This window comes from Argopecten irradians, chromosome 5 (assembly GCF_041381155.1).
Source record: "Argopecten irradians isolate NY chromosome 5, Ai_NY, whole genome shotgun sequence".
NCBI lineage: Eukaryota > Metazoa > Mollusca > Bivalvia > Pectinida > Pectinidae > Argopecten > Argopecten irradians.
In genome coordinates, this window is record NC_091138.1 from 4326741 (window position 1) to 4398829 (window position 72089).

General features: G+C 34.3%; 4 protein-coding genes across 4 annotated transcripts; 1 reads left to right on the forward strand and 3 right to left on the reverse strand.

Moving 5' to 3' along the window:
- The first annotated feature begins 3862 nt into the window (after positions 1 to 3862).
- On the forward strand, positions 3863 to 20012 carry LOC138322680 (fibropellin-1-like). The gene is made up of 13 exons (XM_069266710.1): positions 3863 to 3991; positions 4768 to 4794; positions 5519 to 5652; positions 5981 to 6101; positions 6514 to 6656; positions 6881 to 7002; positions 7323 to 10886; positions 11288 to 11371; positions 14280 to 14402; positions 15992 to 16148; positions 16731 to 16881; positions 17160 to 17257; positions 17708 to 20012. Exons 1-13 carry the CDS (start codon positions 3917 to 3919, stop codon positions 17859 to 17861), a joined length of 4953 nt encoding a protein of 1650 aa, XP_069122811.1. The 5' UTR covers positions 3863 to 3916; the 3' UTR covers positions 17862 to 20012.
- A 317-nt stretch (positions 20013 to 20329) lies between these two features.
- Positions 20330 to 25961, reverse strand: LOC138324208 (fibrinolytic enzyme, isozyme C-like). Its single transcript, XM_069269290.1, has 6 exons — positions 25905 to 25961; positions 25572 to 25633; positions 24635 to 24710; positions 24142 to 24319; positions 21673 to 21812; positions 20330 to 20988 (listed from the first exon to the last, which is right to left on the reverse strand). The coding sequence occupies exons 1-6, from the start codon at positions 25959 to 25961 to the stop codon at positions 20842 to 20844; spliced, it is 660 nt and encodes a 219-aa protein (XP_069125391.1). The 3' UTR covers positions 20330 to 20841.
- Positions 25962 to 35417: 9456 nt separating this feature from the next.
- LOC138324209 (chymotrypsin-like serine proteinase) lies at positions 35418 to 41879 on the reverse strand. The gene is made up of 6 exons (XM_069269291.1): positions 40904 to 41879; positions 40365 to 40528; positions 39757 to 39832; positions 37819 to 37888; positions 36442 to 36581; positions 35418 to 35650 (listed from the first exon to the last, which is right to left on the reverse strand). Exons 1-6 carry the CDS (start codon positions 40973 to 40975, stop codon positions 35504 to 35506), a joined length of 669 nt encoding a protein of 222 aa, XP_069125392.1. The 5' UTR covers positions 40976 to 41879; the 3' UTR covers positions 35418 to 35503.
- A 6414-nt stretch (positions 41880 to 48293) lies between these two features.
- On the reverse strand, positions 48294 to 53398 carry LOC138322693 (fibrinolytic enzyme, isozyme C-like). Its single transcript, XM_069266726.1, has 5 exons — positions 53057 to 53398; positions 52455 to 52530; positions 50661 to 50838; positions 49317 to 49456; positions 48294 to 48526 (listed from the first exon to the last, which is right to left on the reverse strand). Exons 1-5 carry the CDS (start codon positions 53146 to 53148, stop codon positions 48380 to 48382), a joined length of 633 nt encoding a protein of 210 aa, XP_069122827.1. The 5' UTR covers positions 53149 to 53398; the 3' UTR covers positions 48294 to 48379.
- Between the last annotated feature and the right edge of the window lie 18691 nt (positions 53399 to 72089).

Genomic DNA, 72089 nt, shown 5'->3' on the forward strand with positions numbered 1-72089 from the left:
TTATTGAGAATCTGGCCTAGTACCACTTATTAAACGAAGACATCTACATCGAAATATAACTTTAAAAAATTCTTTAATAAAAATTGCCCTTCACATATTTATGAATTATTACAACCATCTTTAAATATTAGTGATAATTACAATTTTCGACATGACAGATTATCTGATGTTCCTGCTGCTAGAACCCAGTTATATAAAAACAGCTTCTTCTCGTCTATTATTACCGAGTGGAACAAACCGTCCTGTCCATTTCCTATAATGTCATCTGTTAGACCCATCAAAAGTTTTACAATAAATAAATATATCTTTGATAATATTGCTCAATGTTCCGATATTTTCAAATATAATGGTGTTCATATGTCAAATATTTTATCATGTAAGTTGAGAAATTTTGCTAGTAACCTTAATACAGATCTCTTTAATTCTCATCTCAGTGACAGTCCAGCCTGCCTGTGTGGATTTCAAAACGAAGATTGTGAACACTATTTTCTATACTGTCCTTTATACGTCAACCCTAGACGGCTCCTTTTTAAGTCTATCTTGGAACTTGACAATGATATACCACTGACTACACAAACAATTTTTACATGGCTCTGAAAGACACGATATTAACATTAATAAAGCTATATTGGATAAAGTTCATTACTTTGTCAGGAATACCAATAGATTTCGCTGAATTTTGTAGAATAGGTTTCGTTGAATTAGTTGAATATCTTGTAAAATCATTTTTTGTTCCATTGTCATATATTGTAATGATATAAACTAGGAGACATTTTGTATATGTTTATCAATATCTAGCTTGATGTTTTAGGATATCATCATCGTTAAATAACAATAGCAATTGAGATTATGTATATATATATATTGATTTGTACGTACTGTTAATGTGTAAGGAGAGGGCGTGTATAGGCTTGTTGTTGGTCCAATAATTGATCTTAATGAACACTACCTTAGTATATTTCAGTGTCCACCATATATGTATATCCTTACTACGTCAGTAATTCTCCAAATAAAGGGGCGAGTCATGTAAACAAGTTTTAGCATATCACCACGAAGGGAATCATTTTATTAAACAATTATTCTACATTCCTTATGGAAAATAAAGTAACAGATATTGACGAATTCCATGTTAATATCAGAAAAAGAAGTTGATACTGTTACAATTCCTGATCATATGCAATATGACTAAGGTGGTCTGATGTCTGTGTTATAGTCGCAATCGAGCCAGACTCCCTACAAAAGAAAAAAATGTATAAGAAAAATGCATTGTAGACAAAAACTACCTAACTCTCCTGGCGCAGGTTTGGATTCCACCTTTACCGCCTTTACTTGGTTGATGCAGAATTTGCTGGACATTTGTTGATTATATAGGCAAAATTGATATTTGGTAAAAATTGGCGGATTGAGTATTGCCGCCTTGTTTATCACACTTATGATGTGCTATCACTGATAGCTCTTTAGCCGATTTAACGTACTGTACTGCTTTTCAATCTGATTGAAATACAGATCCTTATTCTTACTGTTTCACAGAGGATCTGACAACATCCCATACGGGGTCACGGTACTCAGTTCTTCAGTTCAGATAAATTTTCGTCATCTAGCTATATTTTACAGAAAACACGTAATTTCGTCCAGCATGCATATTCATGTAGCTACGTTGTGTTCTTTGAACTACAGGAAATGATTATGACTCTTGCGTAATATTTTGTCCCCTTCTAGTTCGGAGGTACCAATTTGATTGTTCATTTTGCAAGGTCACCAGAACGTGACCCAATATGGATGTTGTTAGATCCTTTATGGAACCGGATGAGAATAAAGATCTGGATTTTAATAAGATTTATTAATACCTTGTTTAAAGGTAGGTTTCGCCCAATGAAATATAAAGACTACGAAATTGAAATTTATCCTATACATAGATATAATCTTCAGATCATTTTCAATGCATACAGCGAACGATATGGGTGGTCAGTTGCCTAGCTTGACCAGGAAAATACTCCTCTAAAAATAGAGCGAAGTCAAGCTTTACATAGAACATGACGTATTTTTTTCCAAAACGAGGCCGCAGCAACAAACGGAAGCGTGCAACAAAATGTCAAATAGAAGTGACAGTCTTGCCACGGCATGTTTAGTTAAAAAACAACAACAACAAATCGAAGTGCGAGGGACTGTTTATACATATCATATAATCTAAAACACTTCATGTTACTTACATACGCTCGCTAATTTTGTACACCAAATATACATGTAGTTAGTCTGCGGTTGTTTGTGCGCTGGCATATGTGTTGAAATTTAGCTCACCAGGTGCAATGCCGTTACACGAGTCCCAACAGATCCCGGCAAGTTCCGCTTGAGATGTGGCTAGTTCTGTTTCTTCTATTGCTACATGCCATCTCTGAATTCAATTCCCTATAGATATCCTAGGGTGCTACCGAATCCATTATAATTTCCTCCACTTTGTTGCCGATTCAGATATATTTTTTTCATCTCACACACTTTCGTTCAGCCATTTTGTTTACTTTTAGTGCGTGACAATGCACATGCGCCAAACTTCGACAACACAATCCATCGCAGCTTCATTTGCATATTATTTTGTCTGACGGACACCGTAATAAATCAAGGATTTCCTTCAATTTTGGATTCAAGACACATTTGTTCAATCTCAAACACATAAAGAAATTAAATTGAGATATTTTAATATGTTTTTTCATCTTTTCTTCCGCTTATCGAATTTCACAAAAAAATATTTATTTGGTTTGGCGAAACCTACCTTTAAGTGAACTATGAAGGGCTAAATAGTTATTATTATGTGACATGTACCGTTAATACGAGTTATTGTAACATTTTTGAGGTTGTTGTTTACAGAAGCATTGATACTATACTGTATCACTCCTGTTTTGCTGGTGTTTTGAAAGCCGCGAGTAAAACGCGAATATAGCGACAATAAACCCCTCTTGAGATTTAGCCTCTTTAAAGTATTACATTATATAATACAAAAGGGAGATAATTATGGGCGTATTACATTATATATTACAAAAGGGAGATAATCATGGATTTATTACATTATATAATACAAAAGGATATGTTCTATCAGAGGGGTGTATTACATTATATAAAACAAAAGGGAGATAATCATGGGTGTATTACATTATATAATACAAAAGGTTATGTTCTATCAGAGGGATATAATCATGGGTGTATTATATTATATAATACAAAAGGCAGATAATCATGGGTGTATTACATTATATAATACAAAAGGGTATGTTCTATCAGATGGAGATAATCGTGGGTGTATTACATTATATAATACAAAAGGGTATGTTCTATCAGATGGAGATAATCATGGGTGTATTACATTATATGATACAAAAGGGTTTGTTCTATTAGAGGGAGATAATCATTGGTGTATTGCATTATATAATACAAAATGATATGTTCTATTAGAGGGAGATAATCATGAGTGTATTACATTATATAATACAAAAGGGAGATAATCATGGGCGTATTACATTATATAATACAAAAGGGTATGTTCTATCAGAGGGAGATAATCATGGGTGTATTACATTATATAATACAAAAGGGTATGTTCTATCAAAGGGAGATAATCATGGGTGTATTACATTATATAATGCAAAAGGGTATGTTCTATCAAAGGGAGATAATCATGGGTGTATTACATTATATAATGCAAAAGGGTATGTTCTATCAGAAGGAGATAATCATGGGTGTATTACATTATATAATGCAAAAGGGTATGTTCTATCAGAAGGAGATAATCATGGGTATCCTGGTGGTGGTATGTAATTATACGGCCCTGACGATCCTGTTTATCTCCTTTTATCTACACATACCATGTGATAGGCAATAGCACACCATCAGCGCGGACAGAGCGAGTCATGTAAACAAACCCACCATGGGAAGGTCCAACCACCAAAACCTATACCGGATATATATCATCTTGTTACAATTGTTACTCCTCTTTGTTCAGGTAAAATATTTTTAACTAGAAATAATCTATTGATTTCCGTCAAATTGCGTACAATGTATGTTTTTAAATCAGTTCATAATCGTTATACATTTTAGAAATGACAAAGATATTTAAGTGTCCTTAATACCACATAGACTACGTACTATATCATTTTCATTGAGATAGGATATCTATTATTGACACGAGTTGTGCGTATAGAACCTGTCCAGTACATTGTCAATAGTAGTATAACAATATTGATGGCTACAGAGTACTGCATTACACCATCTTAAATAAAATGTTAATTTCATATTATATTTTATTTACCAATTGTTTATTTTTCGATGCTTAGCAAGGAAATTTTGAAATTTCCAAACTAGTCTCACATGATGTAAACACAAAGATACGTAACTACATCGTTAAATAGTAACGTCTGGACCCAGTTTCATGAACATTTTTCAAATAAGGAATGCCTTAACTTACAATTTTCCATAAGAAATCATTACAGATTTTAAGGAAGGCTCATTAACTAAATTTTCTTCAACTTTTGTAATGCTTTTCTATGGGGACATATAATTTAAGGAATTCCTTAAAATTAAGGGAAGCATATTTTACGATTCAAATTGCTACTTTATCTTAAAATTAACTACCTATTATGTACATGTACTTATATGTGCTTAACTGGTTTTAAATATATATAATACTGCTCAAATACACTACAGAGAAGTGATTCTTCTAATGTCATTTTTGATCCATATATGTCATCGGATTCATAATGTTATTGTTTATCATCACAGGTTTGGTGCAGGACAGACATAGGAAAGGTAAACTATTCATTTAACTACTTTAGATATTGATATACTAATTGTATCTGCTAACACTGGAGATAAGAAATATTTTTTGCTTCTTCATGCTGATTTATTGGATCTAAAAAAGATGCCGACTGTAAATTTGAACATTTTAAATTGATAACGTCGTCTTTCTGTCGGCGTAATTTCCAGTGCATGGGCCCGGTATGGAATCCCATGTTAATTAAAAAGTATTGAAAAATAATGCTTGAAATTCACAATGTTGTTACAACTTATTATCCCAATTCTATGTTTACATGTATCTTGCAATACCTACAAGCATTCTTCAGAAACAAATATTTCTTCTAAAGTGTGCGTGTGTTGTGTACATTTAATCAATACATACAAATATTTTGTCAGTTTTAACCTTTTTTCATCAATCCGGACAAACATATAAAAGACAGGAAAGTACTGAACAATATACACCTATTCATCATTCATAACAATACAGCGACCCCATCAAATCAACAGATACGTCCACGGAAAATCACTCAGCCCTACGAAGTTGACGGATATGAAACCTTGTGTAGGCTGGTAAACGATGATAATCACGCTTAAATAGATCGTATTATTATAAACATTTGATATTCGTGGAAATCTTATAATTTAGTACTAAATTAGAATTAGATATAGCAATAAATTAATTGTATGTCTATAATGTATTGCCTTACATTATATGGTTGTATTCCACTTGGTTCAGTCGGCGTCCTCTAAAGCGCTGGTGAAGGTGACACTGATACAGTACCAAGACAAGGCCAACCATAGGTGTGACAGAGGAGGCTTGTTTACCAACCCTAAATGTGATGTCTATATGCAGCTTTGCACAACGTCCAAGTAAGTAGCACTTTCATACTGAACTATTCTGATTCTCATGTGTTCTATCGACAGTTTTACGTAAGCTTATTCTACATATATGAAGCACATGACCTTGGGTAGTGCTTCCATTGTTTCAGTTTGTCAATCTTTTCACACTACAGTGATTGAGTTATGTGACTCATTTCATAAAGGCTCTAAAGATTTGTTTCAGTAATCTTGTTTCGAAATTTCATGTCATTTACTTAAATTTGCAAATTCAATTTCATTTGTTGATGACATTTTGTTATTCGTCTAGTCTGTGGACCGTCACTATAGTGAAGCTGTTATGTTTTATTGTTTGTTTCAGTAAATGTACAACGAAGGACTCTACTAGCCGGATAGACAACACCAATGGCTTCCTGTTCAAGGACCAGCCAAAAACACAGCAGTACAACCCTTCCTATTGGTACAAAGACATATGGAACGGGGTATACAATCTACTTCGCTACATCAAACATAATCTTGGAAAAGCAATGGCCTTTAAAGCGCCTATTGATTTTAGTATCGAAAGTAATATGAAATAAACGATATTCAAAATCTCGTGATAATGTCAACTACCTGCCGATTGTCATGACGTCCAATACCAATCATAAAATAATTTGTAATGTTACTAGCAAATCATAGCTTAAAATAAATATGTGATATTTTGTCAAATTATGTAACCATAGTTTTAGGATTTTACCGTATCAATTTTACTTAATCGGTAGACAAAGATGATATTACCTTAAAGTCGGCCTTATGTCTTGCTTTTTCCCTACTAACTTGTTTAAAAAAAAAACAAATACGCTGAGGTACAGTCAAAGTTCTTTCAAAAGCTGATCTCTGTTTTTATTTCTGCAGACATTTTTTATTTCTATTGACTTGATTGATTACGATTCTACAAATGCTGATGACATATTTGGAAACATCCAGTACACCTTCCATAGCGCTGTAGGTACCCACAAAAATGTGTCAGTGAGTGCACGGAACAACGTCAACCTAAGGTGAGATTAAGGTTAGGTCTAGCTGACAAAAATCACAATACACAAAGAAACAATAATATGAGAATGTGGGAAATTATTTTGTAAAGTAGAGTTTATAATAATGTACATGTAATATATCTTAACAAAAAAATAAATTGGCGTTATATACCCTGTATAAGTCCTATCCAATTGGAACCTTTTGCTATAAGATGAATTATGTGTTAATGAAAACTGTTTATCTCCAGACTAACATTTAGCATCAGTGTAGAGTGTCTACCTAGGTACTATGGTCCTGCCTGTACCACATACTGTGTAGAGAGTCTTCATACTAAATGTACCGCTAACGGAACCAAGACATGTCTACAGGGTAGGTGATCTTATCTGCTGTTCTATAGAACATTTCAACCTTGTTGAAAAAATATGTTTACCTGAATTTATTCCTTGGTCTTCAATATTCAAGAAATTTTATTTTACGTCGCATATCAGAACAAAATACAACGTTAGTATTGTATTCTTGCGACAAACATATGTAAAATGAAATGTTTAGATGATTTTTTTAAAAATGAGTTTGAGCCTGTTTTTTATCGTTTCTTGTTCAATATTATATTGTAACAATTGTGTATATTGCGATATTTGTATACTTTTCAATCATTGTGTGACTGACCTACTTTGATACTTACATTTCAGGATATACAGGGATTAATTGTGATGAAAACATAGATGACTGTACACCTGGTGTATGTAACCATGGTGACTGTACGGACCTTGTCAATGGTTACCGGTGTACGTGTACATCCGGTTATACGGGTCAACATTGTACATCCAGCCTTTACTGTAACCCTAACCCCTGTTACCATGGCAACTGTACGGAAGGCGTAAAAGGATATATTTGTAGTTGTGACACAGGATTTACGGGTGCAAACTGTGATACTAATATCAATGACTGTAAACTGAATCATTGTAACCATGGCAACTGTACGGACGGAATCAACGAATATAGTTGTACTTGTGATGCAGGATTTACAGGACACAAATGTAATATTAACATAAATGACTGTGAACCTAACCCATGTCACCATGGAAACTGCACAGACAATATAAATGGATACAATTGTATTTGTGATTCAGGATATACAGGCAAAAACTGTGATAGTAATATTAACGACTGTAACCCTAATCCGTGTATTCATGGCAACTGTACTGATGGAATCAATAAATATAGTTGTGATTGCGAGGAAGGGTTTACAGGAACAAAATGTGAAACAAACATAAACGAATGTATTACTCCTAACCCTTGTAACCATGGACATTGCATTGATGGCATTAATCAATTCAGCTGTAAATGTGATACAGGATTTACAGGCAAGACGTGCGACACCAATATCAACGACTGTATAAATAACCCATGTAACCATGGTAAATGTATAGATGGAGTAAATAGTTATAACTGTAGCTGTGACGCGGGATTTACAGGCCAGACATGCGACACCAATATCAACGACTGTATAAATAACCCATGTAACGATGGTAAATGTATAGATGGAGTAAATAGTTATAACTGTAGCTGTGATACAGGATTTACAGGCCAGACATGCGACACCAATATCAACGACTGTATAAATAACCCCTGTAACCATGGTAAATGTATAGATGGAGTAAATAGTTATAACTGTAGCTGTGATACAGGATTTACAGGCCAGACATGCGACACCAATATCAACGACTGTATAAATAACCCCTGTAACCATGGTAAATGTATAGATGGAGTAAATAGTTATAACTGTAGCTGTGACGCGGGATTTACAGGCCAGACATGCGACACCAATATCAACGACTGTATAAATAACCCCTGTAACCATGGTAAATGTATAGATGGAGTAAATAGTTATAACTGTAGCTGTGACGCGGGATTTACAGGCCAGACATGCGACACCAATATCAACGACTGTATTCCCGACCCATGCGTCAATGGGAACTGTACGGATGGAGTAGCCGCGTTCAGCTGTAACTGTAATACAGGATTCACTGGAACCAAATGTGAGGTAAATATTAATGACTGTATACCTAACCCATGTGACCATGGTAATTGTACGGACAAAATCAATGGCTACAGTTGTAGTTGTAATTCCGGATTTATAGGAACGAAATGCGATACCAAAATGGAAGTTTGTTCCAAAAAATCCTGTGTGCATGGCTTCTGTACTGAAAATGATTATGGATTTAGCTGTTTTTGTGATCAAGGTTTCACAGGAAATAAGTGCGATGCCTTAATAGACCACTGCCATCCTAATCCATGTAAAAACGGAAATTGCACTAATTCAGAGAATAAGCCTAAATGTGAGTGTATTTCTGGATTTCGTGGAAATTTCTGTGAAATAAATATCGAAGACTGCTATTTAGATGCATGTGTTCATGGTGATTGTATAGATCTGGTGAATGACTATCGTTGTGAGTGTAGTCCTGGCTATTCTGGCCCAAGTTGTGAAGAAAATATTAACGAGTGCGAGGATGGACCCTGTGGAAATGGAAACTGTACAGATATGATAAATGGATTAATTTGCCACTGTAACGAAGGTTTCACTGGTCAGTATTGTGATACCAATATTAACGACTGCTTGCCGAATCCTTGTGACCATGGCAACTGTACAGACGGTATCAATACATTCAGCTGTAATTGTGATACAGGATTTACAGGCACGAAGTGTGATTCTAAAATCAACTACTGTATCCCTAACCCGTGTGATCATGGTAACTGCACAAACACTCTGAGTGGATACAGTTGTAGCTGTGATGCGGGTTACACAGGAACAAAATGTGACAATATTATAGATGACTGTATCCCTAACCCTTGTATCCACGGTTCATGTACCGAACTCATAGACGGCTTTATTTGTTTTTGTAAGCCTGGATATACAGGCAAGCGATGTGAAACCTTTGAAGATCATTGCCATCCTGAAAATCCGTGCAAACATGGCAATTGTACAAATGACGGCAACAAACCAAAATGTGACTGCATATCAGGATTCCGAGGGGATTTCTGTGAGATAAACATAGACGACTGCTATTACGAAGCTTGCTATCACGGACAGTGTATAGATCTGGTAAATGATTACCGGTGTGATTGTGACCCTGGGTATTCTGGGGGTAGCTGTGACGAGGATATTAACGAGTGCGCGGAGGTGTATTGTGGTCATGGCAACTGTACAGATAAACTTAATGGATTTGTGTGCCACTGTGACGAAGGCTTCACAGGTCAGTATTGTGGTACCGATATTAACGACTGTGACCCTAACCCTTGTGGCCATGGTAACTGTACTGATGGGATAAATGAATACAGCTGCAATTGTGACGTAGGGTATACAGGTGTAAGTTGTGATTCTATAATAAACGACTGTGTCTCCAACCCCTGTCAGAACGGGAACTGCACAGACCATATTGGTGGGTTTTCCTGTACTTGCTACCCCGGCTTTACAGGAGTAGTGTGTGACCAGAATATTGATGACTGTGCAGGGATTGATTGTCATTATGGCGAGTGTATAGATGTCGTCAATGGTTACCATTGTAGGTGTAAGGCCGGGTACTCAGGAAAGGATTGCTCTCAGGACATTAACGAATGCGCATCAGGTCTATGTGACAAAGGTAACTGTACGGATATTGTAAATGGCTTCGTCTGTCACTGCTTCGAAGGTTTTACAGGACAGTTTTGTGAGTACAATATAAATAACTGCTTTTCTGGTGCATGTATGAACGGTTATTGTAGAGATCTTGTAAACGATTACCAATGTGACTGTAACCATGGCTACACCGGAAGAAAGTGTGATACTGATATTAACGAATGTGCGTCAAACCCATGTCGGTATGGCAACTGTTCTGATGGTATTGATATGTTCTCCTGCACATGTGACGCCGGTTTCACAGGGACAATATGTGAAATAAAGATTAATGAGTGCAATTTGAACCCCTGCCACCACGGAAAGTGTATGAATCAGACAGATAGCTATAGTTGTGTTTGTGATACCGGGTATACAGGAGTGAATTGTGAAAGTATATTTGTCTTGTCGACACAGATGTCTGTAGTAGTAACTCCCACTTTGGCTCAGTCCTCCACGGAAGAACCACAGACGACGATACAAGCACATCATCTGCTATCGAGTTCATTTTCTTCGTTAACAGAAGTCCTACCAAGCGAAACTATATATTCGTCGGGAAACGCAATTCAGAGCACTATGGCTATACGACTAACAGTAGTAGGTAAGAAACATATTATACAAACAAAAGTAACAGATAATAAACTGGAACATGTCCATACAAACAATTTCTTCAAAGCACAAAAATGTCTAGTAATGAGACATAGGAACACCTACAAACACACACATGGACACCAGCACACAAAAGTCACATACCGCAAGCGATTGTAGAGATGATAACAGCGAAATGTCCAGACATCTGCAGCTCTAAAACGCAAGACAAAGAATTGTTGATACAGAGCGCAATGGATCCAATAGTGATGTCATGTAAAAAAATACAGCATAGAAGCGGATTATTAAATCTGCATAATTAGCAGTAACTTCCGTATATATTTTTCTCTCTCCTTTTTAGTATGTTCATCAGACTGTGGCAAATGTATAAATTAACATATGTAACTTTTTCAGGGACACATACCGATTTCAGCGTTTTTCCAGCATCAACTGCGGTTTTAACCACCAGTCACGTCACAGTATCACCTACATCCAAAGGTAGGTCATGTTATAGGTACAACAAAGGTATCATAGTACTTATAGTACATCTTTATATCTATCTTTGCTTTCTGACTTACAGACGTGTGTAACAACCACGCGTCCGTTCACGTCTAACTTCGTGCACAATGTCACACACGTGTAAATGGCATGTGCCGTAGCCTTTCTTATACCATAGGCGATGAATTCGAATATATTCACATACATTTAACATTCTTATTAATTTTGTGAGTATTATCTCACTTTATTGTATCCGATACTCATAGCGATATATTCTGCATGCTAAACAAGTACGGTATCTAGAGCATGCGTACCCGTACCCAAGCTCAAACTGCATGATTAAAAGCGTGTGGCTAAACATATATTGCGTATCTCAATAACAACACTGAAGTTTGATCTCCTATAGAAAACCAATGAACCGTTACATGACTGCATATACCCGTGTGAAAGGTGTTCAGGTAAACGGCCGTCGTTATGACAACACACTCAGTGTCAAGTGATTGTGTGTATTGTACACATGACTGTAGCTGGCCTTGGATTTTCTCGGCACGTGGCGACAACAAATTGTCCGGATTATTGCGGGAATTTATTAACGAAAATGACATTCCGTTCCCAAAATGGAGTTCCGGATTCGGAATACGAAATTCCGGACTAGTGAGTATAAATAACGTTACGGAAATCCGTTCCCTGACATTTCCGTTCGGATTGTGAGTTTTCCGGACTACCGGCGTCCGGATTATCGCGGGTCCACTGTATATATATTGTTGACGTTACGAGCATCACTTAAATATATACTTTATTTTACATCATTTACGAAACAAGTTTTCTACCACAATTTGGAGTGTTATTCAACTCTCAGGACATTAAATAAACACTGCAACTGTTGATTAACAATATTGTTTATACCACACGTGGTATAAACTCTGTACGCATTCTGATTGGCTGACACGGTGAACTTTAACCGAACTACTTATTTCTCAAAGTCACTTCATCATTGTCAACGTCAACATTAATCAAATGACGTTATTCTATGTTGTGATTGTGAAGTTTATTTACACTATATATACATAAAACTGTATAATAGAATCAATATACATATAGGTTCACTCTCTCTCTCATTCACCACACACCACTAGAAAGTCACTGAGATTGTCTTGTCCTCTTCTTAATCACAACAAACACTCCTCTGTCATAGTCACATCTGATGTGTTGGCTGGTCTGTCATCCCATTCCATGGATAAAAAGCTGGTAAATACAGAAAACAGGACAGAATATGTTGAAATCTGCCTAATTTCATATGACTATAATGTCTCTGCAGGTATATCAAACCTATCACTTACTGCTCACATACGCTTCCATACATTTATTATTCTACCAAACTGAAGATAGTAATTACGGAAATTATACTAAATTAATAATAATTACATAATAACGTTCCTCATCATACTCTTAATGCTCAAAACTAAACTAAATATAAGCAAAATACATATTACACCATTGTGCGGGTCCAACGCGAACTATATATACGGAACCTGTATACTATCTATGGGCCTCCATACTTGTACTCATAGTAAACGCATACGCTTATATATACGATCAATTACTCTATAATAACAGGTTCTACAAAACTATTACATACTAAAAATATTGCTTAATCCAACATATAACTTATAAATGCATTTATCTACTATTTAAACACTTATTTACGAGATTACATATAAATGGAACATACAGGTTAACAACTCAGTCACGCACGAGTGGACCGCAACGCCAATGAATGTTTGACCGGTCCCCATCAGGTGAAGTATACAATCCAAATGGTCACAATACAAAATGGTATTGCGTAATAATATTACAAGGGCAGACACTTACCAGTCAGCTTTCTGTGCTCCAATTATTGGTCGGCCTATGCAATACTACATCTGGAGACAATCCAAACTGTGTATGTCTTGCCGCCATATCCATGTGTGTCTCTACCCGGTACCTCTCGGGTCTCTTCTCCCATACTTACCTGATAGTGAGTTCAGCATTATAGGTCGCACTACACAAATTACTAACCCTATATACTCCGTCCATACAAAACAACACGAAACAGGTATAACATGTATTTATTTCATTATGCGAGCGTGACAAGTACTAATAATACATGTTGACGGACAAGAATTTTACTGATGAGTTTCGTAGATTTAACGTGTATAAAACGAACTTGATGTTGATGGTAATATGGCTTGATGATTATCTGGCGGGAAATTGACGATGCCGTGTCGTGCGGATGTTTTTACGTGTATACATGTAGTCCGACTTAAAGTTTTATTTTCTGGAAGCAACTATTAAGATTTGAACTCAATAAGACATTAAATGAGTATCATTTAACCCTAAAGATGTTCCCAATTAGAAGAATTTGATATCGATGGATTATTCATCAAACGATGACTTTTGAATACTAATTAGTGTCTTTTTGCTGATAAAAATATTACTACACCTTATTTGCATATTTCGTTAAATACACGTTACCGTATCCACGCAATATTTCTATCGGCTAAAAACGAATATGATTGTGGTAGAAACAGGTCACACTACTCTTGGTTGTTGAATATTGAATTTATTCCACACTCGTAAATTATTTTTAAAAACTTACAAAAGACACGAGCTTGCTTTTGTAACTTTTAAAATATAACTCACTCGTGTTGAATAAATTCAATATTCAATAACCAAGAGTAGTGTGACCTGTTTCTGTAACCTCTATATACGACATAAACAAATCAAACTGGTCTTTAAGCTCAGATTTTATGGTAAATCTGAATGATCGGTTTTCAACTAAACGAACAAATACCGGTATTACAAACGGAAAAGAACACCTTATAGCTTGGTTAATTTTAACATGTGTATTGACGTTCTGATGTTTTAGAACCTTTGTCGACCAGTATTATACCTACCGCCGCTATAGAGCCTTTGTTGACCAGTATTCTACCTACCGCTGCTACAACAGCTAGCAGTTCTACAAGTGTAATACCGACACAGACCTCTACTGGTAGGTTATACTACTGACAGAACTGTCTAAGTAACAGTAAGCTTTATGGAAACACAGTAGTATATTTTACTCACATCATGCCTTCTGCTTTCAAGCGTTGATTTGCTTAAAATCAGTTGTTGTTTTTTTTGAAAACTGTATTTAATCATGTTTAAAAAATGGATATTTTTCAGCCGTTAATGTTCACAAATAAATAATGATTGATTTAATGCCAGGAAACCAAACGGGAAGAGCATTATACATTATGTAGTCTTATTTATTTCAGTAAGAACACTATACATTATAGTGTCTTATTTTCTTCAGAAACAGTATATCTTCAGTAAGAAAATACTTTACATTGGTGTCTCATTTTCTTCAGGAAGCAGTATATCTTCAGTATGAACATACTTTACATTGGTGTCTTATTTTCTACAGGAAGCAGTATATCATCAGGAGAACACACTTTACATCGGTGTCTTATTTTCTTCAGAAACAGTATATCTTCAGTATGAACATACTTTACATTGGTGTCTTATTTTCTTCAGGAAGCAGTATATCTTCAGTATGAACATACTTTACATTGGTGTCTTATTTTCTTCAGGAAGCAGTATATCTTCAGTAAGAACATACTTTACATTGGTGTCTTATTTTCTTCAGGAAGCAGTATATCTTCAGTAAGAACATACTTTACATTGGTGTCTTATTTTCTTCAGGAAGCAGTATATCTTCAGTAAGAATATACTTTACATTGATGTCTTATTTTTATTCAGGAAGCAGTATATCATCAGTAAGAACATACTTTACATTGGTGTCTCATTTTCTTCAGGAAGCAGTATATCTTCAGTATGAACATACTTTACATTGGTGTCTCATTTTCTTCAGGAAGCAGTATATCATCAGGAGAACACACTTTACATTGGTGTCTCATTTTCTTCAGGAAGCAGTATATCTTCAGTATGAACATACTTTACATTGGTGTCTTATTTTTCTTCAGGAAGCAGTATATCTTCAGTAAGAACATACTTTACATTGGTGTCTCATTTTCTTCAGGAAGCAGTATATCTTCTGTATGAACATACTTTACATTGGTGTCTTATTTTTATTCAGGAAGCAGTATATCATCAGGAGAACACACTTTACATTGGTGTCTTATTTTCTACAGGAAGCAGTTTATCTTCAACGAGAACACACTTTACATTGGTGTTTTATTTTCTACAGGAAGCAGTTTATCTTCAATGAGAACACACTTTACATTGGTGTTTTATTTTCTACAGGAAGCAGTTTATCTTCAATGAGAACACACTTTACATTGGTGTCTTATTTTCTACAGGAAGCAGTTTATCTTCAATGAGAACACACTTTACATTGGTGTTTTATTTTCTACAGGAAGCCGTTTATCTTCAATGAGAACACACTTTACATTGGTGTTATATTTTCTACAGGAAGCAGTTTATCTTCAATGAGAACATACTTTACATTGGTGTCTTATTTTCTTCAGGAAGCAGTTTATCTTCAATGAGAACACACTTTACATTGGTGTTTTATTTTCTACAGGAAGCAGATTATCTTCAATGAGAACATACTTTACATTGGTGTCTTATTTTCTTCAGGAAGCAGTGTATCTTCAGTCTCGATTAGCGTGCTGTTGCTAGGAGATGTAACAAATGATAACGTTGAAGTACGAGACCATGTACAATCTCTCCTTAACCAGCCAAATGTGTCCTCGCCGACAGTCACAGTTTCATCATATACTCTACAGACTGATGGGTATGATATACTATTGCAATGGGGCCATGGTTTATTTGTTATCCAAAATGACCGCGAGCTTTGAGTAGATCTGCCAGTCATTTAGTGGACCTCTGTATCATACGACGATACCATTTTGATTAAAGCATTACAGTATATGTATTTGCATTTAGATTTTCGTGATATGAGTGTGATATGAGTGAAGATATGTAATTAGTTTGAACAGACACCCGACCATGAACAATGTATCTACACAAAGTATCAATAGTTGGTTTTCCTTTTCTCAGACACAATTCATATAAGTTGTATTCATAATATTGGTTATAGTTCCATTTATTAGAAAAGCATCATGCAAAATTGATTTCCCTTGATATTTTCAGAGTGGCCTGATGGCAGTTATTCTTATAAGACAAACTTACTAGTAACAATGAGAAATGTTTATTTTCATTTAAACAAATGAGATATAGAGCTCCGGAAGAAAATATCACAAATCCTTTTATAGATTCTACAAAATTCATTAATATGAAAATAGTTGGGTTTTTTTTTAAATGAAATGAGCAATGAAGAAGAATAACATGAATACAGATTTTGAAATGATTTCAGGAGTACCATCACCAATATGACGGTTATCGTGACAACAAGGGATCCCTCGCTGTCTGTTTCAACACTTCACACAACCCTCGACAAAGTCCTGTCGTCAATACATATACAGACATATCACAAGACTGGTAATCCGAGCACATCTCATTCCAAAGTAGGTATAGTAGCCCGGCCTTGTCTATTTCCACTCTAGGCCTTTAAAACTATTCCTTATTCGATATTCCCTGAAATATTGTAAAAACTGGACTTTTAAAATATATCTGAAACCTTGATAGTACCGTTTTGTTTAAGCGACGATTATGCACGGGCACCAATATGAAAGAGCTTATACATGGTACCGAATAGGAGAAAACATATTTCGGAAATTTTTATATAAAAAAACTTTTTAAAATAGTTCATGAATTATAAATTCATTTTGAGATTTCTTTTCAGGGCTGGGCTAGTGAAAACGTGTCTGTTGTGATAGCGATAGTTGCAGCAGTTGTTATTGTATGTAGCTGTATTTCTCTTGTCTTGGTGATTAAGAGAAGGTACGTATTCCTCACCTTCATTCAATACACTTCTAACTAAATTTAGTATGTTATAGTGTTTTAAATACATCCTTTGTATACCTTTATATGATGATAAGGACATTTAAAACAAAAACTAGATAATTTATGTTGCAATAAAATAATGTACACAGATTTGAAAAAAAAACACAGATTTGAAAAAAACCCACTAATCATCAGCTAAATAACCCCACTCCATCAGCTATACATGAATAATTCACTCTTCCTCGTTTGCAAAAGAATGTTCTCAGATCAAGGATTTAGAATATTTACAGATTTACGATTTCAGTATGTAAATCTTGGTTACACAGTTACATATTACCATAGTAACCACCACACTTTCCTTCATTCTGAGCTGTAAGTTACTGCTCTTCCGTACTGACGGAGTAGTGAAACAAAGGAAACTTACTCAAGTTTTTATATGTATTGCAGACAAAGACTTCGAAAGAGAAATGCACCGTATTTAGATGAGAATTTATACAAAATCGATGGCGTCAATCTTGAACCAATGACTGAGGACGACGACCCAGCCGTGTTTGATAATCCCGAATACATAAAAGAAAGAAGTGCAAGTGAACATTTCTAACGATTCCAAGCAGTGTTTGATAATCTTGAATAAATAAAGGAAAGAAGTGCCAGTGACCAAGTGTGGATTTTATAATCGTTATAATGCACTTCTGACTGTTTTTATCTAGACTGGAAAAGACGATTGGAGCAAATGAAGAATTACCACAAACGTTTGTAAATAATGATATTGTGATTTACGTTCTTTGAGGGTTACAATAAGGTGTCCAAAGAGAACAACCCGCTGACGTTACCAGGTGCCTACCTCCGGCGGATCTTGTCGTATCGCCTTAGAGGTCCATTTCTAGGTTAGGATGACTTTTGTCTAGGCACAAACTGAGCTGTATGTAATCAAAGTGGTGCTCTTAGGACGATAAAAACATATAACACTTTGCGATGTAAAAATAAACATCGCACGAAAAGACACAAAAGTATATTTATATATTTCTCTTCTTCGACTTTGCGTAAGTGTATACGAGCATTGCAACAATGGGAATCGTATTCACAATATACCAGGTTTATACTGTATAATACCAAAACAGAGATGTAAATATAAGGAGCTATCTTCATTTTGACTCCATATACGTTAGTATGAACTCAGTTGGCAACGAACATGTTTCTTATGGAGCGCGCCTCATAGAATATATTCATTGGTAACTGTGTCCATGGTACCGTATGCGCAGTCAAAATGACGAACAATCTTTACATGTATACAACTGTATCTGATATTAACAATGAACTGTGTATTTAATTTATTGAACTCAATATATATGTTAATTAATTCGTTTTCTGTTATTATGTGTTTTTATACCATAACTAAGCATTTAGATTGTGATAAAATCCATAGCGTCCTCATTCGTTATTTCCAATCTTCCCTGAATCTGATTGGCTTTCAACTACGGAGTGTTTTTTATTTCGCTTTTTCTTTTAAACATGCAGTGTATTACCGTATACCAGGTAGTTGCCCCACATAACATTGGCTCTCTATAGGTATTAAGTTTTATTACTGAAAGAATACATGACGCAACATGTGGTGATTAGGTCTCCTGAACGTAGACGATAAACAACTACGTGGTATAATAATAGAGTTGAAGTAATGGGATAAATAAGTTCTCTAACGCGTGTCAATTATTTATCATGTTTATCTAAACTCTCGTTTATTAATTTACAGATTTTGAAAACTATCTCGAGTTGGATAACATCTCGGCTTTCCGTGTCGAACACAAAAATAAAACTTAACGTGTATTCTGTTGATTCTGCAACCATTATGACATTTAAAATGAAAGCAAATTGCCAGTTATTTTCTTGGTTTCGCTCGAAGCGGGACGCTTCTTTGATGCGAAGGAAAATATATATTTATTAGGATCATAGTGTACTCCTGTTAGCTACCATGGGGTATATATATGCGCATTCGGAAACGGTACCAGTAATTCTATTCAGTGTTTCATATCGCTGAAACAATTTAAAAATCCCTCAAAAAACAATATCTACTCATCAAAGAATTACTTTACAGTACATACATTTGTCATGAACCAAATTAAAGATGACATCGCCACACGAGATTTTCGCTATTGTAAAATGACGTAATTCCGGTAAATGTAAACATCCTTATGCAGTTTTAGTTAGGTCTATACTTTATTAGGATTGCTGGCAAACTAATGTCCAGATTCATTGTGGATAGTTTGATCATGTATCGGTATCACCGCAATGATTGTGTCTAAAGTTCAGAGAGATGATGGCACATCAAATTCCAAAGACGACGCACTTCTTGGCTAAAGTCAAAGGTCATACGAATGTGACCTGAGATTGCGATACTGTCAAACCGTAGTATGAATTAGTAAAGAAGATACAACCATATGATATTGATCAGATTAAATTACCGACGAAGTAAAACAAAGGGAAGTAACTCCGATAGATCAGAGAGGCAGTTCTGTGATGGGATGATGGTTTTGCACTTATGTAATATAGTATTACAGATGTAAATAACAAATGATTTATTGTAAATGGTATGTTGGTAATTTATAATGTAAAACGTTGGCCATTTAATAATGATAATTTTACTTTCTTAGAAGCCCTGTTTGCAAAAGTAAACTTGTACCTAACTTGTGCCGAACGTTGCAAATGCAATAAGTAAAAAATATTTGTGTAAAAACAATAAATGTTTGTGTATGTTTTTTATACTTATATGTAAAAATATCATTTATGTTCAATGTTTTCTTTGTGTGTGTTAAATGTATTTTTGTGTATTTTTATGTGAGAAAAATGGTGTGTGTGTAAAAATATATATTTGTGTGTGATTTTATTTTATGTGTGAAAAAAATGGTGTGTGATTTTTTTATTTGTGTAATGATTAGCATCATGGGTATGATAATGTGGCATTTGTAACGGCTCGTCTGATTGGCTAATCTGTCTGTTAGTTGTCGCTTCTCTTTTTACACAAGCATATATTGTTTTTACACAATTAAAAATATTTAGCACTTATAACGATATATTACAAACATTTAATAATAATCTTTCTACAATAACTAGTTATATAACATAGAATCAAAACTAATACTATTTCGAATGTGAGTAAATGAATTTTACATTTATTTATTTGACACAAAAATAGTTGTTAACATATTTCTAAAATCTCTTTTAGGGGCTCGCTGAATGATTGACATTACCTAAATGACATTTTTCTTCTTAACAGACGTGAAACAAAAAAATAACATTTGAATTTGTTGTTTAAAGTTACGTATTCATATATTGTATAAGAATCATGACGGAAAAAATATTATTAGAATGTCAATTGATTGGAACAAATGGCCAACAGCAAAAGCTGATGGCATCATCCATTTAATTATGTGTGTTCAAGAATTCATAACCTTTAGATTAATTTTCAAAAATCCAGTTTAAATCTGCTTTTTTAATTTGATAGATACAATACTTATCAATTTGACAAAAAAAAATCAAAAGTATTCTTTTGGATATGACCGCGATTCTAATGATAATCACGTGATTTATATGCCAGAATTGTCTTTTATCCATTGCCGGAAATGGGTGATCCGTGTGTACGCAGCCGGAAATCCAGGAAGGCATCCGATTACACCAAATGAGGTCAACCCAACTAAGGTGTTCCCACAGGTCAAAGGTCCACCACTGTCACCCTAACAGAACACAAAAAACAGTTTATGTCTGTATAAAAGCGAAATTTATAATACATTATCAAAATCAAATAAAAATACATTTTCTACGTTTTTACTTTTTCCTTTCCATTGTTCTTCATCAACAATAAATATATTTACTAATTTCAATAAAGTCCAACCCGGTTATTGGGAATTCCTGGGACCCTTAAAATCTTAACATATTATTCGGGAGTAAGTGGGTTAACATTTGTACAACAAACACATAAATGAAACAAAGTGAGACTTTGGATAAGGATATATTGTTTTATTGAAAATCTGTCATACCCTAGTGTGTGGATTATCTACTGTATACTTATAATCGGAGTACATACATCGAAACACGACAGTAATGATCAAAACCTACCTGGTTTTGGCACTTCGCAGTATGTGAATTTTAAACAACTCAAAAATTACCCAGGGGACTCGAATATCGTATTAACCGATTTAACAGATAATGAATACAAGAATACTGAATGTAATTTATAGTGGGTTCGAATTCTATTAATATAAAACGGGATTTTACACTATCCGAGTTTGTATTAAGTGGGTTGGCCTGTAATTCCTTTCACCTTGTCTCTACATTATCAACACTAGTCTACCCAGTTACTTAAAATAAACCACTCAATGTTAAACACATTTTCTAATATATGTTATAAAAATACTTACAATGCACGAGTCTGAATTTGGCGACACGACACATACATGCCCAGCGTTAATGCTATCATATCCTATATCTTCATATGACGCAGCACAGCATTCTTCACTCAACACAGTCATTTTTGCCGCTTGGAGGACCTCGGGGAGACCTGTTAAAATAGCACAAAAATGTGAGTGATGAACTCTTTCAAACGTCAGAAAAGTGTCAAGCTGTGGTCTTTGTAGGTGATAATAAAGGTTACTGTTCCATTTCTTAACTTTAAGATGTTTAATTAGGACATGTCTGGATATTAATGCTCATCGGAGAGGAGTTATAGTTATAATCACAGTATATTGTCTCCCATAATACGAAGCAAAGCAATTGTAGTGTACTGTCAATTAGAACGAAAAGAATTGTCAAAGTAGACTGTCAATAAGAACCAAAGGAATTGTCAAAGTGTCAATAAGATCAAAAGGAATTGCCAAAGTAGATTGTCAATAAGAACTAAAGAAAATGTCAAAGTAGACTGTCAATAAGAACCAAAGGAATTGTCAAAGTAAACTGTCAATAAGAACCAAATAATTTGTCAAAGTAGGCTGTCAATAAGAACTAAAGGAATTGTCAAAGTAGACTGTCAATAAGAACCAAATAAATTGTCAAAGTGTCAATAAGATCCAAAGGAAATGTCAAAGTAGACTGTCAATAAGAACTAAAGAAAATGTCAAAGTAGACTGTCAATAAGAACCAAAGGAATTGTCAAAGTAAACTGTCAATAAGAACCAAATAATTTGTCAAAGTAGGCTGTCAATAAGAACGAAAGGAATCGTCAAAGTAGACTGTCAATAAGATCATAGGAATTGTCAAAGTAGACTGTCAATAAAAACTAAAGGAATTGTCAAAGTAGGCTGTCAATAAGAACCAAAGGAATTGTCAAAGTAGACTGTCAATAAGAACCAAATAAATTGTCAAAGTAGATTGTCAATAAGAACTAAAGGAATTGTCAAAGTAGACTGTCAATAAGAACTAAAGAAAATGTCAAAGTAGACTGTCAATAAGAACCAAAGGAATTGTCAAAGTAAACTGTCAATAAGATCAAAAGGAATTGCCAAAGTAGATTGTCAATAAGAACTAAAGGAATTGTCAAAGTAGACTGTCAATAAGAACCAAATAAATTGTCAAAGTGTCAATAAGATCCAAAGGAAATGTCAAAGTAGACTGTCAATAAGAACTAAAGAAAATGTCAAAGTAGACTGTCAATAAGAACCAAAGGAATTGTCAAAGTAAACTGTCAATAAGAACCAAATAATTTGTCAAAGTAGGCTGTCAATAAGAACTAAAGGAATCGTCAAAGTAGACTGTCAATAAGATCATAGGAATTGTCAAAGTAGACTGTCAATAAGAACTAAAGGAATTGTCAAAGTAGGCTGTCAATAAGAACCAAAGGAATTGTCAAAGTAGACTGTCAATAAGAACCAAATAAATTGTCAAAGTAGATTGTCAATAAGAACTAAAGGAATTGTCAAAGTAGACTGTCAATAAGAACTAAAGAAAATGTCAAAGTAGACTGTCAATAAGAACCAAAGGAATTGTCAAAGTAAACTGTCAATAAGATCCAAATGAATTGTCAAAGTAGGCTGTCAATAAGAACTAAAGGAATTGTCAAAGTAGACTGTCAATAAGAACCAAATAAATTGTCAAAGTAGACTGTGAATAAGATCCAAAGGAAATGTCAAAGTAGACTGTCAATAAGAACTAAAGAAAATGTCAAAGTAGACTGTCAATAAGAACCAAAGGAATTGTCAAAGTAGACTGTCAATAAGAACTAAAGAAAATGTCAAAGTAGACTGTCAATAAGAACCAAAGGAATTGTCAAAGTAGACTGTCAATAAGAACCAAAGGAATTGTCAAAGTAGACTGTCAATAAGAACCAAAGGAATTGTCAAAGTAGACTGTCAATAAGAACTAAAGGAATTGTCAAAGTAGACTGTCAATAAGATCCAAAGGAATTGTCAAAGTAGACTGTCAATAAGAACTAAAGGAATTGTCAAAGTAGACTGTCAATAAGAACCAAAGGAATTGTCAAAGTAGACTGTCAATAAGAACCAAAGGAATTGTCAAAGTAGACTGTCAATCAGTGCGATTCCTCTGTTGTAACGTTAGATATCGAAATGAAACTGAATGGGAATTTCTATTTGAAAGTGCAAAACATATAAATTTTAATATATATATATATACTACATTGATAGATAAGTCAACAGCTATTTATAAGTACTTTTATCGACTCGAGTTTGTGTTGTTTATTACTGTTGCAAATACCCGAAAACATTTGGTTATGCTATATCCATTTGCGCATCATTTTGATTATGTTACTGTAACTTTTTTGAGGAAAGAAATGAGGAAATGGAAATAACAACTATATAATAAATATATTGATAGACAAAGTATGTTTTTCAACAGTCTCTACCAATTTGTAATAAAAACGAAAAATTATCAATAACCTAGACCAAATTGTGAAAATCCCCATCCAGAGATGTCACAGCGTTCATGAGCGAAATCATTGTCATCCTCGGGTAACAGTGCCACGTACGCTGCACCAGGTCCTATGATTGATTCACTGAACTTGAGGATTGCGATGTCATTCGGAAACGATCCGGATCCTTCACCAAAGTCTTCATGCTTTGAACAGAACATACATAGTTCTAAATCAATATAGAACGACTTCAATCAGTTTGGTGCACATACCATACATTGAGAGTATTAGTCTATCGAATAAAACAGCAACATCAGCTTTTTTTCTAGTTTTGAACATAAAAGCAATATTTAGTAGATGTCAGCTAATGTACATGTTTTAAGAAGTTCATATAATTTCAAGTAAAAGAAAATTTTAGTAGTGTATTTATACAAGATTCTGTTTCAATATCAAATAAAGATGCTGCAGTTTCAGCTAGAGATTAAAAAAATCATTGTAAATTAAGAATGAATGGCGCATACCAAAATTTTTTCTGCTACATCGAAAACCAGTCCGGCTCTTTTTCGTGATGAGGAACCGACTCGAACGGAGAAAAAACTGGTCAACGATAAAATATGAGAGACTTACTGATGTTACCGATGGCACCCAGTATACAAATCTAGGTTTAATCCATGTCAAATTGTCAATATAATCGGCCGTCATTAACGGAGTCATACGGAATATAACAAATGGCTGTTCTAATCAAACAAAATTTGAATTATAAAAGATAAAAAAAAAATGGAAAATTCATATTATTTCAAAGTTCAATTTATGACAATGTAGTGTGTAAAATTTGAACTTAAAGATAATAATTGCGTTTTAAATGTATATAACAATGTTGAAATGTGCTTATACATCAAGAATGTAGATCATGATAATGTGAAAATTTACACACACAGATGGTGAAGAAAAGACATCTTGAAGGTTTAAGATAAAACAAAAGACGATATATATACGTACATATATGTATATGTATAGTGTTATATAAGTCTACCAACATATCTGTATAAATAGAGTGGAATTTGAACTGAACTTGCATTTTTGGGAAAATTGTGTAATTAAAAAAAACACCATAAAAGATACAAAAAAATGAAATGACAAATACACAAACCTAGTAGATGCCCAGGCAACACAATGTGCCGCTGTAAGGGCCACTGTATCACTAATAGCAACCGCTCCACAAATGTGCTTACCAAGAAACATCAAAGATAATTGCCACGGATATTCACAAATGTCAGCGTCATTTCCTCCGATGACTCTTGCCATTCCATATAACTGTAAAAAATTACAACGCGGCCATCCACATTAAGCACATTTATCAATTTCTTTAAATTGTGTTTTCTCTCAGTTAGCAATATGATAAATTGTATAAATATTGAAAAACAGCCTGTATAAATTGTATCGATTAGGTATACGTACCGATGTCTGCTGTATCTGGGCTGCATTTGGGTGTACTGGTACTGGAGGATGCACGGAACATTCTGACGACAGGAAGGTGATTAAGATAACATTACATCAATCCTTTCGCTTCTAGTAATGTAATGACACACACAATGGGGACATCTAATAAATCGTCGATTATACAAGGTCTCTTTATAGTTATAATCAGACTTTGCGAGAGAAATATACAACACAGCAGAGTTATTGTGGAAGAGAACGACATATACTGACCTGCGAATGTCACTAAGCATAAAGCAAAGATAAACTTCATGTCTGCGTTTTAGCGTGTTTTAAGAGCGATGAAACGCTCACATCATTTCCTTTATACCCAGTGCTGAACCTGACCACCTGCTGGTTCACCTCCTTCATGTGTCAAACCTAAAGAGTGTTTTCTGACATATTTCGTCATTTATTGTTCATTTAAGAATTTTATGGCCATTGGCTAAATTACTTATTTATTTTGCCGATCAATTTATAACGGTTGTATTTTTGTTGTAATTATATAAGTCTTATCAAGGAGGGTCACATCCAAAGTGTGACAATACCTGGGTCAGGCCAATAACAACCATTTAAACACAACCTACCTGGTATACAGTGCATGTATGATTGTCTGAATGGTGCATACTCCATCTTACTCTGGAAATATTTTACAATAATGGTTTCATTAGTGAAAATCAGTTTATTTATTAAATTGCCTTTATTGGAATTAAGCCCAATTGATTTGAATTGATTTGGTATATTTTAATTTTCAGTAGCCAATCCATGTTTGTTTGCTCATGAAGCTACTATTATTTTGGTCATTGGTGTTCATTTTATTGATATTATTTTATATTCAGAAAGCGTAGCATGATATAAAACATAGTGTTTACTTCTAATGCTTATCTTAAATATTTCTTTGCCAATTGCCTCGTGAAATCATGAAATACATGTTTTATTAACTTGATGTGCCATTGATTTATCCGTTTTCAATTCTATAACAACTGATTCCACTGGGTATAATGTAGCCGTCCGCCCAATCCGGTCGTGCCGATTCCATATGTAACCCTGGTCAATACTAGCCGCAATATATCGCTCGTCTGGAGAGAACTTCTCTTTAGCTCGATCGGTTGAGCGTCAGACTAGTAATCCAAAGGTCCTGAGTTTGATCCCTGGCAGAGGCAGGTATTAAATTTATTGTAAATCCTGTACCCTGTTACACATATATGAATAATGACAATATATGTCAAACGTTTGTATTTGTATAAACGTTTCAAGTTCATCATATATTAACAAAATAGTTTTAATCAATTTACGCCCAACATTATTCTCCAATCTATTTTTATATGTAAGGTTGTGATCGCTTGTTTTACATGGTTTTTTTTTATATTTTTCCAAAGTTACACGTTATTGTGAAAAATGTGTGAGGTAATGTGAATTAGGACTATGCCAAGTAAATAACAACAGCTGGTCAACGTCTATCGGGTCACGGCATTATATGCTATATACATTCCGGTTTCTATTGCAAAAGTATTATATTTGAATTCGCGTAAGCTTTCATTTCTGATATTATTTTATCAGGAACATAATTATATAAAAAAAGATATTAAATAAAAAACAATAATATTTGCTCAATCAAGTTACTGTTAAATTCGGAAACTTGAAAGATGCATTTCTTTTAAAATAAAATATAAAATACATCAACTGGATTCAATTTTTTTCAATATTTAAGGGTGTCTGCCCTTAAAGTGACCATAATCAGAAAAAAAAATCAGTGATTGGATTTACATTATTTGATACATTTTTTTATTCAATATTCTGGTTTGGTTTGGGTCCTTTAAGCACAGCCTTCCGTGTATGTGGGGTGCGTGTTTTGAGAGACTGTCTTCTTGTGTAGTGAACCTCTTGCCCTTTTATAGTACTATATCACTGAATCATACTGCTTAAGAACCATGCCACAGACGATATCAATCATTGAATGACCTAATGTATTCCCGTCATCCAGTCAGCGTGGTGATAGGATGTAAGCATTTTACCAGGTCATGTCGAGATGACAAAGAGTACTAAACATCAATATCAAGCTATCAAGGCTATGTAAAATCCAAGTTTTATGGAACTTTACCAAAAACTCTGGGCATAAAATGATCAATCACAAATGATTAGGATTGATAGCAAGAAATATTGTGCAGACTCATTTTTACCTGACGTTACTCTGGAGGGAGGAGATCTTTAAATTGCTAGGTATTGTTTTTAGTGTAAATCTCCATGAAATGTCAAATCTTAAACAAAAACCTTATCAGACTCAAATCTTTACTTAAGGTATGGAAAGGGAGATATTTAACACACAAAAAATCACATCCTTAAATCGAGGTATATGTTAAGCTCAAAGTATAATGAGAAAATCACTCAGGAAACCATTTTGATAGATCTCATTTGTTAATGATTCTATCACCTTTGTCCAATAGCCAATGATGCGAACTTTAATACTAAACATTTATTAAGATATTAAAGTTATATGTGCCGTATTTTTCATACTCACGAAGCAAGACGAGCTTTTAATATGTTATTCATCACCAAAAATTACCAACTTTTTGAAAATAACAGTGCTTTCAATGCATAGGTTTTAATTTTACATGTTCAAATAAGAGCTGAAAATGATTTTTGGCAATACTGCCAAAAATCATTTATTTACATCAATAGTAAAGTGAAATGAGAACATACGGTGAGACCATGAAGCCAAATTGTGGTCTACAATTTCATTACACATTTTTACAATGTTTTTAGTAATTATAAAGTGACTTACGCAAAATTTCTGTGTTATAACTAACGTTTATAAGTCATCTGAAGCCATTTGATTGGTTTTTACAGCTTTATTCATCAAACCTTATGGATTTTATTAAATTAATGATGAGAAAATAGCATGTCAAAATTATCGCCCAGTTACGGCACATATAACTTTAAGGTGGAGGGAGGGAGGATATTTTTTCTTTTCATTAAACCTACTATCAGAATTGGTTTTTTCTTTATTTTAAACGACATTGTAAAGAATTTTCATATATCAAGAATGTGTTCGGATTTACCAAGTAAACACTAAATTTCTTACAGTACCAAGGTCTTGTTTCAACAACCAGAAAATTGATTTTTTCATTTAATTTACAGAGAAAAGAAATTCCTTATCCATATATGCCTGTCTATCTGCACCTCTTTCTTAGAGATAGACAAGACTCAAGACTGTTTTTCAAATTTCAGATATGATTCCATATGGAATACCATTTTTGACAATATAGATTTCTGAAACTTGTTGTAAAATATGTAAGATTCCATTTTATGTTACAATAAATTATAAACTACAGTGGTTCCAATTGAGATTAATTCATTATATTTTTGGCAACACATTCTTTTTTGTTTAAAATCAGAGTAGTTACCTCCCCTCTTTGTGTATTCTGCAATACTGAACCTGAAACTATTATACACATATTATGAGAGTGTGAGGAAGTTCAAAAATTACTTGAAAGTGTTGACACATTATTGCAAGCTGTTTAAATTCCTTTTTTTTCTTTGGTGATAAAAATCGTTCCTTTTTTAACTCTTGCATGAAAACTATCTCCATAGTAATAAAGTGGACAATGAAATCATCATAATTATAAAGCAATACATTTACAGAATGAGATTTTTATACAGTTCATTAAGTATAAATGATCTTATCAACACAATTCAATGCCGTTATGTAATTCAAAAACACATTTCAAAGTTCAAAGGGAACTGGAATGTACTGGAACTATATGCACACACACGTTATAGTTGGCAGAGCTTCGCTCTACCCGGCCTTCGGCCGCGCAGAGAGCTGTGCTCTTATTATATCACATTGCTTCTTCATCCTACTGAGACCTTTCAAACTTTTCTTCTTTTATTTTTTTCAAACTCCTTAATATTCATTGCAATATAATTTATGTTTTTTTTAAACTTCAATGTTGTGCTATTTGTTCCTTTCTTCCACTTCCGTCTCTGTTTGCTTTGCTTTTTTATGTAGTATTATGTACACTATATAAGCCTCACGTGTAGTTGATATTGTGAGTGTGCATTTCTATATATAATACATATTATTATACTTCAAGTGAGAATACTGCAGTCTGATTGTTTTAGAGGTATTTAGCATTTCACACTGTCACATGGCAGTTAGAATTTGAGCAATAGGAGACAATAGACACGTTCGTAGCAAACCCCTAGCAATGGGTGATGGTGTATTTTTGACAGTGGAAAAAATTAATCGCCCAAGAATATTGGCATTCGTTTCTTCGACGCTATCTTTGCTTTTTGTTTTTAAGTAGCACTTCCAAATCTTTCTGGAAGCTATTTATTAATAGTTTTGCCAAATTAGTCTGTTTATCAATATGTTTATAAATTTAGTTCGGAGCTTTCCGTTTAGAGCTTTTCGCTTACCTTCATAACGCTGTATGCTTGTTTTCACTATCCTGTTGGTGATTAGCTAGGTTAACGATAGAACGAATGTACGTACCCAGCCTACTATACCTTTCGGCCGGGTACAAATTGGTCACTATGTGTCGTAGTGGAGCAGTGCCTCCGAAAATCACTCGGGCATAGTTTTCTATACTTTTTTGTAGGTTTCCAATTATTCTATGCGTATACAAGCATTTACATATTATTTTTGTCCAAAACAAACCTAACTACCATTCTTAATATCTACCGTACCGCTCACAAGACGTCAAATTCACAATTTGTGGACTTGTCGTATGAATTCCCTTTAGAAAGACCTTCATATGTCTTATGTAAAAAAAGATAATGCCTCGATGAGAATTTGATATTTTATGTGGTTCACTTTTATTGCCTAGAAGGTAAGCGATTTCAAACAAGTACGATAAAAATGCAAACAAACATTTTATAATGGTTTACATAATCATTTTTTGCTCCATTAGCAGTAATAGGCACCAATTGTAGCTATAAAGACGACACCATTTTCTGTCAAATAGTCTTTTGAGCTACAGTATTGCAGCTAGGTTAACGAAAGACATGCGATAACAAGCGTCTTTGTGATGTTGTTAATGTTGTAAACAGACAACGGGACGAAATTAAAATTCTTGGAGATTGATAAAAACGTTTAGATTTTAACAAATGCACGAGACAAGGACAACAAGATTTTTTTACTGATTCCATCGCAATGGTAATAAGTGCTTTTGCTACTGTTGTAACGGAAAAGATATCACCTTCTGACGGAATAATTTTTGACAAGACACGATGGTTGATCGTACCTGATTTGGTTTCCAACACCTTTATGGAGGGGCCTTACAGTAGCCGAATATCAGAAGGTGATATCTTTTCCGCTACAACAGTAGCTATAAGCGCTACAGTATGGAAACTGATATGTTATTCCACTGTCGACGGTGAGTTTCCGACTCAATAGATTGCAAATACTTGAAAACCAGTTTTATTTCTAGACGTTTAATAAAATAAAAATAAATACTACCTGCATTAGATGGTGACAGTGCCTAGTATCACCATCTAATGCAAGTAGTATCTATAATATTACATATAGGTGAGTGTATATAATGTATATCTTTTAAACAGTAATGAATTTGTGTTGAGTGAGCAATGAATATATCAGAATGTATGTCTGAATGCAGAATTTGATTAAAATATCTATTATGTTTTTGTATGCATGTGTCAAATATAGGAGGTTATTCCTTGTACATGTGTATGTGTTTAAGAGTCTATGTGAGTATCTGTATAAAAAGATAATTATATAAAACGTGTTGTTATTTCAGACCTCTAAAACGCATTGCACTGATTTCCCAAAATCCAACAAGGATGTCAAAGTCAACATCTTGGAACATACTTTTCCGATTCAAATGGTGCATTGTCAGATAACCGTTAAGAGCCTTGGGCATCCTGTTGGGCTTCCAGTTGATTTCTTTGTTTTCTTCTTTCTTCATTTCTCAGGTTTTTTTCCATCTTTTATGTTTTTCAAACTCGTTAATTTAACTAATAAGAGCGCAGCTCTCTACGCGGCCGAAGGCCGCGTAGAGCGAAGCTCTACTAACCATAACACGTGTGTTAGCATATAGAATCCAATACATTCCAGTACCCCTTGGACTTTGAAATCGTGTCCCGCGGGAAAAGTCTCGCGCCTCCTTGCAGGCAGCCATATTTTAATTCTCGTTATCAGCACGACGAGATTTTAAATTTTCTCTGTAGGCAAAACGTTTCACAAGGATACACTTTGAAATTACTGTAAGTAGTTTTAGATAACTACACAAGGATAAGAACGACACAATAAATGTACTGATCAAAATGATATACTGTCTGTGTGTTTCAAGCACAAGGCACCGTCAGGCGTGACGTCAGGAAGCTTGGTGCTAAAGATAACGCCACATATTCCCGCGCATTTTTGATACATGGCATGTTGCCAAGTTTTCCTATTAGAGAGAAACAAAATCGAAAACAAAATTGAAATAATCCAGTTAAATATTTCTTTCTGACCTGTATATGACGACTGCTAGACACAAATATTGAAGAATAGCATTTACTAAAAATCAATGATCGGACTACAAATTAAAACAGTTTTAATCTCATTCTGAGGTTATATATTTACATCATAGCTGCGCTCTTCTGAGGCATTGCCTTAAATTCATATTATTTCCTTCAATCCAGTCTATATGTGTTGTAGAAATCGAAATCCAAATTGGTTGGTTGGTTTATTATGTTAGTTTATATTAATAGTATTAATTAAGGACGGCCTCCCAAGGATGAGGTGTCTTGTGTGTATAAAATACGAGGTGCGAGTTCTGGGAAATGCGATACATCAGTGTACATCTTCTTGTATAGCAGACCTTATATTCTTTTCATAGTGCTATATCACTGAAGTATGCCACAGAATACACCAAGCAACACACCCCACCCTCAAACTGACTGATGTTATATTTACGAATTAATTATGTAGACGACCAGCACTGTGAAGGAATACAATAATAAGTCAATATTTAATAATTTGGGTATGTAAATGTCTGGTATATTCTGGTAGAAGAAAATCATATAGGAATATTTTAAGTACTTTCTCACACATTCAAGGATGAGAGACCGGGTCAATATGGATTAGAAATGTTGTTCACCCAAGACCATCCGGTCTCTTAGGTCTTAATACTCATGCCGATAAGCACGAGACTCAAATGCTGTAAGCAACAAAAGGATCGTTTGACGTAATGTTTGGAGTTATGCAAACAGAACAAAGAAATATAGACCTCGATCCCTTTCTTCTGATTACAAACTTATTTTCTGCAATAGGTGTTTATTTTCTGGTGGAAAAACAATGAAAGAAACAGCATATCTTAGGCAAATTTCTTTGTCATGATCGTCTCTCATGGTGTTTTATATTGTAGAAGAAAATGCAATGTGGTAGATATAAACGATAGTCTTGCAGCGACAGAGAAAACAGGATTACTGCTTACAGAAATGTTTAATTAACCATATGATGATAATTGGTATGACCGCAACTAAATCGTATCATTCCTTAGAGAAACCGTAGTGATTCCGGCAGCCCTCGTGTTGATCCAGCGCATCATTCGTGAATGTATAAAGGGGTCATCCTGTTCAGTTCTAACCCCTTATCTGCAAGCCGGATCCGCAATGTAAATACTTTTACATCAATCTATTTCCTGCTGCCAGCAGTCACGTTCAATAAAGCTAAATGCGCAATTGCATACATTATGTATATCTATTTTCTTGAATGTCTCATACGTGTTGGTACTCCAAATATAAATAACAAGAGGCCCATGGCCTTTAGCGGTCACCTGAATTCAGACACAGAATGAAACAAAGACATGCATATAAACACTATAAATATATATTGGCCTATCAGGCCCTTGAAGTCAGTCAGTGATTTTATAAATTTTTAATCTATGAAGATTATTTGGTTCCATCAAATCAGTGAATTCAGGAGAAAGATTTTTGAAATGTTATCCATTTTGACCCCTTTTGGCCCCACCCCTCTCGCCCCTGGGGGTCGGCCAGGACCAATATGGATATGATGTTAAATGCTATCTCAGGTTCTACCAGTTCCAGAATTTCAGAAGAAGATTTTTGAAGTTTTAGCCTATTTGACCGGTTTTGGGACCGCCCCTAAGGCCCCTGGGGATCAGTCATGGAAAATTTGGTAATAAGATTCAATGGCCATCACATAGAGATAATTCTGACTACAATTGACGAATTTCCTATTAAAATGACTAAATAATGCTCAAAAATGTGTTTTCCATATAAAAACTTATATGTAGTAAACTTAACCCCCTCCCTAGGGGGAAACCTGAGACCCAAGGGTCTTATAATTCACAATTTTCATAAAACACCTTAAGACCTGTCCAGATCTATGAAGAGTATTTGATTCTACCATTTCAGTATTTAAGAAGAAGATTTTTAAAGTTTTAGCCTATTTGCCCCTTTCGGCCCCGCCCCTCTGCCCCGAGGGGGTTGACCAGGATATTAAAATGTTATCTCATGCTTATAATTCTAAACAAGTTTGACTCATTTTCGTATTAAAAATTGAGCACAAAAAATGCTCATAAATGTGTTTTCACTATATAAACTATAGTAAACTTGACCCCTTCCCCAGGGGGGAAACGTGAGACCCAGGGTCATATAATTCACAATTTTGGTAAAGGACCTCAAGACCTTTTAATCTATGAAGAGTATGTGATTCTACCATTTCCAGAATTTCAGAAGAAGATTTTTGAAGATATAGCCTATTTGACCCCTTTTGACCCCGCCCCTAAGGCCCCTGGGGTTCAGTCATGGAAAATTGGTTAATAGGATTCAATGGCAATCTCATACTGATAATTCTGACAATATTTGACTCATTTCCTATTACAAATGATCAAAATAATATCAAAAATGTGTTTGTCCTATATAAACTATAGTAGTTAAACTTAACCCCCCTCCCCAGGGGGAAACCCGAGACCCCAGGTCATATAATTCACAATTTTTGTAAATGAACCTTATGACCTTTCTATCTATGAAGTGATTCCGGCAGCCAAAACCTCTTTTCGTGTTGACCGTGATCCAGCGCATCATTCGTGAATGTATAAAGGGGTCATCCTGTTCATTTCTAACCCCTTATCTGCAAGCCGAAGAATCCGAAAATGTAAATACTTTTACATCAATCTATTTCCTGCTGCCAGCAGTCACGTTCAATAAAGCTAAATGCGCAATTGCATACATTATGTATATCTATTTTCTTGAATGTCTCATACGTGTTGGTACTCCAAATATAAAAATCGAGCTGTCATAATGAAGGAAACGAAACAATTTTGATTTTCAGTTCGTCAATGGTATTAATCAATTTCCCGAAAGAGGACGGTTTTTTGTGACATCTTCATTCAAACGGGTGAGGTAGTGTCTTAGAGACGACTTTTTTTTATTGTTGTATAGGATGATTTTGAAAGAAAAAATAGTTATCTTTGTAACGGTAAGGCCCACAAAAATATTATTTGTTAGCCGCTAAAGCTAGGTGGAATAGAGTTTTCGTCTCGGCGAGCTACTATTACACAGCATGTAGAGTATGATATTGTATTTGATATTTTATTTCGATCCCCAAAATATCAAATGTGTGGATACTCTGGTTAGTCCAATTATACATACATGTAAAATATACATGTAAAATGTAATTTATTGTGAGATTTAAATGAGATTATAAATTAACAAGACTGTAGGAAACATGTCGACTGAAACGATAACACGTGATCTGGTCAGCAGTAAAATGGGGGCTCATAAAGTGTTCCATAGAAAACAAATTTCTATATCTGAATACAAACAAAAACAATATTATTCTATGATTCTATCGGTTTATTGATTTTATCGTATTCACAAACTTTTTTGAATATCAACAAAATCGTCAAGATAATTTTGAATGTGGCCGCCTTTATCACGTGGACTTACACGCCGGAATTTTCTCTGATCCACTCCCGGAAATACGAGACTCTGGAGTAGACAGACGGGTACTGTGTGAGACATCCCCTTATACCGAATGAGGTTATTCCGATCACGGTGTTTCCACAGGTCAAAGGTCCGCCACTGTCACCCTAACGAAACACAAATCGATTAATATATCTACGATCTTCAATAAAGTTTCTACTTTGCATCTGGTATTTGTTACATTATTTTATCTGATAAGTCTGTGTATAGTGACCTGATTGCCATGACAACCAAACCTTTGACAAATGAAAACCTGCATGGACATCTACACAGGGTCCCAAACATTACTCTCATCAAGTTTAATTAAAATCCAGTAGTTTAGGAGGAGCTGTCCGGGCAAACGGACAGACAGACAGACAACTTTATCCCTGTAAATACCCCTAACTTCGTTGCAGAGGCGGAGGAATCATATTTTTTATTCTTTTTTTTTTTCAGAGTAAAATAAAAGGTTTTATGGTGTGGAAATTTTCACACGAATAAAAATATCACTTCTGATATTTTCACTCAATAATGACCAATTAGAACACAGCATTTACAGTAGAAATATCATTTTGGCATTTTTACTAGTAATTTATCATTTTAAATAATTGGAGCATGAATATGTTGCATTAGATTATATTATGTATTATGTTATTTTCCCTCGAGTTGAGCCCTGTGTGGAACTAAATAAGTAAGGGGATAATCGCGCTGATTGCAATACAGTTGGCCTAGTTTAGACCTAGAATAGAGACGTAAAAATGTAATAAGTGGAATATTTCTTGTTTCTTGATGAATAACGGTTATATTTCATCTCATGAGGTAGAAACCTTGATTTTTCACTAATGACTTGGAGGTTAAGCTCGTTTCAGGTGAAATTGACCTGACGAAATTTTGTCTGTGATATATCAAAGATACTTACATTGCACGAGCCGGTATTCTTCGTTATGATACAAACATGTCCAGAGCTAATTACGTCGGGGCCAATGACGTCATACCTCCCTGCACAGCAATCATTGCTCATCACTGTCATCTTGGCGCTTTGTAGAATCTCAGGGAGAACTGTGTATAGGTAATCAGGTGAATACTAATTAATGTCTGATTAATAAACAATACATAGTTATTGGCATATAATTAAATACACATGTACATGTACTATATTGCTGACATGTGTGGGTTTTTTCAATATAAAAGGCTGATTTTTAACTGTTAAACAATTTTACCACCATTGACCATTTCTATTTTTTTAATAAAGAAATATAAAAGTGACTTATCTTATACCAAAACAAATCGTCTGTAATGACCCTGGTTGTCAATAGGAAGTAAGTATTTAAATGTAACCAAACCAAACTTTGCTCCAATTTTTAAATGAATTACTGATTGCCAATGACAAAATGACATGCATCTCACTATTTCATCAATTAAAGATGAGCACGAATACCAGTTATTGTCTCATGTCACTATTTCATCAGTTAAAAATTAACACGAATGCCAGTTATTGTCTTATCTCAATATCTCATCAGTTAAAGATGAACACGAATGCCAGTTATTGTCTTATCTCAATATCTCATCAGTTAAAGATGAGCACGAATACCAGTTATTGTCTCATGTCACTATTTCATCAGTTAAAAATGAACACGAATGCCAGTTATTGTCTTATCTCAATATCTCATCAGTTAAAGATGAACACGAATGCCAGTTATTGTCTCAATTTAAACGACTATACAGTGTCAGCGATGTAGCATCATCAATGCTGTCAGTCAGCGAGGAGACAACAGGAGTCCATACAGATAACATCAACACCAGACATCTGCTCAACCCAGGCCTTAGGTTCTTAACTAGGATGGAAGAACCAATCTCAGTTATTTTAGATATTAGTATGTCACTTGATAAAGCTTTCTTTAGAACACCCCGAGTATCTGTCTCCGTTTAGATTTTTGTATATTTACTTGCATATTTATGTGGACATATAGTCTGTTTTATCGTATAGAACAGGAGCAAAATTGACATACGAATCGCCAAGTACAAGTGTAGGAACTTGACCATTCCCCTAAATCTTGTATGGTGATGAGTAACATTTATCAAAGAAACATACATAAAACGTTATTGTTTATTATACTAAATGTTTGATAAAGGCTTCAAAATTGTAGCTAGTGATTTGAACAAGAATAGACTGATAGTAAATATAAATGAACTCGATCTACAATATATTGTTACTGAATCACAGTCGGTTTCTCAGTGTACAATCTTGTTACAGTAGCCATTCTGTAGCGAGACATCTTTTATCTTATCAAACTACCTTGAGCGTATACTGTATAACCCCATCCCGAGATATCGCAGCGCTGGTGAGCGTAGTCCATTGTCATCGCCTGGTAAAAGGGCTACAGACGCAGCTCCTGCCCCAGTAGGAATAGATTCCGCTTGAATTGGAGAATGAGCGATGTACATTTGGAAACGCTCCATAATCCTACGCCATAGCTTTCAAAGCTAAAAAAATTAGTATATACAAACATTAATGACCAAAACATTTGAATGTCCGATCAAGGCCATCCTTTTGCGTCTGGAGACATGTCTTTAATGTATATGCCGAATATACTTAAGGTAGGTCCATACTTTTGAAAACCGCGCCAGTTGCATATGAACGCTAAACCGGAAGCTGCCGAGGTTGTATTTGAATTCCAGAAATGATTTCCGATACGATACGACATTCCACTCTAGGATATAGTTTTTCAATGAGGATAAAAATATGTCTACAATTGTAATATTGAAATGATTAATAAATCATTTAAATAAGAGCAATGTAAATAGCTAATAAAGCGAAAAATTATATGTTCTCGTTGTGGGGTGGTTCATTAGGTTTTTGCGGTGCGGTCCCGCTTGTCGTAAATTGGGAATGGGAGTTATTTCAAACACGTAACGACTCTGGATGTAACTTTTTCGTACATCTTATAAAATTAAAAGAGGTAGTAACGTTCGTCCAATCGTAGCAGGAGCAGAATTTCCTTAAAGAGAATATCCGGTGCAAAGAAAAACATGTCCTAGAAATGCGCTCCAGTAGGCCTTGTTGGGCCAAAGAGTTATTCAACATAGTTTAATGCGACTTACCGGCCAAGTACTGCCCGTATTGTTTTTATCCAAGTATTCATGTACCTAATTAAGAAATAGAAAATGATGAGAAGTCATTTGAAAGACGATGCCTGCTTAGGAAATGAAACCACGGACATAGTCAGCCGGGAGGACATTTTAGGTATTCCTATACTTTAAATTAATTTCTTCGTACGCAACAGATTTTGGCGAGAGATTTTATTTTTCTATTTCATAAGAAATTATACAGGATACATTCACACCATTTTTACCGAATTTAGCCATCCTTGCCCGACTGTTCACTTTAAAACACATTTGGAGAAAGTCATCAAAACAAACATACATAAAACAGATACGATATCACAAAAACATATGAAACTGATGTGGAATGTTTTTTGTGTCATGATTTTCAAAACATAGTCAAATATGACCCATCTTAGCCCTGTTTGAAATGGGGGTAGGGTTGTGACTTACAAACTTCAAGCTTAAAAAATTAGGAAAATTTGATAGAGGACCACATGTTTTTATATGATATTTGAAAAATGTATTACCTTGTGCATATTATCTACAAATATTGTGAAATTGACATGGGTTGTCATTGTATTTTTTGCCTATTCATTGATTTTTTAGGAGCGAAAATATGGCAAAACATGATAATTACGTATAGAAACGGTCCTCGAAAATAACGAAAATTAGTTAGCATTTGTAAAAATACAATAATTTTGTATATTATTCCATAGTAAGAAATTAAGGACAGAAAATCAACAGAAAATGAGACTACATTCATCCTAATATTACAGAAAACATATTTTTATGAATTTTCCTATTTTCGGCCAGCAAATTTGTACAGATGGTATATTTCAAGCTCAAATATCTCAAAAAGTAGTTCACCCATTTTTCAACACAGATTTGAAATTTGCATAAAAAATGCAAGAAAATAAGACCTGTTTGAAAAAAATGACATTGGTTTCATCAAAAGTATGGAGCTACCTTAAACATGATTGCACATCCTAACTATTTTGTTCTTCTAATGTTAATATTATTCTAAGCATTTTGTGCATATCTGTGATATCAAAGCTGACTTCACTTCACTTATATCTTAGCTTGAGACCATTATTCCTGAATGAGAAAATTGTAGTTTAAAGATACATACCACAACCGTTTCTGCAACCTGGAAAGTAAGTCCGGCCCTTAGGCTTGATGTAGAGCCGACTCGAATTGAAAAGTTGCTGTGTGAAAATAAAATATGGCGGACGTTAAGACAGTATATAAAACATGTAATTGAAGTTTTATACGATTCTGGTTCACAATTAATTCCTGAGGTATTGTCTAAGATTACAAACCTAACTCTAGATCAAGGTAAAACAAAAAAATAAGCCATGGTTTATCGTGCGGATCTTCCGACATATAATTGAGGTTAGATCTGTGTCACATACCAATTAGGATTAAGAATTTTCTAGGAGTACAAAGCATTTATCAAAATACACCACAAAAAGAAAACAAAACATTTATAAATTCACATAACATAAGAAAATATAATATTTCTTATCTTATAGAGCAAAAGGAAACTAAACATTTCATATAACAAAATGAAACATTTTGACTTGATTTCAAAGTCGGAAACATAAAGTAAAATTAAAGTTATACCACTAGCAAAAATAAGATGAAGAGGCCTGGAATTTTGATTAAATACGTTTTTATAACATTTATCTAAAACAGAGTTGTAGCTCTATCCCCACAACAGAAAACTAGAATACCGACCTTGCTGGTGCCCAGGATACGCAGTGCGCTGCTGTGAGCGCCACCTTATCACCGATAGCAACTGCTCCACATATGTGTCTTCCATTGAACATTAATGAGGCTTGCCAGGGGTATTCGCATATTTCCGAGTCCTCTCCTCCAATAACTCGTCCCATTCCGTACGACTACAGATGTTGTGGACAAAAAGTTGTTGTGGACAAAAAGTTTAATAGCATACGCATTTTCGATACTTTTATTCAGAAATTCTAACTTAAATAAAGAAATAACAATAAGTAGAGCTACTGTCAATGATTATTTTTCAAATCTTATTTTATTCATTGATCCCATTTTGTAATTGCTGTTACAAACATGTAAAAAAGAAGCAAATTTTCAAATGAAGAAACAATCTAAAGATAGCAAAAACCTCTTGCTCAACCGTATGACAATCGTGAAGAGTGGAATACATACTACATTTATATTGTGTGGTTTTTTTAATCCATGTTCTTTTAGTGTTGTATATAAATAATTTAACATTATACTTATGGTCAGCTATTACTTACTGCTGTCTGTTGTATCCGATCTTCATTAAAGTGTGCGGGTACCGCCGACTGAACAGAACACTCTGAAAACATGGCCTTACATAGTGTTATAGCAGCACACTATTTCATCTGTTTATTCAAATCACAATTGTGAACATGTTTATACGATTGTTTCACTGAAAAGAGTAAAATTGTAGAGACCAAACTTCAATATTCAAATATAATGATACAGTGTTTACACTCCGAGTCTTATTTCCATTTCCTTTTCCAAACTTTGCAATAATACATTAAAAGACATAATAAAAAAGTCTCTTATATATATATATATTTCACACAGACCAATAAACCATACTTACCTGCAAGTGCCACCAAACATACAGCTACGATCAATTCCATGTCTGCTTTCTTCAACGTTTATTAGAACGATGTAATGGATACATCTCCCCTGTCATATTTATACCTTCCACCTAAACTGCCCATCTGTTAGTTCACCTTCTTCATGTGCCAGGATACACTTAAACCTGTTTGTTTTTCACCTGAGAAGTTGATCACCCTCTGCCAATTACTTAACATTGACCTCTATAAAGTTACTATGGTTTTATCATACATACGTTTTTATTTATTGTTTTTTCAGGGCAATGCAGTGGCCTATATATCGTGATACCCGCTTGTCGTTAGGTTATCCAGCTGTCTGTTCACCTGGGAATGGTGCCCAAAAGTGGGCTGCGATCAGTTTCCTTTATGTGAATTTACTTTCATAGTAGACTACACATTAACATCAGATAAATCTGTGAATATTGTTAAGCCTACGAATATGCGATGACTTAACAAAGTCGTTTCGATATGCATAGCGCCTGTGCATCTTTCAAACCATATTAAAAACATTTAAAAATATTTAAAGATTGGTTCCATTGATCTGATACACCGTTGAGAAACAACCTGGTCATGTAACTCCAATAATTCCGAATTTTAAGGATAAGCCGTTTAGGTATGTTGCTTGTTGCCCAATTCCGACATACTGCTTAAGAACCATGCAACTGATACATTGAATGATAATGTATCATCCAGTCAGCGTGGTGATAGGATGTAAGCATTTTACCAGGTCATGTCGAGATGACAAAGAGTAATATCAAGCTATCAAGGCTATGTAAAATCCAAGTTTTATGGAACTTTACCAAAAACTCTGGGCATAAAATGATTCACAAATGATTAGGAATCAAGAAATATTGTGCAGACTCATTTTTACCTGACGTTAGTACTCTGGAGGGAGGAGATCTTTAAATTGCTAGGTATTGTTTTTAGTGTAAATCTCCATGAAATGTCAAATCTTAAACAAAAACCTTATCAGACTCAAATCTTTACTTAAGGTATGGAAAGGGAGATATTTAACACACAAAAAATCACATCCTTAAATCGAGGTATATGTTAAGCTCAAAGTATAATGAGAAAATCACTCAGGAAACCATTTTGATAGATCTCATTTGTTAATGATTCTATCACCTTTGTCCAATAGCCAATGATGCGAACTTTAATACTAAACATTTATTAAGATATTAAAGTTATATGTGCCGTATTTTTCATACTCACGAAGCAAGACGAGCTTTTAATATGTTATTCATCACCAAAAATTACCAACTTTTTGAAAATAACAGTGCTTTCAATGCATAGGTTTTAATTTTACATGTTCAAATAAGAGCTGAAAATGATTTTTGGCAATACTGCCAAAAATCATTTATTTACATCAATAGTAAAGTGAAATGAGAACATACGGTGAGACCATGAAGCCAAATTGTGGTCTACAATTTCATTACACATTTTTACAATGTTTTTAGTAATTATAAAGTGACTTACGCAAAATTTCTGTGTTATAACTAACGTTTATAAGTCATCTGAAGCCATTTGATTGGTTTTTACAGCTTTATTCATCAAACCTTATGGATTTTATTAAATTAATGATGAGAAAATAGCATGTCAAAATTATCGCCCAGTTACGGCACATATAACTTTAAGGTGGAGGGAGGGAGGATATTTTTTTCATTAAACCTACTATCAGAATTGGTTTTTTCTTTATTTTAAACGACATTGTAAAGAATTTTCATATATCAAGAATGTGTTCGGATTTACCAAGTAAACACTAAATTTCTTACAGTACCAAGGTCTTGTTTCAACAACCAGAAAATTGATTTTTTCATTTAATTTACAGAGAAAAGAAATTCCTTATCCATATATGCCTGTCTATCTGCACCTCTTTCTTAGAGATAGACAAGACTCAAGACTGTTTTTCAAATTTCAGATATGATTCCATATGGAATACCATTTTTGACAATATAGATTTCTGAAACTTGTTGTAAAATATGTAAGATTCCATTTTATGTTACAATAAATTATAAACTACAGTGGTTCCAATTTAGATTAATTCATTATATTTTTGGCAACACATTCTTTTTTGTTTAAAATCAGAGTAGTTACCTCCCTCTTTGTGTATTCTGCAATACTGAACCTGAAACTATTATACACATATTATGAGAGTGTGAGGAAGTTCAAAAATTACTTGAAAGTGTTGACACATTATTGCAAGCTGTTTAAATTCCTTTTTTTTCTTTGGTGATAAAAATCGTTCCTTTTTTTAACTCTTGCATGAAAAACTATCTCCATAGTAATAAAGTGGACAATGAAATCATCATAATTATAAGCAATACATTTACAGAATGAGATTTTTATACAGTTCATTAAGTATAAATGATCTTATCAACACAATTCAATGCCGTTATGTAATTCAAAAACACATTTCAAAGTTCAAAGGGAACTGGAATGCACTGGAACTATATGCACACACACGTTATAGTTGGCAGAGCTTCGCTCTACCGGCCTTCGGCCCGCGCAGAGAGCTGTGCTCTTATTATATCACATTGCTTCTTCATCCTACTGAGACCTTTCAAACTTTTCTTCTTTTTTTTTTTTCAAACTCCTTAATATTCATTGCAATATAATTTATGTTTTTTTTAAACTTCAATGTTGTGCTATTTGTTCCTTTCTTCCACTTCCGTCTCTGTTTGCTTTGCTTTTTTATGTAGTATTATGTACACTATATAAGCCTCACGTGTAGTTGATATTGTGTGTGTGCATTTTCTATATATAATACATATTATTATACTTCAAGTGAGAATACTGCAGTCTGATTGTTTTAGAGGTATTTAGCATTTCACACTGTCACATGGCAGTTAGAATTTGAGCAATAGGAGACAATAGACACGTTCGTAGCAAACCCCTAGCAATGGGTGATGGTGTATTTTTGACAGTGGAAAAAATTAATCGCCCAAGAATATTGGCATTCGTTTCTTCGACGCTATCTTTGCTTTTTGTTTTTAAGTCGAGCACTTCCAAATCTTTCTGGAAGCTATTTATTAATAGTTTTGCCAATTAGTCTGTTTATCAATATGTTTATAAATTTAGTTCGGAGCTTTCCGTTTAGAGCTTTTCGCTTACCTTCATAACGCTGTATGCTTGTTTTCACTATCCTGTTGGTGATTAGCTAGGTTAACGATAGAAACGAATGTACGTACCAAGCCTACTATACCTTTCGGCCGGGTACAAATTGGTCCTCTATGTGTCGTAGTGTGGAGCAGTGCCTCCGAAAATCACTCGGGCATTAGTTTTCTATACTTTTTTGTAGGTTTCCAATTATTCTATGCGTATACAAGCATTTACATATTATTTTTGTCCAAAACAAACCTAACTACCATTCTTAATATCTACCGTACGCTCACAAGACGTCAAATTCACAATTTGTGGACTTGTCGTATGAATTCCCTTTAGAAAGACCTTCATATGTATATGTAAAAAAAGATAATGCCTCGATGAGAATTTGATATTTTATGTGGTTCACTTTTATTGCCTAGAAGGTAAGCGATTTCAAACAAGTACGATAAAAATGCAAACAAACATTTTATAATGGTTTACATAATCATTTTTTGCTCCATTTGCAGTAATAGGCACCAATTGTAGCTATAAAGACGACACCATTTTCTGTCAAATAGTCTTTTGAGCTACAGTATTGCAGCTAGGTTAACGAAAGACATGCGATAACAAGCGTCTTTGTGATGTTGTTAATGTTGTAAACAGACAACGGGACGAAATTAAAATTCTTGGAGATTTATAAAAAACGTTTAGATTTTAACAAATGCACGAGACAAGGACAACAAGATTTTTTTACTGATTCCATCGCAATGGTAATAAGTGCTTTTGCTACTTGTTGTAACGGAAAAGATATCACCTTCTGACGGAATATATTTTTGACACAGACACGATGGTTGATCGTACCTGATTTGGTTTCCAACACCTTTATGGAGGGGCCTTACAGTAGCCGAATATCAGAAGGTGATATCTTTTTTTTATTTTTTCCGCTACAACAGTAGCTATAAGCGCTACAGGTATGGAAACTGATATGTTATTCCACTGTCGACGGTGAGTTTTCCGACTCAATAGATTGCAAATACTTGAAAACCAGTTTTATTTCTAGACGTTTAATAAAATAAAAATAAATACTACCTGCATTAGATGGTGACAGTGCCTAGTATCACCATCTAATGCAAGTAGTATCTATAATATTACATATAGGTGAATGTATATAATGTATATCTTTTAAACAGTAATGAATTTGTGTTGAGTGAGCAATGAAATATATCAGAATGTATGTCTGAATGCAGAATTTGATTAAAATATCTATTATGTTTTTGTATGCATGTGTCAAATATAGGAGGTTATTCCTTGTACATGTGTATGTGTTTAAGAGTCTATGTGAGTATCTGTATAAAAAGATAATTATAAAAAACGTGTTGTTATTTCAGACCTCTAAAACGCATTGCACTGATTTCCCAAAATCCAACAAGGATGTCAAAGTCAACATCTTGGAACATACTTTTCCGATTCAAATGGTGCATTGTCAGATAACCGTTAAGAGCCTTGGGCATCCTGTTGGGCTTCCAGTTGATTTCTTTGTTTTCTTCTTTCTTCATTTCTCAGGTTTTTTTCCATCTTTTATGTTTTTCAAACTCGTTAATTTAACTAATAAGAGCGCAGCTCTCTACGCGGCCGAAGGCCGCGTAGAGCGAAGCTCTACTAACCATAACACGTGTGTTAGCATATAGAATCCAATACATTCCAGTACCCCTTGGACTTTGAAATCGTGTCCCGCGGGAAAAGTCTCGCGCCTCCTTGCAGGCAGCCATATTTTAATTCTCGTTATCAGCACGACGAGATTTTAAATTTTCTCTGTAGGCAAAACGTTTCACAAGGATACACTTTGAAATTACTGTAAGTAGTTTTAGATAACTATACAAGGATAAGAACGACACAATAAATGTACTGATCAAAATGATATACTGTCTGTGTGTTTCAAGCACAAGGCACCGTCAGGCGTGACGTCAGGAAGCTTGGTGCTAAAGATAACGCCACATATTCCCGCGCATTTTTGATACATGGCATGTTGCCAAGTTTTCCTATTAGAGAGAAACAAAATCGAAAACAAAATTGAAATAATCCAGTTAAATATTTCTTTCTGACCTGTATATGACGACTGCTAGACACAAATATTGAAGAATAGCATTTACTAAAAATCAATGATCGGACTACAAATTAAAACAGTTTTAATCTCATTCTGAGGTTATATATTTACATCATAGCTGCGCTCTTCTGAGGCATTGCCTTAAATTCATATTATTTCCTTCAATCCAGTCTATATGTGTTGTAGAAATCGAAATCCAGATTGGTTGGTTGTTTATTATGTTAGTTTATATTAATAGTATTAATTAAGGACGGCCTCCCAAGGATGAGGTGTCTTGTGTGTATAAAATACGAGGTGCGAGTTCTGGGAAATGCGATACATCAGTGTACATCTTCTTGTATAGCAGACCTTATATTCTTTTCATAGTGCTATATCACTGAAGTATGCCACAGAATACACCAAGCAACACACCCCACCCTCAAACTGACTGATGTTATATTTACGAATTAATTATGTAGACGACCAGCACTGTGAAGGAATACAATAATAAGTCAATATTTAATAATTTGGGTATGTAAATGTCTGGTATATTCTGGTAGAAGAAAATCATATAGGAAATATTTTAAGTACTTTCTCACACATTCAAGGATGAGAGACCGGGTCAATATGGATTAGAAATGTTGTTCACCCAAGACATCCGGTCTCTTAGGTCTTAATACTCATGCCGATAAGCACGAGACTCAAATGCTGTAAGCAACAAAAGGATCGTTTGACGTAATGTTTGGAGTTATGCAAACAGAACAAAGAAATATAGACCTCGATCCCTTTCTTCTGATTACAAACTTATTTTCTGCAATAGGTGTTTATTTTCTGGTGGAAAAACAATGAAAGAAACAGCATATCTTAGGCAAATTTCTTTGTCATGATCGTCTCTCATGGTGTTTTATATTGTAGAAGAAAATGCAATGTGGTAGATATAAACGATAGTCTTGCAGCGACAGAGAAAACAGGATTACTGCTTACAGAAATGTTTAATTAACCATATGATGATAATTGGTATGACCGCAACTAAATCGTATCATTCCTTAGAGAAACCGTAGTGATTCCGGCAGCCCTCGTGTTGATCCAGCGCATCATTCGTGAATGTATAAAGGGGTCATCCTGTTCAGTTCTAACCCCTTATCTGCAAGCCGGATCCGCAATGTAAATACTTTTACATCAATCTATTTCCTGCTGCCAGCAGTCACGTTCAATAAAGCTAAATGCGCAATTGCATACATTATGTATATCTATTTTCTTGAATGTCTCTTACGTGTTGGTACTCCAAATATAAAAATCGAGCTGTCATAATGAAGGAAACGAAACAATTTTGATTTTCAGTTCGTCAATGGTATTAATCAATTTCCCGAAAGAGGACGGTTTTTTGTGACATCTTCATTCAAACGGGTGAGGTAGTGTCTTAGAGACGACTTTTTTTTTATTGTTGTATAGGATGATTTTGAAAGAAAAAATAGTTATCTTTGTAACGGTAAGGCCCACAAAAATATTATTTGTTAGCCGCTAAAGCTAGGTGGAATAGAGTTTTCGTCTCGGCGAGCTACTATTACACAGCATGTAGAGTATGATATTGTATTTGATATTTTATTTCGATCCCCAAAATATCAAATGTGTGGATACTCTGGTTAGTCCAATTATACATACATGTAAAATATACATGTAAAATGTAATTTATTGTGAGATTTAAATGAGATTATAAATTAACAAGACTGTAGGAAACATGTCGACTGAAACGATAACACGTGATCTGGTCAGCAGTAAAATGGGGGCTCATAAAGTGTTCCATAGAAAACAAATTTCTATATCTGAATACAAACAAAAACAATATTATTCTATGATTCTATCGGTTTATTGATTTTATCGTATTCACAAACTTTTTTGAATATCAACAAAATCGTCAAGATAATTTTGAATGTGGCCGCCTTTATCACGTGGACTTACACGCCGGAATTTTCTCTGATCCACTCCCGGAAATACGAGACTCTGGAGTAGACAGACGGGTACTGTGTGAGACATCCCCTTATACCGAATGAGGTTATTCCGATCACGGTGTTTCCACAGGTCAAAGGTCCGCCACTGTCACCCTAACGAAACACAAATCGATTAATATATCTATGATCTTCAATAAAGTTTCTACTTTGCATCTGGTATTTGTTACATTATTTTATCTGATAAGTCTGTGTATAGTGACCTGATTGCCATGACAACCAAACCTTTGACAAATGAAAACCTGCATGGACATCTACACAGGGTCCCAAACATTACTGTCATCAAGTTTAATTAAAATCCAGTAGTTTAGGAGGAGCTGTCCGGGCAAACGGACAGACAGACAGACAACTTTATCCCTGTAAATACCCCTAACTTCGTTGCAGAGGCGGAGGAATCATATTTTTTATTCTTTTTTTTTTCAGAGTAAAATAAAAGGTTTTATGGTGTGGAAATTTTCACACGAATAAAAATATCACTTCTGATATTTTCACTCAATAATGACCAATTAGAACACAGCATTTACAGTAGAAATATCATTTTGGCATTTTTACTAGTAATTTATCATTTTAAATAATTGGAGCATGAATATGTTGCATTAGATTATATTATGTATTATGTTATTTTCCCTCGAGTTGAGCCCTGTGTGGAACTAAATAAGTAAGGGGATAATCGCGCTGATTGCAATACAGTTGGCCTAGTTTAGACCTAGAATAGAGACGTAAAAATGTAATAAGTGGAATATTTCTTGTTTCTTGATGAATAACGGTTATATTTCATCTCATGAGTAGAAACCTTGATTTTTCACTAATGACTTGGAGGTTAAGCTCGTTTCAGGTGAAATTGACCTGACGAAAATTTTGTCTGTGATATATCAAAGATACTTACATTGCACGAGCCGGTATTCTTCGTTATGATACAAACATGTCCAGAGCTAATTACGTCGGGGCCAATGACGTCATACCTCCCTGCACAGCAATCATTGCTCATCACTGTCATCTTGGCGCTTTGTAGAATCTCAGGGAGAACTGTGTATAGGTAATCAGGTGAATACTAATTAATGTCTGATTAATAAACAATACATAGTTATTGGCATATAATTAAATACACATGTACATGTACTATATTGCTGACATGTGTGGGTTTTTTCAATATAAAAGGCTGATTTTTAACTGTTAAACAATTTTACCACCATTGACCATTTCTATTTTTTTAATAAAGAAATATAAAAGTGACTTATCTTTTACCAAAACAAATCGTCTGTAATGACCCTGGTTGTCAATAGGAAGTAAGTATTTAAATGTAACCAAACCAAACTTTGCTCCAATTTTTAAATGAATTACTGATTGCCAATGACAAAATGACATGCATCTCACTATTTCATCAATTAAAGATGAGCACGAATACCAGTTATTGTCTCACATTTCACATTTTAACACGAATGCCATTGTCTATTCAAAAAATTAAGATGAATGCCAGTTATTGTCTTATCTCAAATATCTCATCAGTTAAAGATGAGCACGAATACCAGTTATTGTCTCATGTCACTATTTCATCAGTTAAAAATGAACACGAATGCCAGTTATTGTCTTATCTCAATATCTCATCAGTTAAAGATGAACACGAATGCCAGTTATTGTCTCAATTTAAACGACTATACAGTGTCAGCGATGTAGCATCATCAATGCTGTCAGTCAGCGAGGAGACAACAGGAGTCCATACAGATAACATCAACACCAGACATCTGCTCAACCCAGGCCTTAGGTTCTTAACTAGGATGGAAGAACCAATCTCAGTTATTTTAGATATTAGTATGTCACTTGATAAAGCTTTCTTTAGAACACCCCGAGTATCTGTCTCCGTTTAGATTTTGTATATTTACTTGCATATTTATGTGGACATATAGTCTGTTTTATCGTATAGAACAGGAGCAAAATTGACATACGAATCGCCAAGTACAAGTGTAGGAACTTGACCATTCCCCTAAATCTTGTATGGTGATGAGTAACATTTATCAAAGAAACATACATAAAACGTTATTGTTTATTATACTAAATGTTTGATAAAGGCTTCAAAATTGTAGCTAGTGATTTGAACAAGAATAGACTGATAGTAAATATAAATGAACTCGATCTACAATATATTGTTACTGAATCACAGTCGGTTTCTCAGTGTACAATCTTGTTACAGTAGCCATTCTGTAGCGAGACATCTTTTATCTTATCAAACTACCTTGAGCGTATACTGTATAACCCCATCCCGAGATATCGCAGCGCTGGTGAGCGTAGTCATTGTCATCGCCTGGTAAAAGGGCTACAGACGCAGCTCCTGGCCCAGTGATAGATTCGCTGAATTTGAGAATAGCGATGTCATTTGGAAACGCTCCATATCCTACGCCATAGCTTTCATGCTAAAAAATTAGTTATACAACATTAATACCAAACATTTGAATGTCCCGATCATCCTTTTGCGTCTGGAGACATGTCTTTATGTATACGAATATACTTAAGGTAGGTCCATACTTTTGAAAACCGCGCCAGTTCATATGACGCTAAACCGGAAGCTGCCGAGGTTGTTTTGAATTCCAGAATGATTTCCGATACGATACGACATTCCACTTGGATATTTTTTCAATAGGTGAAAATTGTCTACATGTAATATTGAATGTTTAAAATCATTAAATAAAGCAAATAAAAGCATTAAAGCGAATATTAGATGTTCTCTCTTAGGTTTTGCGGTCCCTGTCGTAAATGGGAATGGATTTTCAAACACCGGATGTAACGTTCGTCACTATAAATGATAAGAGAGGACTCGTCCAATCGACAACGAATTTCCTTAAAGTGAATAGTCGGGCAAAGAAAACATGTCTAAATGCGTGCATTGGCCTTCCAAACGTTTTCACATATTAATACGACGGCCAAGTTCTGCCTATGTTTCCTAGTTCTGACCATTAAAGTAAAGAAAAGTTGAAAGCATTGAAAGCGAGGCTGCGTGGAAATGTAACCACGGACATAGTCAGCCGGGAGGACATTTTAGGATTCCTATACTTTAAATTAATTTCTTCGTACGCAGACAGATTTTGGCGAGAGATTTTATTTTTCTATTTCATAAGAAATTATACAGGATACATTCACACCATTTTTACCGAATTTAGCCATCCTTGCCCGACTGTTCACTTTAAAACACATTTGGAGAAAGTCATCAAAACAAACATACATAAAACAGATACGATATCACAAAAACATATGAAACTGATGTGGAATGTTTTTTTGTGTCATGATTTTCAAAACATAGTCAAATATGACCCATCTTAGCCCTGGTTGAAATGGGGGTAGGGTTGTGACTTACAAACTTCAAGCTTAAAAAATTAGGAAAATTTGATAGAGGACCACATGTTTTTATATGATATTTGAAAAATGTATTACCTTGTGCATATTATCTACAAATATTGTGAAATTGACATGGGTTGTCATTGTATTTTTTGCCTATTCATTGATTTTTTAGGAGCGAAAATATGGCAAAACATGATAATTACGTATAGAAACGGTCCTCGAAAATAACGAAAATTAGTTAGCATTTGTAAAAATACAATAATTTTGTATATTATTCCATAGTAAGAAATTAAGGACAGAAAATCAACAGAAATGAGACTACATTTATCCTAATATTACAGAAAACATATTTTTATGAATTTTCCTATTTTCGGCCAGCAAATTTGTACAGATGGTATATTTCAAGCTCAAATATCTCAAAAATTAGTTCACCCATTTTTCAACACAGATTTGAAATTTGCATAAAAAATGCAAGAAAATAAGACCTGTTTGAAAAAAATGACATTGGTTTCACCAAAAGTATGGAGCTACCTTAAACATGATTGCACATCCTAACTATTTTGTTCTTCTAATGTTAATATTATTCTAAGCATTTTGTGCATATCTGTGATATCAAAGCTGACTTCACTTCACTTATATCTTAGCTTGAGACCATTATTCCTGAATGAGAAAATTGTAGTTTAAAGATACATACCACAACCGTTTCTGCAACCTGGAAAGTAAGTCCGGCCCTTAGGCTTGATGTAGAGCCGACTCGAATTGAAAAGTTGCTGTGTGAAAATAAAATATGGCGGACGTTAAGACAGTATATAAAACATGTAATTGAAGTTTTATACGATTCTGGTTCACAATTAATTCCTGAGGTCTAAGATTACAAACCTAACTCTAGATCAAGGTAAACAAAAAAATAAGCAATGGTTTATCGTGCGGATCTTCCGACATATAATTGAGGTTAGATCTGTGTCACATACCAATTAGGATTAAGAATTTTCTAGGAGTACAAAGCATTTATCAAAATACACCACAAAAAGAAAACAAAACATTTATAAATTCACATAACATAAGAAAATATAATATTTCTTATCTTATAGAGCAAAAGGAAACTAAACATTTCATATAACAAAATGAAACATTTTGACTTGATTTCAAAGTCGGAAACATAAAGTAAAATTAAAGTTATACCACTAGCAAAAATAAGATGAAGAGGCCTGGAATTTTGATTAAATACGTTTTTATAACATTTATCTAAAACAGAGTTGTAGCTCTATCCCCACAACAGAAAACTAGAATACCGACCTTGCTGGTGCCCAGGATACGCAGTGCGCTGCTGTGAGCGCCACGTGCCACCTTATCACCGATAGCAACTGCTCCACATATGTGTCTTCCATTGAACATTAATGAGGCTTGCCAGGGGTATTCGCATATTTCCGAGTCCTCTCCTCCAATAACTCGTCCCATTCCGTACGACTACAGATGTTGTGGACAAAAAGTTGTTGTGGACAAAAAGTTTAATAGCATACGCATTTTCGATACTTTTATTCAGAAATTCTAACTTAAATAAAGAAATAACAATAAGTAGAGCTACTGTCAATGATTATTTTTCAAATCTTATTTTATTCATTGATCCCATTTTGTAATTGCTGTTACAAACATGTAAAAAAGAAGCAAATTTTCAAATGAAGAAACAATCTAAAGATAGCAAAAACCTCTTGCTCAACCGTATGACAATCGTGAAGAGTGGAATACATACTACATGTCTGTTGTATCCGATCTTCATTAAAGTGTGCGGGTACCGCCGACTGAACAGAACACTCTGAAAACATGGCCTTACATAGTGTTATAGCAGCACACTATTTCATCTGTTTATTCAAATCACAATTGTGAACATGTTTATACGATTGTTTCACTGAAAAGAGTAAAATTGTAGAGACCAAACTTCAATATTCAAATATAATGATACAGTGTTTACACTCCGAGTCTTATTTCCGTTTCCTTTTCCAAACTTTGCAATAATACATTAAAAGACATAATAAAAAAGTCTCTATATATATATATATATTTCACACAGACCAATAAACCATACTTACCTGCAAGTGCCACCAAACATACAGCTACGATCAATTCCATGTCTGCTTTCTTCAACGTTTATTAGAACGATGTAATGGATACATCTCCCCTGTCATATTTATACCTTCCACCTAAACTGCCCATCTGTTAGTTCACCTTCTTCATGTGCCAGGATACACTTAAACCTGTTTGTTTTTCACCTGAGAAGTTGATCACCCTCTGCCAATTACTTAACATTGACCTCTATAAAGTTACTATGGTTTTTATCATACATACGTTTTTATTTATTGTTTTTTCAGGGCAATGCAGTGGCCTATATATCGTGATACCCGCTTGTCGTTAGGTTATCCAGCTGTCTGTTCACCTGGGAATGGTGCCCAAAAGTGGGCTGCGATCAGTTTCCTTTATGTGAATTTACTTTCATAGTAGACTACACATTAACATCAGATAAATCTGTGAATATTGTTAAGCCTACGAATATGCGATGACTTAACAAAGTCGTTTCGATATGCATAGCGCCTGTGCATCTTTCAAACCATATTAAAAACATTTAAAAATATTTAAAGATTGGTTCCATTGATCTGATACACCGTTGAGAAACAACCTGGTCATGTAACTCCAATAATTCCGAATTTTAAGGATAAGCCGTTTAGGTATGTTGCTTGTTGCCCAATTCCGATTATCTGACAATATAATATTCTGAAATGAAATGAAATAATTTCAAATCGTAGTAGATTCAACTGAATCCCACGTGCTCATGATACTTCACGATGACCACATTACCTTTGAAATTAATAAAACATTTTATATCTTAAAACCTGTTTGTTATAACAACATCGTTTCGAGATACATGTACTAGCTTTGTAACTTTCCTTCGGATACATTAGGAATTACCTATAGGAAGTGCCTGTATCACGAGGACAGACACTAAGGTCCTCGTTTAGGTCAAAATGTGTGCTATTGCAATAGTTTTTTTTTTTGTTTTTTTTTCTTGCAAATTTGTTTTGAAGTTTCTCTAAACAGATAGCTTAACAACCTGCACGTAAAACTACTTTTTGGTACTGCTATTGATCCAAGACGAATATTCTACGATTAGTTTTGTAAGTTTTAACGTGGATTTTGGGATCCGCGCTCGCGATTCAGACGTTGGGTAATGTCGGGACATTCTGTGCCCGTTTTTTTAACCGTGTTTCAACCCGCACGATATATGAAAAAATAAAAAATCAAAGTTGTCATCCATAGCATTTTCTGTAATCTATTCAAATCAAAAAAGTATACAAATTATATTCAACGAATAGAAAATAAGGGTTTTCAATATTTCCATTTAGACAAAATGATAACTACAAATGCAGTAATATATAGAACTAATGTATGGAAGTTATGGGTGTAACAAACATCCCTGTGTAATATCATTTAGTATTGCTACAAATTACGGCGTGGAAGTGATGGGTGTAACAAACATCCCTGTGTAATATCATTTAGTATTGCTACAAATAACTGCATGGAAGTTATGTGTGTAACAAACATCCCTGTGTAATATCATTTAGTATTGCTACAAATTACGGCGTGGAAGTTATGTGTGTAACAAACATCCCTGTGTAATATCATTTAGTATTGCTACAAATTACGGCGTAGAAGTGATGTGTGTAACAAACATCCCTGTGTAATATCATTTAGTATTGCTACAAATTACGGCGTGGAAGTTATGTGTGTAACAAACATCCCTGTGTAATATCATTTAGTATTGCTACAAATTACGGCGTGGAAGTTATGTGTGTAACATAGTATTGCTACAAATTACTGCATGGACGTTATGGGTGTAACAAACATCCCTGTGTAATATCATTTAGTATTGCTACAAATTACTGCGTGGAAGTTATGTGTGTAACATAGTATTGCTACAAATTACTGCATGGACGTTATGGGTGTAACAAACATCCCTGTGTAATATCGTTATGTTTGTAAGATCATCACGCACAACGAGTACAATGTTCAATAGTCATGTGTCATACTTAATATAGTTAATTGTTTTATATTCCCCGTACAAACTGTAGTGCTGTGACTATTGTCAGGTAACACCAGCTGATCGAATAGTTCACAGCTATGTAGGTTACCAAGGTTTTTGTTTTATTACAAAGTATAACCTCTCTTTAAGTCATTTTAAATGATGTACCAGCATTAAGGTTTATAAGAATTAAAATAATAACATGTTTATAATGAGGAATTTGCATGCATATTTTAGAAACATTCAAGCATTTCAATGGCATATTGTAACATACGCATGTTCGTTCTGGTTCTTTTGTTTTGAAACAATGTCTTTAATGCTATTCTAAAAGAAATTTTTGAGTATTAAATCTTTAGTTATTCCACATCCTGATTTCATTATGTTATTCTTTCACATAATTTTTCATTTTTGTTTTCTTCTAACTTCCTTTCTGGAATCTTTTGTCCTCAAACAACTAATAAAGTTAGCCACCACGCCAGCCATTTACCAACGAGTATACTACATACACGTATGATCATAATTTGTACAGTTCCCTTTATATCATAATCGACTCATGTCAAAATAACTTCTGACGTAATCGACTCAAGTCTAATGATAATTTCGCTTCTAACGTAATCGACTCATGTCCAATGATAGTTTCGTTTCTAACGTAATCGACTCATGTCTAATGATAGTTTCGTTTCTAACGTAATCGACTCATGTCTAATGATAGTTTCGTTTATAACGTAATCGACTCAAGTCTAATGATAATTTCGCTTCTAACGTAATCGACTCATGTCCAATGATAGTTTCGTTTCTAACGTAATCGACTCATGTCTAATGATAGTTTCGTTTCTAACGTAATCGACTTATGTCTAATGATAGTTTCGTTTCTAACGTAATCGACTCATGTCTAATGATAGTTTCGTTTATAACGTAATCGACTCATGTCCAATGATAATTCGCTTCTAACGTAATCGACTCATGTCCAATGATAGTTTCGTTTCTAACGTAATCGACTCATGTCCAATGATAGTTCCGTTTCTTACGTAATCGACTCATGTCTAATAATAGTTTCGCTTCTTACGTAATCGACTCATGTCTAATGATAGTTTCGTTTTCAACGTAATCGACTCATGTCCAATGATAGTTTCGTTTCTAACGTAATTCGACTCATGTCTTATGATAGTTTCGTTTCATACTTTCGTTGTACCGCGATCGACTCGGGCCTAATTACAGTTTTGGTTTAGTACCGTGATCATTTCGAATAGAATTACAGTATCGTTTGTGTTCCGTGATCGACCACCGATATTCGTCGGCACCATGCAATCTACATCAAAAATATTTTGCATCGGTTTTTACCTAAAACAAGTAATAAAAGGTACACATTATCAAAATAAACGAAATAAGTCAAAATGAAGGTATATTCATAACAGTCATATACCTATTCTGTATTGTTTTGGTTATACAGGATTATATAGAGGGGTTTCTTCATATTACATTTGTAATGTTAGTATTTCATTTTTTGCGAACCTTCAATTAGTTTGGCGAGCAAAAATGAAAACTTCAAAACGAGTGTTAAAAATCCCATATGAAGGAAAACTCATGAGAGATTTTATTTATCATATAATTAATATTTGGCTTCGATTCTCCCTGTTTGGAGATTTTAAGCCAGCTAATCGATCCACCATCAGCTGCGGTGCGGACCGTATCACGAAATACCAGAATTCGACGAAGTACCAATGCGATTAGATAAATAGAGCGAACAAATAACCCATTATATCATGCACTTCATTATTACATATAACATGTAAATTATATAGATATAAATGAAATAAGTAAAAGAAAATTAAATACAAGGGAGAATGTGTAAATCTATAAATTTTGTAGAACACAAGCGACAACGCAAGCGGCTTTTTATATTGTGACGCTTCTGTGACGTCACTTATCGACATTTGATTCGAAAATAATTCCTCAACAGCCATTCATAATTGCCGTCATTGACAGTCGGATGCATTTTTCTAGATTTGTTTTTTTCCTTTTTGAATAAAAGGATGTGAGACATGATTTCACTGACTATTCTGTTCAAACTGACACGAGAAGCTAGTGATATTACGCACCCTTTTATAATGTGTGTTTATTCGTTTATGTTTCAGCTGATTTTACGTGTTTCACATTTGTTTTTGAAATATTTGAGAATACTTTTTCGTATTAAACGTAGCTCGAAATTCTATAAGATATGTTTACTGAATCTCAATATCTGGTTTCATCGTGTTATTTATAGCACTTGTAAAAAAGAAGGTCGCACACGCGTATGAATACCACTCATTCGGAATCAACAAATCGCAATGCATATAGGAAATATAAAACGTGTGTAATAAACTAATTTATGAAATTACTTTTTTACATGGGAAAACACGGAAGTTACATGATAAAATTATTTTAGTCACATAAATTTCTAAGAAGAGTTTGTAATTTTGTTTAAATATGAATCTTATCCGAATCCAACAACACACCACATATTAGAGAAACGTGAAAGGAAAAAACATTCAGAACGGTGTCAGAAAAATAGACAAGCGGAATCTAAAGATAAATGAAAACCACACTGTAATACACGAACGCGCCGGAAGGTTAATAACACCGTATATATATACGTCACACTGGACCCATTCTGAGTGAAATGATGCAGATACCTAAACACTTTTCATCACAATGATTAAAAACATCAAAAACATGTCATTTTATGAAAAAATACGATAAATGTTGATAATATCATCTCCTCATGGTAAATGAAAATCGTTAGGATTGCCACAAGATATCGCTGATAGTAAATCAGTGGCCAACACTTCAATGATGTACGCAGGTGGTATTCATAATTACATAACCATACATACACATCGATGGTCATTGTATTACTCGATTCAGTATGTGATGAACACTAATTTGAATACCACTTGTTGTATAGGTAAACGTTATCATAATCTAATATACGTCAGTCTGTCCCAACATCTACATGATCACAGTAATAACCAGGACATAATGTTCCATATCGGATTTGTTAATCGCTTGGCATGAATGAGATGCTCTCTAAACAAGGCTATGAACATAAATAACATACCTTACATCATACAGAAGTAAATATTCACAACAACGAGATCAATTCATAAAGGTTTTAATTGATTACACTTAGTAACGGTGCATTCTGATCGATACTTCTAAAGCAATCCTATATAATACATGTACATTTAGTTCATCAAGTCAGTGTTGTAATTCCATCGCTATACTATCAACGTCTTCAATGGTAACTACGTCACATGTATGGCAGAACCAATAAGTTAACACAGAAACATTTGCATTATTCTTTTTAAGCACTCAGAGCTGAGAGATCAGACAAGTCAGACGTTTCCAGTGTCAGCATCGTATTCGTCCAAACCCTAAGTACCAATACATTCAATCTCGTCCGACATTCGCACCCTTTTTGCATATGATTAAGACTCTTCTCCAATCACTTTCAGATCTAATAAACTATTTAACTCAAACTTTTTATTGGTATCAGCAATTACATAAATCAAATATTCTCCCTTTCTCTAATATCTTTTTTTTCACTTCAACCCTTTCATCCCCTTTAGATTAGATAACATTGCTATTTCAGAACAGGATATTAAAGATCAATTTGCCTTACTTAATGAAAAAAACTCCTGGTCCAGACAACATGATACCAAAAATTATTAAACACCTAACTCCTACTCTTATACACCCTCTTACTCTACTGTGTAATAAAACTTTAGAAACTGGAGTTATTCCATTATCTTGGAAAACAGCTAATATCAATGCAATTTATAAAGGAAAATTACTTGAGAGTAATGTTTCAAATTATAGACCAATAGCTGTAACACCATGCTTTAGTAAAATAATAGAAAAAGTAATTTTTTAAATAGATGTTTAACTATATGAAAGAGTGTGATATTATAACAAAGCACCAATAAGGTTTGTTGCCTAAAGACTCAACAGTTAACCAGTTACTAGATATTTATAATACGATAGTGCATAATTTGGATAAAAACAATGAAATAAAATTTATATTCTGCGATATTAGCAAAGCTTTCGACAGAGTCTGGCATGAAGGATTATTATTCAAATTAGAGTCTTGTGGTATAAAAAGGAGAGTATTACAGTGGTTTCGAAATGATCTTTCTGATCGAAAACAGAGAGTATCTATAGAGGGTTTCCTATCTTCTTTTAAAAATGTCAATGCCGGTGTACCACAGGGTTCTGTCTATGGCCATTCCTATTTCTATCATATATTAATGAAATAACTGAATGTGTAAATAGTAAAATTAAACTCTTTGCTGATGATACTTCACTTTATGAAATAATAACTGATAACCATGTCGAAATTACAGATAATCTAACCAATGACCTAAGTAATATCAATAATTGGGCAAAGAAGTGGGACATTAATTTTAATCCTTCAAAAACAGAAACTGTACTTTTCTCAAGAAAAAGACATATATTCAATCCTGATATTTTATTTGCAGATAATATTGTAAAATTCTGTTCTATTTCACAAACATTTGGGGGTAACTTTCAGTAGTGATGGTAAATGGTCCAAACATATTAATAATATTTATACTCAGGCCTCTAAAAGACTAAATATTTTAAGATTACTTAAACACAATGTATATAGAAAGAGCCTTTTAAAAATTTATACATCCTTTTACGACCTGTTTTAGAATATGATGATGTCATTTGGGATAATTGTACAAACCAAGATAAAGACTTATTAGCATCTGTACAGATTGAAGCAATAAGAATTATAACAGGCCTGGGAAGAGGAACATCGTATTATAAACTTTATGCTGAAGTTGGACTTGATTCACTTGCATTCAGACGAAAACTACATAAATCAATATTGATGTTTAAAATTGTAAATAATGAATCCCCTTGATATCTTACTAATTTGATTGACCCATTCTTTAATGACAATAATAATACTCCTTACACATTAAAGAATAATCGCCTGTTTAATTCACCCTCTGTAGAACTAAATTACACTCCAACAGCTTTATTCCCTCAATGTTAAGAGAATTTAATCAAACAGATATAGAACTCATATTAAATAATTCATTAGAACAATTAAAAAAAGTATCAAAATATATAATGATATTCCAACTACATAAATTTCTAATATCTTTAAATATCATGGCGACCGTCAATATAACATTATTCTGTGCCAGCTACGAAACCAAGCAAGTAATTTAAACTCTGATCTTTATCACGATCATTTAAGAAAATTTCCAGCCTGTTCCTGTTATTATACAATGAAAATTGATATCACTTTTTCTTTGATTGTTGGCACTTCTATGAACAGAGAGCAGTTCTTATACAGGGAATACAGAACTTAGGTTTACAAGATAATCATAATCATTTAAACATTGAAAACACTATTTTATGGATGTAAATTTTGCAATAATGATATTAACAAAGATAGTTTACAATGCGTGACTGAATATATCCGCCATACTAAAAGATTTGATTTCTGATAAACATGTATTTTATATACATGACTCATAGCCCTCTAAGCAAATAACAAGAAACAAGTACCCATATCTAATTACTTGATAGTCAAAATACTATTTATCAGTGCAACCAAAGAGACAATTCGTTTTAAGAGTACATTGAAACTTGCACATATTTCGGATATAAACCAGTTATAATGGAAATTAGATTAAAACTGTGATATGTCAGAAAAGCCCACTAGTCAAATGTATGTGAACTGTTCAATCGCCATCACACATAGCCCTGTATGCCGAACCCTGACCCTTGTCTGTGTTGTAAATAATTTTTGTCTAGAACTTCTCAAAACGCTCTTACAGTTGTGTTAACATTATTAGATGCATGTTCTTGTCTAAAAATAATTTCATCAACTCCTCAGTGGTTATGTATTGCTTTTGTTTAACGTGCGTGACTTTGACTCGGGCAAGGGTACAGCGTACATGTTGTACCTGCTTAATCGTATTGATCAACGATTTGGAATTTCAATGATATTAATTAAAATACTTAGCAATGTTGCGGAATTTGTTACTATTTCTTGTCATATGTTTCATAAGGATTGTAGAACAATACATTTATGTCATATTTTGCTTCGTAGTTATGTAACGAATTAGCCTAACTGAATTATCCCTTTAAACAATTAAACTATTGTATATGATAATATTTATTTCTTATTTACTCTATACCATCCTTGCTGGATGGATACTGAATACTGATTATTGAATATTGATAATCTTTTATACTATAATAATTATCTAATTGAATAATCAAACTATGTACATATTAGAACCATAAATGTTGGTTAACTCCAATTGTATAAAAAAAATGCATTCAATCTCCTACCAATTTTTTTCCATATTCAACTAAAGACAAAATGCTTAGTTGTTGTCAGACTCTCATACATATTCCAAGGGGATGGGCCAGTGTGCATAAGCACAGGGACTTTATGGCCTAATATCTCATGGTGTATATGTATGTTAGTCTGTCAATAAATGAGCATGATTCTTATCCCTATTCAAAAACTACAATCATTAGGAACATGAATTTCAAATAACTTAACTTGTTCTGAAACATTTTATATTAAAAATAAAATAGGAGTTATCCCCCTTTAATTAGTAATTATTAATATTATTATCACTATACTGTAACTAATTCAGTTTATTTGTATATATAAATATATATATTAATGAATGAATTCAATGTTTGTACTTTAAAATATGAACTGGCGAGGACTTAGTAGTGCAAGAGTAATTGGACGATCCCCTACCGACAGATTGCACTACCCCCAACATTCTACTCGTGGCATATTAATTTGTTTTACATATAACATAACATTGTGTGTACATACAATGTATTTATCAAGGCCTGATGCAGGTAGAAGTTAGAGGGTCACTTATCCCCCATTATAGGTATATATAGTTTCAATGTTCTCTAACAAATCAATATAACTAAATCTCTTAATCTCAAGATAAAATATTTAAGGAGTCCGAACCGTGCGATTTTTGAGTATGACTTAAGACCCTTAGTTCGTTTTCAAATATTGATTTTACATTAACATTTTTACGTTTTTGATCACTGGTATGAAACGCCTTATAAATTGAGTATCCTATTAATGTAAACAATATATTGGTTTCGTAGTGTGCTGATTGATTAATTTTATATCCAGTTATGACGTATTTTGATTTCTTCAAATTTACTGTGTATCCAAATGAATTAATTGTTTCTTCTATATTACTTCAAAATTCGTCAAAGTATTTGCATTCAATGAAATAGTGAAGATAGTTCTCTTCTACATAATTTGCATTATTCTTCTTTTCCTCAAATCACACGACGGCTAAACATTCCCATGGTAAGATATGGTAATACATACAATGTATGTACGTAAATGTCGAGTAGAATTGCTTACTTCGTCAGAAAATTTTGGTCGTACGAATCCAATTTTTTTCCTAAATTTTTGAGTGATGTTTTGCCATTTTCCCTTAAAGAACGCTACACCAGTACCTTTATCGTATTGCGTAGTAAGGCTCAGTGCGTTCCTTATGTCCGTGTTCAGGCAAAAGTCGATTTTTTTCAATAGAATAGACTCTACGAACTTACGATCCATTCCTTCCATATGAACAAAATAATATCCGGACTTGCGACGTTGTTCGGAAATGCCCCAGCTGTTACCTGGTTGATGACACCGCCAGTTTTAGTTACATGCTCCCTCATATGGAGTCTAGGTACGCCTAGTTATCTCAACAAATATGTTATTTCAATGCCAGGCGTCGATATGATAAAGAAGAAGTACAATACACGTTTTCCTCTGGGTGTGATTTTGCTTGTTATCAACAAAAAAAACTCGACTGGATTTAATATTTTGATAAATAAAGGCAATGTATACATGATTATCGTTACTACAGTTTATACGGCGTCAACACATTCCAGAAATTTCTTTTTGATAAGTTTGGACTGAGTAAGCACAAATATATTAATTAATTTATACGGAAGTGTCAATATAGTCGCCTAATGTGTCAACTGCTTTTGAATACATCAGATTTGTTAACATCTTCTCTAAAGTGAAACCGAATCTTTATATTTTGTATGACTCTAATATGTCCTTCATTTAAGCAACGATGATTCCCCAAGATTGGCCGAAGTTGAATTTACTTTCATGTGTAGCATATTGTTGCGTAAGTTTCAGTTCAGTCCTTTTATCGGAATAGATGGACTATTATTTAAATTAGAATCTTATGGTTTGAAAGGGAAATTATTAGGGTGGTTTAGAAATTATCTTACTGATAGGAAGCAACGTGTTTTAACTGAAGGCATTTTCTCTACATCTAAAACCGTTAACGCTGGAGTCCCCCAGGGATCTGTCTTAGGCCCTTTTTTATTTCTATTTTATATTAACGACACAACTAATATTGTTACTAGTGATTGCAAATTGTTTGCAGATGACACTTCGATTAGTGAAGTAATTGATAATAACCAAATCTATGCTGCCTATACACTTTCACAAAATCTTTCGAATATAAGTACCTGGGCTCTGAAATGGGGCATAAAGTTTAACCCCACTAAAACTGGAATCATTAATATTTTCATGGAAACGAAACGTCATTCATCCCGATATATACTTTGACAATAACACGGTTCATACAGCTAGCACACATAGACATTTAGGAGTTTTACTATCTGACGATTGTTGTCGATGATAGGTTGGGGAGATGATAATATTAATATTCATTTATAATGTAATGTTAAATGTTAAAATATTTTGTTGATAATTGTACTATACCGGATTTGTTTGGAGATGGCTAATATAGGCTTTGCCTGTTGCCAAATCCATTTGCATATTTTTTGCAATAAAATTTGTTGAAATGAAATGAAATAGTTTTCGTCTTTGTTCAGACAGAAGTCGAAAATGTCCAGAAGAACTGATTCTATGAATTTGCTAACCATTGCTGTCATCGCAACAAAGTATACATAAAGTTCCATACCATCGATATTGGTCAGGAACCCTTTGTTTATTTGCTTGATTATGCCGCTTGCCTTAGTTTCTTGTTCATTCATACGGATGTTGAAAGGTCGTTTAGTCATCCCAACATAGACAGGAAACTCCGTGCCAGATGTCGTTTGGACAACGATGACATACAAACCAGATCAACATGTTACTTTGTGACGGAACCTATTGTTTCAAGAAATTTCTTGATAAAAGGTCCGTATTTTTCAGCGGGGTCTCCCACGTATTTTAACAACTTTACATTTCTATGACACATAAATGGTGTATCGGTGCTATTTGTGCTTATTGAAATTATTTCCCACAATGTTATTGGGGCCGCGGTGGCCGAGTGGTTAAGATGTCCCGATGTGACTTCCGGTTACGATCTCAGATGTAATGGACGTGTTTCATATCGAAGCTCCAAAATCTGTGGTCATCGGTTATTAATTGAGAGTATATCCTGTCTCTCATTGTGTATATGTGACTTGAACATTTATAGATTATATAGATTATATAGATTATTTTTGAACGGCATCGTAATGTGAAATAGTGTTTTATTTCACTGACATATCTTTGATATGGCCTCTGGTCAGGGCCCTGGCCGTAATGGCGGACAGAGTACTCGGAACCAGAACAGCAGGTCGTACAAGAAGGACTGCTCCTACCTTATTGATGTTGGCGACAACAAGGTAATTACACCCCTGAATGTCATTGATTCGGTTGAGAATTTGTGTGGCCCTGGCGCGTTATATGCTTGTGTCCCTAAAGGTGGTAATGGATATGAGATAACTCTAGACGGAAAGGCTTCGGCCCAGATTTTGTTGGATGGAATTATCGTGGCTGATAAACTTCGAGAAGTCTCTGAAGTTGTTAAATCATTTATTGTTGTTTAATTCCTCCACATTCCTGCCTACATTGAGGACAAGGAACTGGAAAACAAACTGACAATGCTTGGAGTAACTATTCTGTCGCCATTCCAAAGGCGCTATTATCCGGGTACGGAAATAACGGACGGCACGAGATTTGTCAAAGTTAGACTACCACCTACACTGCCTTCCATTCCATATACAGTTAAGCTTGACAACTCTTATTATCGTGTTGTTCATAACAACCAAAAGAGAATGTGTTCGCTTTGTCACTCAATCGAGCATTTATTTCGAGACTGTCCCCAGTTCTGTTGTTACAAATGCAAAGGGCAAGGTCATTACGCGCGTAACTGTAAGACTGAGCCTTGTACACGGTGTGGTGATATTCGAGTAGATTGTCCATGTGAACTTACTGCACCCGCATCGGTAGCCCTGTGTGACATTTGTGGTTCGTTTGATTGTCGTTGTGACATGGAGAGAGATGACAATCGATGTGTCGACTGTGACAAATTTATCTGCATTTGTGAAAGTTATGGATCGAATGAGGAAGATGGTGATGATGATGGCGACGATGATATAGATATCAATACGCGCGCGTGTACGGCTGATGAGCATGTGGATGGAGACGATGAGCGCGATGAGGATTTCGTGTTCGATGATGACGATGATCACAATACGCGTACAGCTGATCATGAGGGACATGTTCTGGATTGCGACGTCATGGATGAACGCGTCCCACTGGCAACAGAATCTCTGAATGACACTGGTTTACCTGACAAGTCCGGCACTGTAAAAACGTGCAATGACAATTCTCCAGTTGTTAATTCACCTGATTTACTGAATGAAAATGTATATGTTTGTATTGAATCTCCACAAGTGGTTGGCACTATTGAAAGGCATTCTGAGTCTGAGTTTGCTGAGGTTCATCCGGTGCAAGATATCGATGTTGACGATGATAAGTTATCTCTCGGTGGGAATGAGGGGGTTGAAAAATTGAAGGGGACTTTTTGGGAATCCGATATGTCGGAAACCGAAGGCGTTTCTCAGACTCAGAAAGAAAACCGACCACAGAACAAAAAGTTACGCAAGAGGAGGTCACAATTTATTACACAATCACAAGTTCAAACACGGCAAAAACAAAGCAGAACATCTATTCAAAAATATCAAAAGTAAAGGTTATCTTTTTTATCTTTTTGGTAATGATAAATTTCACATCTTTAAATTGTAATGGATTGAAAGATATTTTAAAATTACAAAAGGTTTTTGCTTGGTTTCAGGAGAGGAATTGTAATATTATACTTCTGCAAGAAACTCATTGGAATGATACATTTATAAGTCAAATTAATGATAAATGGAATGGTAAAATATATGCTTGTAATAATGACAGTGGATATCAGGGCGTGGCTGTCTTGATAGGTAATGATATTAAACATAGTGTTGTGAGTAGTGAAGGATTGGATGGTCGGTTTTTATATGTTAAATTAGAAATAGATAACAAAATATTACATGTAATTAACTTTTATGCACCTAATGTATTGAATGATAGGCTTGACTTTTTTCGCCTAGTTAATACAAAGTTGGAAAGTTTGGACGGTTATATTATTATGGGTGGTGATTATAACACTACTCTATGTTCTTTAGATAGAAGTGGAACTACTTACCATGTTGAAAACAAATGTGTTAAATTGCTAAAAGAGTTAATTGACAAACATGATTTAGTTGATGTGTGGAGGAGCCGAAATAAACAATGTTCAGTTTTTTCACGTAAACAAATTAGAAATGGAGTGATGTCTCAAAGCAGGATAGATTATTTTATTGTTTCACGTGAACTTCTTAATCATATCCAAAATGTGTATTACAATGACACGTCTTTAAGTGATCATGGTATGGTATCTCTAAAAGCTGAGTTGGATGACGTAGAGAATGGCCCGGGACTTTGGGTTCTTAATAATAAATTTCTTTTTGAAGAAGAGTATGTCCTAAAAATTAAAAGGATAATTTCTGAAAGGAGACAGGACGAAATGTATAGTACATTTCCTTTGATCTGGTGGGATAATCTTAAGTATGAGATTAAGTGTGTTTCGCAGCTGTACGGTAAATCTAGGCACAAAAAAATCAATTCTGACTACAATAAAATTCAGAATGAATTGAGTAATTTATCTGCTAAACTTGTAGATAGTCAGAACGAGGGGTTCATACAAAAAATAAGAGAATTAAAATCGGATTTGGAGAAATTCGAAACGGAGAAATGTCAGGGGGCTATCTTAAGGTCTAAATCTAAATGGGCTATCGATAGTGACAGAAACACAGCATATTTTTTAAGACTAGAAAAGCGCAATCAAGGGTTAAAGAAAATAAGTCAACTAATGACTGATAGTGGTGTTTTGTTAACCACAACGGATTCTTTATTACATGAAATTTATTTATTCTATAGAAATCTGTATTCTTGTGTACAGGTTAATGAGGATGAAACGGATGATTTTTTACAATGTATTGATAAGAAATTATCTTCGGGTGATCGGAATTTTTGTGACCGTTCTTTAGACAGTGAGGAAATAAAGTCTGCATTGACTGGAATGTCTCGTAATAAGAGTCCCGGAAAAGACGGTCTTACTGTTGAATTCTATGTCAGATTTTACGATGATTTTGAGAGTATTTTATTACATTTATTCAGATCGATTGCAGCAAATGGCGAATTATCTAAATCTATGAAATTGGGTGTTATTAGTTTAGTATATAAGAATAAGGGTGAAAAAAATAATCTTAAAAACTGGAGACCTATTAGTCTGCTGAATGTTGATTATAAAATTCTTGCTAGGGTTGTGTCCAATAGGTTAAAACGAGTTTTACCTTCGATTATCTCCCCTTATCAGAGTTGTTGTGTAATGGGTAGGGACATTGCTGATAATTTATCGAATGTCAGAGATGTCATAGACCTGGTTGAAAGGGATAACTTAAGTGGATATATTTTAAAAATTGATCAAGAAAAGGCTTTTGATAGAGTTGACCATAAATATCTGTTCAAGGTACTGGACAAATTTGGATTTGGTGAGAAATTCATCAGCTGGATAAAAATATTTTATTCTGATATTTACAGTAGTGTAAAATGCAACGGGTTTTTAACCAACTTTTTTTCAATCAAAAATTCAGTAAGGCAAGGTTGTCCGATTTCTCGTTACTCTATGTCCTGGTTGCTGAGCCTCTTGGGCAAACAATTATTAAAAATGATGATATTTGTGGTATACCTATCCCTATGTCTAACATGGTTTCGAAAATTTTTCAACACGCGGATGATACCACGTTGACGCTTTCTGATAAGAAATCGATACCGGAAGTTTTCAAAGTTTTAGATACCTACAGTCGATCTTCTGGTGCAAGAGTTAACAAATTAAAGACTGAATTATTATGTATTGGTAATGCTGAAATATCGGAAAATGAATCTAAGGTGTTTCAGTTTAAATTGTTAAAAGATGTAATAGTAATTCTTGGTGTACATTTGGGTCCTAATAAGTTATTGTGTAATGAACTAAATTGGAAACAAAAGATTGATTCCATTAAGAAGCTTTTACAGTTATGGTCACAACGAAATTTGACGATTCATGGTAGGGCGACAGTTATATCGTCGTTAATGTTATCTAAATGTTGGTATACGCTTGCAGTAACGAGTATACCGGATGTTATCAAAACTAAACTAAAGAATATGTGTATTGATTTTTTGTGGGGATATAAATCACATCTCGTGTCATATAAAACACTAATTGGCGATAAACGAATGGGTGGTTTGCAGGTCCCTGATATAGATTTTAAGCAAAAAGCCTTTAGAATAAAATTTGTTTTCAGACTATTGTATTATAATGAAAATGTGCATACACTCTGGATTGATACATGTAAATACATATCCGATATAGATGGCATGAAACTTGGTATGTTAGGCCTGTACTGTAATTATAATAGCAGGCAATTAGCAACCATTCCCATATTTTATCAAGAAATGCTGTCTGCGTGGTCAGAGTGCCGTGATTTTTTAGATTTTGATTTTAATGTTCGTCAAACTTATTGTCAGCTCGTGTTTTGCAATCTCTTGGTTACGGAAAATAATAAACAATTATATAACAAAATCTTCATAAAAGCAGGATTAATACAGTTAAAACATTTCACTTACGAATGTGTTCCGGGATTCCTGTCCTATGGTGGCATATTTCTGCCATGGTCAAAGTTGAGTTACCCTAAGTCGACCTAAACTAACTCGATGGCAGAAATATGCCACCATACTGTCCAAATCAGCCATCACTGAAATAATCCATGATTTAAATCCAAATATTGAGAGGGAGGAAATTCTGGCCACATATTCGTCCATAAAAGAAAGTTTGCCACAATCATGGATTAAAACTGTTGAGAATCAATGTAATCCAATTTCGAATAACGGTATACAACCCTTTCCTCTCATGATAAATGACACTGGCACGCGGTTTGTTCCGTCGTCTACACGTGAAATCTACAAGGCACTCGTGCGGCGTGCATTCACTGAGCCCGTGTCAATCGGGTACTGGTCCGGTGTGTTTCCTACTTTTGATTTAAAGCGCGCTTTTCAAATTATACACGCAAGCTATTACCCAAGTAATTGTGTTGAAGTACATTTCAAAGTTTCTCACAATGTCATTTTCACTGGAGATAAACTTTTTCGTTATAATATGTGTACTACTGACCTGTGTCCTGTTTGTAAAGAACGATCTGAGGATATTCTTCACCTTTTTGTATAATGTTCTAAATTAAAAAAGTTCCATGATTATCTTGTTACTCTCATAGAAGATCTTTTTGCGAAGGCAGTTGTTTTAATCCTCAATTCCATAAAATACGAAACTTTAATTCTTTTTGGACTTTACGGCGGCGTATTAGGGCCACTTATAATAATTTAATTTACAATTTATCTTGTACGTACAAGTTAGTATCTTGTACGTACAAGATAGTATCTTGTACGTACAAGATAGTATCTTGTACGTACAACTTAGTATCTTGTACGTACAAGTTAGTATCTTGTACGTACAACTTAGTATCTTGTACGTACGTACAAGTACGTACAACTTAGTATCTTGTACGTACAAGATACTAACTTGTACGTACAAGATAAATTAAATTATATAGTGGCCCTAATACGCCGCCGTAGGACTTGTTGAAAAACCAAAGTTTGTTAATTTTTATTTTGTCAACTTTATGTTGGCTGTCGCTAGGTTTTGTATCTTTAAGCGACGTAATTTAAGTATGTGTGGTGAAGGTTTCGTAGATATTAAGTCTTTCTTTAAATCTACACTTTTGGTGGGGCAGCGAACTTGTTTTCATCTAGCTCGCTGTGTGGCGTAATTCTGTGGAATCCCCACCACAGGATGTAAACTGTTGTTATATATTGTGCAAAAGTTGTATTTCCACATGGTAAATTTTGAAGAATATAATAATATGGTTCTTTATAATAAAATGTCATCTTTATAAGATGGCCATTTCAATTCATATTGTCTTTGAGTCTTATGTGGAGCAAGCATAAATGCAAGCTATATGCATAGCTTATTTTATGCTGCGACACAACTATTTTAATAATTTTATTTATTTTCCTCGTATCCCTTTATGGGGCCTCCATATCCTGTTGGGGGCCCTTCAGTAGCCAGTTTAGCTGCTCTCTCTGATTGGCTGGTTATTTTTAGCCAGTCTATGCGAGAAAAAATTTTCAGCAGCGCCATTTTGTCCCGCAGCTTTGTGCATCATTTAATTTAAACTTGGCGATTTCAAAGACAATTTTAAGCCCACCCTCAATCCACCCAATTTGTTATCTTTTTGTTTATGGCATAATAAGTATATCCTGATGTATTTACCAGAGTGTTTAATTCTGTAGAATTTTGTAATTCGGCGTAATTCTGTGGAATCCCCACCACAGGATGTAAACTGTTGTTATATATTGTGCAAAAGTTGTACGTACAAGATAAATTAAATTATATAGTGGCCCTAATACGCCGCCGTAGGACTTATTGAAAAACCAAAGTTTGTTAATTTTTATTTTGTCAACTTTATGTTGGCTGTCGCTAGGTTTTGTATCTTTAAGCGACGTAATTTAAGTATGTGTGGTGAAGGTTTCGTAGATATTAAGTCTTTCTTTAAATCTACACTTAAGAGCTATACAAAATACAGTTTTTCTTATTATCTGTCAAATCTGAACACTCAATTATTTACAAAATATTTTGAAAATCTTAATCCTTTTGTGAGTGTAGTGGGGTCTGAACTAAATGTAATTCTGTGATAACTTTTGTTTTTATTTGCGTAATTAGTCCAAGTTTCATTTTTATGTAAGAGAGGGGAGATTGTAAATAAAAATATTCATTTGTTTCAATTTAA

What these genes read in the sequence shown, in the direction of transcription:
- LOC138322680 (XM_069266710.1), top strand. Translation starts at nt 3,917, where the DNA reads ATGGGAAGGTCCAACCACCAAAACCTATACCGGATATATATCATCTTG. An exon ending in TGTTACTCCTCTTTGTTCAG is followed by an intron (nt 3,992 to 4,767) that starts GTAAAATATTTT and finishes TTATCATCACAG; the next exon opens with GTTTGGTGCAGGACAGACAT. An exon ending in AGTATCACCTACATCCAAAG is followed by an intron (nt 11,372 to 14,279) that starts GTAGGTCATGTT and finishes CTGATGTTTTAG; the next exon opens with AACCTTTGTCGACCAGTATT.
- LOC138324208 (XM_069269290.1), bottom strand. Translation starts at nt 25,961, where the DNA reads ATGAAGGAGGTGAACCAGCAGGTGGTCAGGTTCAGCACTGGGTATAAA. An exon ending in CTGGGTATAAAGGAAATGAT is followed by an intron (nt 25,634 to 25,904) that starts GTGAGCGTTTCA and finishes TCCTGTCGTCAG; the next exon opens with AATGTTCCGTGCATCCTCCA. An exon ending in ATGTAGCAGAAAAAATTTTG is followed by an intron (nt 24,320 to 24,634) that starts GTATGCGCCATT and finishes TTCTGTTCAAAG; the next exon opens with CATGAAGACTTTGGTGAAGG.
- LOC138324209 (XM_069269291.1), bottom strand. Translation starts at nt 40,975, where the DNA reads ATGTTTTCAGAGTGTTCTGTTCAGTCGGCGGTACCCGCACACTTTAAT. An exon ending in ATCGGATACAACAGACAGCA is followed by an intron (nt 40,529 to 40,903) that starts GTAAGTAATAGC and finishes CAACATCTGTAG; the next exon opens with TCGTACGGAATGGGACGAGT. An exon ending in AGGTTGCAGAAACGGTTGTG is followed by an intron (nt 37,889 to 39,756) that starts GTATGTATCTTT and finishes CCCTTTTACCAG; the next exon opens with GCGATGACAATGGACTACGC.
- LOC138322693 (XM_069266726.1), bottom strand. Translation starts at nt 53,148, where the DNA reads ATGGAAGACACATATGTGGAGCAGTTGCTATCGGTGATAAGGTGGCAC. An exon ending in GTATCCTGGGCACCAGCAAG is followed by an intron (nt 52,531 to 53,056) that starts GTCGGTATTCTA and finishes ATTTTCACACAG; the next exon opens with CAACTTTTCAATTCGAGTCG. An exon ending in AGGTTGCAGAAACGGTTGTG is followed by an intron (nt 50,839 to 52,454) that starts GTATGTATCTTT and finishes CTAATTTTTTAG; the next exon opens with CATGAAAGCTATGGCGTAGG.